Source organism: Columba livia, chromosome 11, assembly GCF_036013475.1.
Source record: "Columba livia isolate bColLiv1 breed racing homer chromosome 11, bColLiv1.pat.W.v2, whole genome shotgun sequence".
In the NCBI taxonomy this organism is placed as follows: domain Eukaryota; kingdom Metazoa; phylum Chordata; class Aves; order Columbiformes; family Columbidae; genus Columba; species Columba livia.
Window position 1 is genome coordinate 21,819,289 of NC_088612.1, and position 60,948 is coordinate 21,880,236.

Consider the following 60,948-nt stretch of genomic DNA (forward strand, 5'->3'; position numbering starts at 1 on the left):
TGGATGTCCAGACTATTTAATTGCTCCCTAACCCAGTCCTCATCAACTAAAGCAAACTCCTCCATTGACCTGGCTACATCCGGGGTCTCAGGGGTACAGGGCTCCCCAGGACAGCCTCCGGCAGAGTAGACTGAGACAAAGAACGCATTCAGTAATTCTGCCTTCTCTGTATCTTCTGCCACCAGGGCACCCACCCCGTTCATTAGTGGGCCTACATTGCCTCTGGTATTAGTTTTATCAGCTATGTATTTGTAAAAGTTCTTTTTGCTGTCCTTGACCCCTCTCGCCAGCTGTAATTCTAAGGAGGCCTTGGCTATCCTAGCTGCCTTCCTACATCCTCTAACAGCAGCCTTATATTCTTCCCAAGTGGCCAGCCCCTGCTTCCATGACCTGTAAACTCTCCTTTTCTGCTTGAGCATACCCAACAGATCCCTATTCAACCACGCAGGCCTCCTGGCTCCCTTCCTTGACTTCCTTCGTGTGGGGATGCTCTGGTCCTGAGCGTGGAAGAAGCAATCTCTGAATGCAATCCAGCTATCTTGGGCCCCTTTTCCTTCAAACAGTCTTGCCCATGGGATTTCCCCCAGCAATTGCTTGAAAAGGCCAAAGTTAGCCCTGCTAAAGTCCAGGGTTGCAATTCTACTTGCTATTCTGTTCCTGCCACACAAGATGCTGAACTCCACCATCTCGTGGTCACTGCAACCCAGGCAGCCCTCAACCTTTACTGCTTCGACCAGACCCTCCTTGTTAGTGAGGATGAGATCCAGCAGTGCACCTCTCCTAGTCGGTTCCTCCACCATCTGCATGAGGAAGTTATCATCAATGCACTGGAGGAACCTCCTGGACTGTGGCTGGCTGGCTGAATGGTCCTTCCAGCAAACATCAGGGAAATTAAAATCCCCCACAACAACCAGGGCCTGTGACTGTGAGGCCACTCTCAACTGCCTTTATTTTCATTTCCTATTTTATCCGTTTTTTATTCCCAAAATCCACTCTTAGCAGCACTTGTTACATTTACTACTGTAGTGGATTGGGCTGCAGCTGGACTCCCACCCAGCTGTTCTCTCATGTCCCCTCCTCAATAGAACAGGACAGGAGGATAAAATAAGATGAGAAATCTCTTCAGATAAGTATGCGAAGATCATTGACTGATTACCATCAAAGGCAAAACAGGCCAACTTGGGGAAAATTGATCTATTTTTTGCCAATTAAAATACATTGGACGGTAAGAAACAAACAAACAAAAACACCTGCCCCCACCTCTCCTTATATTTCCCAGGCTAAACTTAACTCCTTCATTCCCCGATCTCCTACAGTGATGTGATTTAGGTAATAATGACACAAAGTGGAAGAGAAAATACTGCTTGGGTATAAGCAATTCTAGAATTGGGACTGAAATTAGATCGAAATAAGCTGAGAGAAAATAGAAGCATGAGCTCCATTTCACTTTGATGAACACTCCCTCTGGCAAGCCAGAGAAAGAATCAGACAGAAAGTACCAGGTTCAATGAGTTATGGATCCATCCCATCCCTTAGCTTTCCCTCAGTCTGTATGAGAAGGGAACTAACTAAAACAAAGCTACCACAGCGAGCTGGCGCTGTTTCAGCTTACCCTTTCTGTCCTGAACTGGACAAGTTACTAGCTAGTTTGGGAAAGAGATCTTTGTTCTGAGTGCAAAAAAATCAGATCAAGTCCAGACTAGAACCCAGTCTCTCCCACCAGTAGCAGGGACACTTGCAGGAGACACAGCTCCTCCCCTCCAATCATGAGCTACTAACTTGATTCTCAACGCGTTATTGAGGGTCCTTTCTTGAGGGGGAAACAATCCAGGCTATAATTTTTGCATTGATGCAGAGGAAAACAAACATCTGTTTGCCAAGCCAGAGAGTTTGCCTGCTTAATGGACATGGAGGTAGAGGGGGTTGGGGGGATAAGAATTTTGTAATCTACTTTGTAATATTCCTGCTATGACCTGGGTTCACTTCTTTGTTTGCAAGGCCTGAGGTACAACAACTATAATTTATTCCAATACGCCAAGTAAAAAAGGCCAGATATTTCAAGGACATTGTATGGAACTGAACTGTATAGGCCTCTGAGGCCTACGTGTCCAGCAAGAGAGCAAGAGTCGAGCAGCCTACGTGCCTGACATGACTTTGTGCAGGCTTGAGTGAAAACAAAAGAAAGAGTGTCCAGTGAAGAAAAGAGTCAGCAAGTCAGCAATTTTATAAATACTTTTTGCTTAACACTAGAGCTTGTGCAGATTTGTTAAATCCAATCACTTGTTAGTTTGTGAACAGTAGTTATTATCCAATTACCTGCAGTATTCTGATGGGTGGGTAGGTCAAAAAGATAATGAGGGAGAATTGTAACAAACAATAAATGTCTTCACTTCAATTCACATTGGATGTGTGGAGCCTGCGGTTTTCGCCCTTGCAAGTGGTGACCCCAACGTGATCCGCAAGAAGTTACGGAGGGTGGACCACTGCTATGAGGAACGAGCCTCAGCTGGAGATGGCGCAGCTGGACCGTGACTGGGGCACAGTCTGCGGGCTGTGTCTCTCCTGTTTGCTGCAGTAGGAAGGAAGGAAGTAATATCATTGCAATGGACAACTGAAGAGGTGAGCAGCTGGAGGCGAGAGGAGGTGGGGCAGAATATATCTAATGAAGAAGGGGCAATACTGCAGCTCCTCTTGCATATCCTCTCTAGGAGAGGAGTGAAGTATGAGGAGAATAACCTAAAAAGACAGGGACAATGGGTTTCCTACCAATCCGTCAGGAGCTTTTCAAATAGAGACTTGGGAAAAAGTGGGAAATACGTTGTGGGAAGCAATCAGCCACAGTGAAAAAGGTATTAACAACCTTGCAACCACCTGGTGGCTGATAATTTCTACATTGAAACAGTTAAAAGCTGAAAAAAATGTTACACAGAGCGCCTTCGTGGCTTTGAGTCCAACTTGCAACAGTTAAAGGACAAAAGGACTGTTATGAGCCTCAGTGATTTGAAACAGGCTTTTCCAGTTCAATTGCAAGTGCTTGCTCCTGATCCAGCAAAGTATTCACTCCCAGAAGAAAAGACAACAGAGGAATAGTCTGCGCCTTTTCTGAGGGAAGAATTGCCAAAAAACCAGGACGAGTCTACTGACGATATGGACATTGATCCAAATGCACCCTCTGATTCAACGAAGAAGAAACAGTTTTTTCCTCCTTTGCCACTGTCTACACTGCCTACTCCTGAACCCCCGATTCATCCTGGGATTCCGATGAAGCCTAAATGGGCCCAAAAGCTTATTCGGAAGGTAGAAGATTTGGAGAGACAGCAACAGATTCAACAAGCTCAACTAGAAGACCAAGAATGCAGAGACGACATTACAATGCATAAACTGGAACAGAACACCTCTGATAGGCATTCTGGGGAGGGAAAGGGAGGAGATGCAGGTGGCAATCCTACCATGAGGTGGCAAGGTATTACAAAAAATGCATTACTTGAGGGCGAAGTTTTAACGTCTGTGTATCCGGTAATGCTGGGAGGTACAGGGAATGATGGGAGAAAGAACTCTAGTTACTGGGCTCCTTTTCCCTGGGAAGTAGTCAAGGAGGCAAGGAAATCACTAAAAGAACACGGGTTACAGTCACCTTATACTCAGGCATTTATTGATAATACTTTTACTACTTAATCTTATGAATCCATTGGATTAATGAACGTCGATGCAAATGATATTAACAACAATTCAGCAGCTACTCTGGTGGACACGCTGGTATGATATGGTACAACAAGCAGTAACGCAGAATTTAGAAAGGGATGACAGAGATCCATTAAGAACAGTGGCATTTGATATGCTCACAGGCCAGGGAGAGTTTGCTGATGTACAAAGACAAGCTAGGCTCTGCTTGTGCCGATATTGCATTTGTCAATGCACTTAGCTAGGGAAGCATTGAAAACTCTGCCTGAGGATGAGAAAACTATAACACCATATACTAGTGTTAAGCAAGGTCAAAATGAGTATTACATGGCCCTGGGGGTCCCAGAGAACCATGCAGCAGCCAGAAATGAGCTGATGGGTCAGGCTCAAAGGGTTCCAGTAAACAGGTTTGTGTTGGGCTGATGAGTAGCCACTGCGGAGTTCTGCAGGCATCCATCTTAGGGCCAGATATCTTCATAAACAACTTAAATGCAGGACTTAATGGAATGTTAAGTAAGTTCACCAATGACACAAAACTGGGAGAAGATGTTTTTTGGCTTTTTTGGAAGGAGGGCTGCGGGTGGGTTGGTTGGCTTGGTTAGTTTTGGGAAGGATTTGTTATTATCTAGTCTCTGTGGGCTGCTTTATTTTCACTCTTCTACTTTGCAGGTGCTCATCTACACACTACGTTGCTGTGCAATTCACCATTGATTCAGAAAATTCATCTCAGGAGACTGATCAAAGCAATAGGAAATTCAATTGCTGTTGATATTTTGCACATTCTAGACATGAAGAAAAAACTTTCCCCACCTCTAATTTGGTTACTAGAAATTTCTGGTAGCATTTGCAAAGTCTGCTCCTTGCATCCTACCCAAATAGCTACAAGCCCCTGAGAACTCACAGTAGTCATTGTCATCACAGCTGCAGTACTGATCTCTCAGATACAAGAATGACAAGGAGATACCACAGAAATAAGGAGAGTAGAAACACTCTTAACTCCACAAAATACATCATCTCGTCCTCAGCTTTGCTTTCTGGCTCTCAGTCAAAGGGCCCTACTGCAATGAGAAAAGTGCTGATTGACAGTGAGGTGAGGATTGAGCAGAACTATTTTTTTATATTATGTAATTTATATAGTTGGAAAAATAGGAAAACCTCAGCATGAAAAATCTTGTATTTACATTTGTGTTTAGTTAGAAGGAAACTAAAATAAAAATAACAATAAAATTGAAAATAAAAGAGAATAAGTTTGGGAAAACTATTTTCTTTTGACTGCATGTGCTGATCAGTTTATCACAGAAAATATTAGTCAGCATCGGGGAAACAGAAGGGAAGTGTTAGAAACAGAAGAAAAAAAGATGTTCAGAAGGAAGAGAGGAAAGGGATTAGATCACCTGTGGTTGGCTGAGAAAAACAGGCAGAACCAGAGGAGGTAGTGGAACACACCTGAATGAAATGCTCTCTTTCTGCAGATGCATTTCAATGAGGAGGGCTTTGGAGCCTAAAGGTGGCAAATCCCATGGAAGAAACTGAAGCATTGGTATTGCACAGAGAATGGCATCTCTAACTCTGGCAGTGCAGGTGATACACTAAAATATTGATAAGGCTGTAATATTATCAAACCTAATGTTTCCAATGGAGCTTGTTCAATGATCAGACTAAAAGCATTTTCAGAGAAATATGGTCAGTGTTCAAGAGTGGACGCATGTGTGCAACATGCTCATGTTCTTTTATGGTGAAATTAGTTTGGAAGCTCCCTGTTTGTTCCCTGTTTTCATGCTGAAAAACTTAGCTAAGGAAGCATGAGAAAAGGAGTGATTGGGCTGGAGACCTCTCTGAATGGCTTTCAAAAATAATTTGTTTTAAGTATATAGCACAGCAGAATGGATGAGAAAGACTGTGAAATGTACCTATATATGTTTTAACCTCTTTAAAAGATGTATTTTGAAAGTCATTATTTCTTCATTAATTGGATTGATCAATTTTAGTCATCACTGCATTGAATGTACAGAGAAAACTACTCATCTTGTAAGATTTGCAGTCTCTGTTGTAAGCCAGAAATACCTGTGCCTGCCTGCTCTACTAAAATAATCTCAGGATTTTGTTCTTTATTCTGGATGGTTGGGAATCACCCAGAGACAAACAATGGTGACAGAACTGACCGTGTTGTCTCAGTGGGCAGTATGACTGACTTTCAGTGGGATGAGCCCGTTCATCTGGAACTTGCACCAGGTAACTCGTCTCCTGCAAGTTCAGTCTTGCTCCATCACAGTATTGCGGGAGATGAGATCTTGGCTTTTGTCCCATTCGTCTGCTGCTGAGCAACCAAGAGACATTCTTTAGGCAAAGTATACATTCCAATAGCAAAACCAGTTTGTGATCATAAGCTCAGGCAGCCTCTTCCTTTATTCTCATCAACATCCAAAATAAATGTTGATGACTGTATGGTACTTTAGAGCACCTTCTGCTGGCTGCTGATACAAAATTGGAAATTGTGCAGTTTTTGAGATGGAAGAATTGTCTGAAAGAGACGGCAACCATTAGAATGTGAAAGTTGAAATTGGCTTAATGAAATGTAGGGACAATAGTGGAAAGAAAGGATCGGGAGTGAATCACTTGAGGAGTTAAAAGCTTTATTGATGAGTTCAGGGGTTGCAGCAGGAAGTTACAGATGAGGACACTTGAAATACCAATGTGAGGAAGTAGTCCTGTTTCACGTCTTATTTATTCTGCTGTTATGCATAGGAGGAAGGCTTTATTTGAAGAGTTTCTTGGTTCTAGACAGAAATAGGAGAAGACTACATTCAAGTTGTTTTTGTCCATGTTAATTTCTTTTATGTTTGATTACGTCTGATGTTTTGTTATGCTCTTGCTGCTCACAACTGTGGAACCTTGACATTTTTCTTTTGTTTCTTACTGTTCTAGCAATGATGAACCAGACAGAGCTCAGCGAGTTCATCCTCATGGGTTTCACAGGTATCCAGGGGCTGCAGCACTTTTTCTTTGTTTGCTTCCTCTTGCTCTACTTGACCAGTCTTCTGGGAAATGGTGCCATTGTGACCATGGTGATAGCTGAGCCCCGTCTTCACAAACCAATGTACTTCTTCCTGGGGAACCTGACATCCTCTACTCCACAGTCACTGGTCCCAAGATGTTGACTGGCCTTCTCTTTGGAGCATCAGCCCATCTCTTTTGGTGGGTGCTTGGCCCAGCTTCACCTCTGCCACTTCCTGGGCAGTACTGAGCCTGTGCTACTGACCACCATGGTCTATGACCGTTATGCGGCCATCTACAATCCTTTGCGCTACACCCTTGTCATGAGTCCCCGGACTTGTTTGCTGTTGGCTGCGGCCAGCTGGTCCGTTGGTTTTGTGCATGCCATGATACACTCAGTCATGACCTCTCAGCTGACTTTCTGTGGCCACAACCACATTCATCACTTCTTCTGTGACATCAAGCCACTGTTGAATTTGGCTTGCAGTAGTACCAGCCTCAACATGACCCTCCTCAATGTCATTACCACATCTGTTGTTCTAGGTCCCTTTGCCCTCTCCTATCTCTACATCATCTGCTTCATCTTCCATAAAGTCCGGTCCCAGGAAGGAAAGTGGAAGCCCTTCTCCACCTGTGCCTCCCACCTCACTGTTGTGGCACTGTTGTACATACCAGTGCTCTTCAATTATACACCACCCTCCTCAGGAAGCTCCCTTCAAAGGGATGTGCAAGTGTCTCTCCTGTACAGTGCTGTCACCCCAGCTCTGAACCCCTTGATCTACACTCTTAGGAACCAGGAGATGAGATCTGCCCTGAAAAAAATGCTAGGGAAAAATTCAGATTCCTGGAGGAATGTGACTAAAACAAGGACAAGGCTCAGAATGTAGTTTACTCCACCTCTCCTGTTTCTAAGGAGAAAGCTCAGAAGGACACTGTATTGCAAAAGCCTGGAAAACAAACAATTATCTCCTGTAGTTTAACACATTAAGAAGTTAATTGTTTAGATATGAATCAAAGGGGAGATATTCATGGACTTGAAGCTTATTCCATCGTATTTACATGCCATATGTATGGTAGCCCATGTGGTCTCCGGCTTCTAAAACAGATGCATTTGTACCTCTTGCAGGACATGAGGCAGAGCTGACAGCCCCATGCAGGTGTCCTGGATGATCTGATAAGAAATTACTTGACAGCTCTGTTTTGGCAGCAGAATGACCCTCTGGTCATTCAGACCTCCTGTATAGATGAAGAGAGTTAGCATGTGTTATGTTTTGGGCGGACATAACTTGAGTGTGATATTGTCAACATTTGATTTGAGTCAGCCCCCTGGAGCGATCTGGTGAACGGTGAAACAATTGATCTGTATTTACATGAACTTCTACAGACATGTTAAATGTCCTCGAGTAACCTACCCTGACTTTGCCTTTGGATCCAGAACTGGACACGTCTGTTGCAGGTTCTTTGTCACACTCCATGCCTGTGAATTAAGGACATTTCTAAGAGCACTGGATATCTAGTTATACTTGGGTACCAAATCCCAACCTTAGTGTGGGGTGCAGCATTTTATAAGTGCTTCATTTTGAGATGCTTTGGGTCTTTACACAGACATTCAGCACCATTCAGTTTTAGCCTGTATTACAGTTCCATGTCATGGAATCATATCATAGAATCATAGAATCATTTGGGTTGGAAGATACTCTTAGGATCATCAAGTCATACCATAAAATAACTCTAGCACTATTCCATGTCTCTAAGAACCTTCTCTAAACACCTTTTTAACCCCTCCAGGGATGGTGACTCCACCACTGCCCTGAGCAGCCTGTTCCAATACCTGAAAACCCTTTCCAGGAAGAAATTTTTCCTGTATCTATTCTAAACCTCCCCTGGTGCAACTTGAGGCCATTTCCTCTTGTTCTATCACTTGTTACTTGGGAGAAGAGACCAACACCATCCATGCTCCAACCTCCTTTCAGGCAGTTGTGGATAGCAATAAGGTCTCCCCTTAGCCTCCTTTTCTTGAGGCTAAACAGACCTTGTTCCCTCAACTGCTCCTCATCACACTTGTGCTCCAGGTCCTTCACCAGCTTCATCACCTCCTCTGCACTCTCTCCAGTACTACAATATCCCTCTTATGATGAGGGGCCCAAAACTGAAGACACTATTCAAGGTGAGACCTCCCCAGCAGCGAGTGCAGTGGCACAACCACTCCTCTAGTCCTCCTGGTCATTCCTGATACATGCCAGGATGCAGGTGGCCTTTTTGGCCACCTGGACACACTGCTGGCTCATGTTCAGTCGACTGTCAATCAACACCCCCAGATCCCTTTCTGCCACCAGCTTTTCAGCCACTCTTCCCAGAGCCTGCAGCGTTCATGGGGATGTTGTGCCCGAAATGCAGGCCCTCGCACTTGGCCTTGGTGAACGTCAGAAAACTGGCCTCTGCCCAGTGATCCATCTGGTCCACAAGCCTGTGAAAACAAGATTAAACAAAACTCGTCCCAGTACAGAGTCCTGAGGACACCACTCATAACCAGCAACCCACTGGATTTGGCTCCTTTCACCAAAACTCTATGGCCCGTCCATCCAGCCAGTTCTTTATCTATCAAAGATACACCACCCAGGCCATGAGCTGCAGCTTCTCCAGCAGATGCTGTGGGATACGGTGTCAAAGGCCTTACATAAAATCTAGGTACACAACATCCACAGCTTTTCCCTCATCTACTACGTGGGTCATCTTGTTGTCCAAGGAGATCAGGCTGGTCAAACAGGACCTGCCTTTCATAAACCCACGTTGACTGGGCCTGATCTTACAGTTCTCATGTATGTGCCATGTAATATTACCCAAGATCATCTGCTCCATGACCTTCCCTAGCACCAAGATTAGACTGACAGGTCTGTAGTTCCCCGAGTTCTCCTTATGGCCCTTCTTGTAGACGGGCATCACATTAGCCAACTTCCAGTCAACTGGGACCTCCCCAGTTAGCCAGGATTGTTAGTAGATAATGGAAAGTGTCTCAGTGATCACCTCTGCCAGCACCCTTGGGTGCATCTCATCTGCCCCCATAGACTTGTGGATGTCCAAGTAGTGTAGCAGGACGCTAACCATTTATGCTTGGATTATTGGGTTTTGATTCTGCTCCCCGTCCCTGTTTTCTGCCTCAGGGGGCTGGGTACCGGGAGCACAACTGTTCTGACTATTTAAGACTGAGGCAAAGATGGCATTTAATACCTCATCCTTTCCCTCATCTTCTGTCAATATGTTTCCCTCGGTATCTCTCAAGGGATATTCTCCTTAGCGCTCCTCTTGTTGCCGACATATTTACAGATACATTTTTTGTTGCCTTTTACAGAGGTGACCAGGCCCGCATCTTGACAAAATGGAGTGCAACAGACTTATCACAGAATGTTAGTGATTGGAAGGGACCTGGAAAGCTCATCCAGTGCAATCCCCCCATGGAGCAGGAACACCCAGATGAGGTTACACAGGAAGGTGTCCAGGCGGGTTGGAATGTCTGCAGAGAAGGAGACTCCACAACCTCCCTGGGCAGCCTGGGCCAGGCTCTGCCACCCTCACCAGGAACAGGTTTCTTCTCAGATTTATGTGGAACCTCCTGTGTTCCAGTTTGCACCCATTGCCCCTTGTCCTGTCACTGGTTGTCACTGAGAAGAGCCTGGCTCCATCCTCCTGACACTCCCCCTTTTCATATTGATAACCATTAATGAGGTCACCCCTTAATCTCCTCCTCTCCAAGCTAAAACTTAACAGTTTAACCAGTCAGTTAACAGGGAATGTTGGTGGCGGGACACATAAGGGGATGTTGCTGTCTGAATACGAAAGGCAGATCGTAAAGCTTGTATGCTCCAAGTACCTCAGTCAATGGGGAAAGGAGGAGGAATCACCTGTGGTTGGGATTAGGGTAAATATGGGGCTGTGTCTTCCCATGCTTTGGAGAGATCCCATAGAGACTCCAGTGGACTTTATTCTTCAGTGTCCTCCAGGTTGAACAAACCCAGAGACTTTAGCTGCTCTTCATTTGGCTTCCTCTCCAAACCCTTCAGCAACTTTTTAGCCCTCTTCTGCACACTCTCTAGTAGCTTAATATCTTCTTTATCCCATGGCACCCAGCCCTGCACACAGTGTCTCAGGTGAGGCCGCTCCAGTGCAGAGCAGAGCGGGACAGTCCCCTCCATCACCTGGCTGGCCATGCTGTGCTGGATGCACCCCAGGGTACGGTTGGACCTCTTGGCTGCCATGGCACACTGTTGGCTCGTGTCCAACTTGCCGTCAAACAGAACCCCCAGTTCCTTCTCCGTGGAGCTGCTCTTCAGCATCTGGTCCCCCAGTCTGTATGTACAGCAAGGGTTGCCGAAGAGGGGAGAAGGACAAAGCAAGGCCCTTGCGCTTGCCAGCCCGAGTGTGGGGGAACTGAGTTTTGCAGGGAGAGCTTGATGCAGCCTGGTGATGGGTGCAGGAAAGAGGAGGGCAGGAGGCCTGAGCAGCAGCGCTGGGGCTGGCAGGTCCAGGCAGCATTAGGCAGGGCTGGGGAGGTCCCTGCAGAGCTGCTGGGGGGAGCAGAGTGGCGCAGCGGGAGCGTGCTGGGCCCATAACCCAGAGGTCGATGGATCGAAACCATCCTCTGCTACTTGCTTTTGGCCTCGCTCCAGCCCCACCAGACACTGCCTCTCCCTTGCAGCGTTCATCAGGTGCTCCCTGCACTGCTGCCCTCCTGCCCTCTGGACACCCAGGGCTGCCCAGGGCTGTCCCAGTGCCTGAGCCCCCTCTCTCTGCCACTGACACCTTCTCCTTTGCTTTCTCTGCAGGCACCACTTCCAAAGTGCCCATCAGGAAAACAGAGATCATTAAGCGTTCTAAACATCTCCGTAGTGAGGAAAGGCTGAGGGGGCTGGGTTTCTTTAGTTTGGTGGAGAATGAGGGGTGACCTTATTTACGTTTACAAATATATGAAGAGTGAGTGTCAGGAGGAGGGAGCCAGGTATTTCTTAGTGACAGCCAGTGATAGGACAAGGGGTAATGAGTTCAAACTGGAACACAAGAGGTTCCACTTAAATTTGCAACGGAACTTGTTCCCAGTGAGAGTGCCAGAGCCTGGACCAGGCTGTCCAGGGAGGTTGTGGAGTCTCCTTCCTCATTGTATGGCTGGTGGCACTGGAGGAAGGGAGTTAGTACTTGGTGATGGCCAGGGAGCTGGAGAGAGTGCCAGGCTCACCCAGGACCATATGGCTGCACTGGAGTGGTCACAGGAGAAAGACAACAGGTGTTCAGCAGGTCCCATGGTGTAATGGTGAGCACTCTGGACTCTGAATCCAGCGATCTGAGTTCAAATCTCAGAGGGACCTCAAGTTTTAGCTCTCTCAGGACTTTCCTCAGCATGCACACACCTCCCCAGCCTTGCTGTTGGGTCACCTCTTTAATGCATTCCCATCAGCCCTCCTCTCCTGTGCTTCCAGCCCTGGCACTGACATCAGTGCCCCTTCTCCTGCCCTGTGCCCAAAAAACCTCTGCAGGTTTCCTGAGCTCTGGCCCTGCCCTGTCTCAGCTCCCTTCTTCCTGATGGCTGCTTCTGGATGGGGGATCCAGCAGCGGCTCAGCAAACCACTCAAGAGTTGAGGTGCAGATCATGCAGGCCAAGCCTGGCTCAAAGCAGGGTCAAGAAGAGGAGGCTGTTGAGGGCCTTGTCTAGTTGGATGTTGGACATTTTCTAAGATGGAGAATCTACAGCCTTACTGGGAACCTTTTCCCCATCTTGACCACCAATGTTTCTGGCATGAAGTTTATTTCCTCTCCTCTCATTGCTTCTTGTGAAATCCATTTGTCTGATGTTTTCCTGCCTTTCTCTTGCCTACTTGCTTATTTTTGGTGTTCTGCTGTCACTTCAGGGAATTCCACCCACCCTGGCACTGTTTCTGCATAGGGACACAGTCATTGTCATGGGAAAGAGCAGGTTCTCCCTCTTTCTTGCAGAGCGGTTGAACAACTGACAGAGGAGGAGGACAAACCACCATGAGTCTCCAGCTACGCTGCGCAAAGTCTTTAATGAGAAGGAGCAAATGCAGTGGTACAGAACAGAGATCAAGAAACACATCTGCAGGGTTCAGGGCAACACAGAGAACAGCCCATTGCCCAAGGACAAGCTTGAAACACAAAGCACTTGCCTTTCCCCATTCTGCTCCACCTGCTGGCAATCCCAGCCCAGCAAGAGCAGTCCCTAACTCCAGCACCCTCCCCCAGCACCAGGAGGTTCAGCAAAGCAGAAGAGAACGAGCCCTTTCTCAAGGAGCTCAGAGCAAAGCAGAGCCAGAGGAGGCACAGCGAGGCCTGACGTGCAGCCAGGAGCCGTGGGCACAGGTCCCTCCTGCCAGCTGGCATGAGGACACCCAGCCCATCTGCAAGGCCTGGCCACACTCCTGCTGTGCAGTCCCCATCATTCTTCCTGCTCCAGAAGGGACGATGCACCAGGTTCAGCAGTTCAGATGGCAGCGGGGGGGAGGCAGGCACAGCCCTGGCCCCCCCAGACCAAGGGAGCCCCCAGAAGAGATGGGAACCCCCCCAGTGCTGAGGGAGCTCCCAACAGCAGCTGACAGAGAGGATCCCACAACAGTGTTCTGAGGGAAAGAGGTGAGGATGGGGCCCGGCAGGGTCACCACCACTGGAGAGGCCTCAATGGCCACCGTCGAGTCACCACAGCGGGCGACACAGGGCTCACTGCAGCTGCTTGCAAGTGGGGTTGGGCCAGAGGAACCACAAGGTGGTGGGATACAGGGTCTGAAGCAAGACATCTCTCGGTGAGCGAGGCAAAGCTGAAACACAGAGCACAGACACAACACAGTTTCAGTCTGTCTTTCTTGTCCTCAGTTCTCTCTGCAGATGCACTTCACTGTCCTCCATCTGCCTTTTAACTCTAAGTTCAGAAATTGCCTCCAGCTCATCTTGCTGACATGTACAATAGGCGTGATACCTCAGCTTAGAGCTAGATTTCAGTGCCTAGGACCAAAGAAGTGCCTGACTGCTGATGTCACAAGGACCTCCTCCTGCATTACCCAGTACAAAAGCCCAGATGAAGGTTCATGCAACTAGTCCAGCATAAATAGGCTGCATGGAATAAGTGTCTCACAAATCAGGTCTAGAGAACACACAGCGTGCACAGAGCCGCCATGACCCTCACTGTGCTCTCTGAGTTGCATGGTCCAGAAAGGCTGAACCACTGTTGGGACAGGACCCAGCTCAGTGGATTTAGAGGCCCTGTAGAGAGTCTGATCATACCCCATGTCCAGAACAGGCAGTGCTGCATGGAAGGAGGCACTGGATGCACCTGGCCATTTGGTTAGAGACCATCTGTCTAAAGCAGAAATTCTGCTGAGCAAGCAGACCTCCCTGCAGCTGAGCCCCATTCATCCCCTTGTGCTTGAAACAACCTTCCTCTTCCTAGCTCTCCCCAACCAGTCCCTTAAAAAGGGAAAGAGGTGGCAGCCCTTCAAGAGTTCTGTTGCTGTGCACATTGAGGCAGTCCAAGGATCCACCTGAGTAGCCACCATGACAGCAGTTCGGCCCATAGGGAGAGATGGAGTGCACAGAGGCTTACCTCGTTCCTGGAGGAAAGGGAGGCAAGAGAGGAGGATGCAGAGCCTGGAGCAGTGCAGGCTTTTATGCTGTGTCCTAGTCCTTCGTGGGGCCACAAACATTACTCGCTAATGAGGCATCTATAAACACGTAGTAGCTGTTGCTTGATGAGTCCTTGCTGTTGCTTAATTACTTGGTTCTTTCATCCCAAATGTTGTGTTCCTTTTTCATACTGCTGGACACCAAAATAATTAATCTGTGTCCCAGCTTCATTAGGGAACTTACTTCTGAGGTCTGAGTCTCGTATTCAGGTCGATGTTTTTGGTTTTTACTGATATGGATTGTCACATTGCCTTCTTAATGGTGAGTACAACCACCAGTCATGGTGAAGTTCTGCTTTAAAGGATACGTCAGATCAACTGTCCACTGTTTTCAGTGCAGACACACAGGCTAACTCTGAGAACCGTTTCTCCCAACGGGTCATTGCAGACACAGAGGAGACTGTGAGTAAGTTGTAACAGAATGTTGAGACTGTACAATCTCATACAGTAGAAGAGATGCACCTCTACAGGGATGTGGCAAAGCTGAACAGCAAGGAAAAACCATTTGGGGCTGGAGGGAAGTCCCTTGTGGGTTGGAATGACAGCCACGACGACCTTGTTCATGTTCATCAGTCTGTACCACATCCAGGTTTTGTAATTAAAAAGATGCCCTTGTCCTTTCTTGAAAGAGACCCACACACAAATGGACCTGGTTTGCTCTGCAAGGGAACCCCAGAGCCCTAAGGCTTGCATGGCCTGCTTATGAGGGCAAGTGCAGGGCAAGGAACCAAATGCTCATAGCCATTTTTCTTGGGTCAGGAATGGCATGGCCCATTCCATGCATTACAGACTACAAAGGGACAGTGGATCAGCCTCCTAGAGCACCTGGGAAAAACCCTGAACTGCCGGCAAACAGGAGTCACCCTGCTATGAATTTCAGTGGACATGTTGTCCTGGCCTCAGGTGCACCAGCAATACCAGAGCTAATAGCCTCATGAAACCACTGGTGCTTCGACGTGATCTTGAACTGTTGCTGTGTTCCAAGGCATGACCTTTTGCTGTCTGCTCAAGGACTCATGTGGCAGTGTTAGGTCAACTGTTGGACTTGATTTTCTTGAGGGTCTCTTCCAACCAAAGCGACTCTTTCATTCAGCGTACCTGAGAAGTACAACAGTTGGAATGGGTGTCTGGAGGTCCTCTGCCCCAATGAACTGCTCTGAGTAGACCAAATTCCCCAATAATTCAAGAGCTTCAGGCCTCTTATGCTTTTGCATTTACATCCATCTCCTGCTCCCCACCTTGCTCATCTTCACTAGAATCCACAACCCTAGTGGCCTGAGCCTTACCCTATACACCATGTGCTCCAGCCCTCACGTTCTGTCTGTTCCTCTGCCAGTACTTCTCTCCAGAAGATCCCAGGGTTATGGGATGAGGTCTGGAGGTGGATGGGAAGTAAAAACCAGGATTAGGAGTGAAGGCTCCTTACAGGATTTTTACAGTGAAAGTTCTGCTTCTACAGACTTTCCCTCTTCTTCCTGTCACACCTGCTGCCCAGAAGAGGGTTATACTCAATGGCATGAAAGTGAAATGCAGACCATGTGTCATTCATACATCCAGCACTCATGGTCTTCATGGAGCACAAACAGATTTCTTGGCTCATTCAGATCAAACCTAGATATCGGTGGGTTTCAAAAGTGGGATGAAACAAGCAGACTGAGAAGGAGAAAGATAAGTGGCCATCCCTGAGGTGTCATTATACTGACCACGTGAAAAAATCTATTCATCTCATCTCCCCAGACCTTACCCTGTCACTGCTAAACAATGAAGTGGGAAGCTTTTTCTACTCAGAGCAGGAGATTGCCCAAGAGGACCTCCTCAGGTCCCTTCTAGCTATCGTTATTCAGAAGAGCATGGAGTCTCAAGAGCCCTTGAGCAGCAAACAAACAGCAATGCCTTGGAAGTTGGCAGCAGCACAAGGCTGCATAGAAACACCAGTTGATTCAGGAATGATGCTAAAAGGTGTGGAAATGCCTTTGAGGAAAACAGAGCTATCAGAGGAATGAGGCTATGACTCTGGTATCTCTGACATGCCTGAGGCTGAGGCACTTTGTCCACTGGAGTACACAGCATGATGACTCACGTTTGCCAGGAGCTCAGGGTTTTTCCCAACTCTCTCACATCATGATGACTCCCAGGTGCTCTGTGAGACTGATCCAATGTCCCTTTGTAGTCTGAAATTTATGGAATGGGTCACCCCAGACCTCTGGTGTATGGGATGCTCCTTCTGAGCAAATCAAGCCGATTTGGGTGTAGGTCTCTTTCAGAGATGGGCATGGGCTTCTCTGTGATCAGCCTCCTATGTGTTGATTTGCTTCTTTTCAACAGGTTCTTCACTTCCCAATCTCAGCCTAGATCCCTGGTTGGAATAAACATGAAGGCCTGGTTATCAAGGGATGTGGCTATGGAGATCCCATGGAGAGGTTACTTGAAAGAGACCGGCTTGACCCTCTGGTCTGCTCTTCGTTATTATTAATCTGCCTTTTGTTCCCTGGGCTTATGGGCCGATTAAACAAGCTGTGGCAGAGCCTGATACGAGTATTTAAGGTCCTTGTGGCCCTCAGTCCTGCTTGCAAGGTGTTTCCCTCCAGCCCACAATGATCCTTCTTTGCTATTGAGCTTTGCAACATCCCTGCAGAACAGCATCTATTCTCTTGTACAAGATTGTGCAGTCTTGAACCTACTTGCTCTCCCCTGTGTGTCTACAATGACCCATTGTAGAAATGTTCCTTAGGTTTAGCTTGAATATCTGCACTAAAAGCACCCAACAGCTAATTCAAGGTGTCCATCATAGATGCATTTCACCGTGGCTCGTGTTTATACTCACCATGAAGAGGGCAATGTGACAAAGGCAATTCATGAGACACAAACCCACTTAAAATCTGGCTGCACACAAGCTGAGACCTCAGAGTTTATTTACCTTACAAATGTGGGACACAGAAGAATTGTTTCGGCGTATCACAGTCACCAAGCGCTGATTCTGATAGGGGGCTTCAGCCTCCCAGACATCTGCTGGGAAAGTGGTACGGCAAACCGCAAGCAGTCCGGGAAACTACTGGAATGTGCTGAGGACAACTTTTGATTACGGGTGATGGTAACTCCATCCAGAGGAGAGACACTGCTGGACTTGTTGTTTACTAGTGTGGAAGAATTTATCCAAGTGGTCAAGACTGGGGTAGTATGACTACAATTGACATGCAAGAGGTAGATATACTCAACAACTTTTTTGTAACAGTCTTCACAGGCAAGTGTCTTCGCCACAACACCAAATTAATGGAATCCAAAGGCAGGGCATGGGAGAATGAAGTACCAGTCATCACGGGAGATCAGCCCATATAACAAAGGAGATCAGGTTCAAGCCCATATAACAAACATGAATGTGCACAGCTCCATGGGACTTGATGAGATGCATCCAAGGATCCTGAAGGAATTGGCAGATGACGTTGCTGAGCCAATAGCGATTAAATTTGAAGAGCTGTGGGGGGTTGGTGAAATTTCTGGAAAAGTGAAAACATAACCCCCACTTTTAAAAAGGGTAGAAAGGAAGACTGAGGGAACTGCAGCCTGGTCAGTCTCACCTCTTTGCCCAGCAAGACCATAAGGCAGATCCTCCTGGAAACTAGTCTAAGGCACATGGAAACAAAGGTGATTGGTGACAGCCAACATGGTTGTCCTGGCAAATTGTGCCTGAGAAACTTACCGGCCTTCTACACATTGGCTGAGTGGTCTCACTCAGAGAGTTGCAATCAATGTCTTGAAGTCCGGGGGAAGACCTATGATTAGTGGTGTCCCTCAAGGGTCTGTACTGGGACCAGTATTATTTAAAATGTTTGCTGAGAATATAGACAGTGGGATTGAGTTCACCCTCAACAAGCTTGCAGATGGCACCAAGTTGAGTGACATGGTTGTTACTCTAGAGGGAAGGGATGCCAGCCAGAGGGACCTTGACAGGATAGAGAGGGGGTCCAGGCGAACCTCATGAAGTTCAACAAAGCCATATGCAAGGTCCTGCACCTGGGTCAGGGCAATCCCAAACATGGATATGGGCTGTGCCATGAGTGAATAGAGAGCAGCCCTGTGGTTTAGGATTTGGGCATATTGGTGGATGAAGAACTGAATATGAGCTGCCAATGCATGCTTGCAGCCCAGAAAGCCAGTTGTACCCTGGGCTGTATCAGAAGAAGGGTGGCCTGAAAGTCAGAGGAGGTGATTCTGCCCATCTACTCTGCCCCATGAGACTCCACCTGGAGTACAGTGTTTAGATGTAGTGCCTCCAACATAGGAAATACATGGACCTGCTCAATTGGGTCCAGAGTAGTACACACAGATGATCAGGGGGTCTGGGCACCTCTCCTAGGAGGAGAGGATGAGAGATTTGGGGTTTTTTATGCTAGAGAATAGAAGGCTCTTCAGAGACCTCAAGACGGGGAGGGACACTTTGTCAGGGAGTGCAGTGACGAGAAGAGAGGCAAAGTTTTTAAAATGAAAAAGGTTAGATGTAGATTAGATATTTGAAAGAAACTCTTCCCTGTGATGGTGGTGAGACACTGGAACATGTCATCCAGAGAAGCTGTGATTGCCCCATCTTGGAAGTGTTCAAAGCTTGGTTGGAAGGGCCTTTGAGAAACCTTTTCTCGTGGAAGGTGTCCTTGTCCATGTGAGGGTGGGTAGAAAAAAGTTATATTTAAGGTCCTTTAGAATCAAAACCCATTCTGTGATTCACTGCTCATTCCAGTTATTATGAAGTGGGAGAAAAATATTTCAGATTAAATGGGCAGGGACTCAATCACCAGCAAGGCTTTGGTAAGCAACAACTAATGGGAGCTTAGATGCTTCATGAGCAAGGAATGTTTGTGGCCCCACGGGGCAATAGGACACAGCATAAAAGCCTGCTCTGCTCCAGGCTCTGCATCCTCCTCTCTTTCCTCCCTTTCCTCCAGGAACGAGGTAAGACTCTGTGCACTCCATCTCTCCCCATGGGCTGAACTGCTGTCATGGTGGCTACTCAGGTGGATCCTTGGGCTGCCTCAACGTGCAGAGCAATAGAACTGTTGAAGGGTTGCCACCTCTTCCATTTTAAAGGGGCTGGTTGGGGAGAGCTGGGAGGAGGAAGGTTGTTTCAAGCACAAGGGGATGAATGGGGCTCAGCTGCAGGGAGGTCTGCTCAGCAGAATTTCTGCTTTAGACAGATGGTCTCTAACCAAATGGCCAGGTGCATCCAGTGCCTCGTTCCATGCAGCACTGCCTGTTCTGGACATGGGGTATGATCAGACTCTCCACAGGGCCTCTAAATCCACTGAGCTGGGTCCTGTCCCAAAAGTAGTTCAGCCTTTCTGGACCATGCAACTCAGATGGCACAGTGAGGGCCATGGCAGCTCTGTGCACGCTGTGTGTTCTCAAGAGCTGATTTGTGAGACTCTTGTTCCATGCAGCCTATTTGTGGTGGACTAGTTGCATGAACCTTCATCTGGGCTTTTGTACTGGGTAATGCAGGAGGAGGTCCTTGTGACATCAGCAATCAGTTAGGCACCTCTTTGGTCCTAGGCACTGAAATCTAGCTCTAAGCTGAGATGTCATGCCTATTGTACATGTCTGCAAGATGAGCTGGAGGCAATTTCTGTAGTTATAGTTAAAAGGAAGATGGAGGACAGTGCAGTGCATCTGCAGAGATAAGTGAGGACAAGAAAGACAGACTGAAATTGTGTTGTGTCTGTGCTCTGTGTTTCAGCTTTGCCCCCCTCACCGAGAGATGTCTTGCTTCAGACCCTGTATCCCAGCACCTTGTGGTTCCTCTGGCCCACCCCACTTGCAAGCAGCTGCAGTGAGCCCTGTGTCGCCCGCTGTGGTGACTCGACGGTGGCCATTGAGGCCTCTCCAGTGGTGGTGACCCTGCCAGGCCCCATCCTCACTTCTTTCCCTCAGAACACAGTTGTGGGATCCTCTCTGTCAGCTGCTGTTGGGAGCTCCCTCAGCACTGGGGGGGTTCCCATCTCTTCTGGGGGCTCCCTTGGTCTGGGGGGGTCAGGGCTGTGCCTGCCTCCCCCCTGCTTCCGTCTGAACTGCTGAACCTGGTGCATCGTCCCTTCTGGAGCAGGAAGAATGATGGGGACTGCACAGCAGGAGTGTGGCCAGGCCTTGCAGATGGGCTGGGTGTCCTCATGCCAGCTGGCAGGAGGGACCTGTGCCCACGGCTCCTGGCTGCACGTCAGGCCTCGCTGTGCCTCCTCTGGCTCTGCTTTGCTCTGAGCTCCTTGAGAAAGGGCTCGTTCTCTTCTGCTTTGCTGAACCTCCTGGTGCGGGGGGAGGGTGCTGGAGTTAAGGACTGCTCTTGCTGGGCTGGGATTGCCAGCAGGTGGAGCAGAATGGGGAAAGGCAAGCACTTTGTGTTTCGACCTTGTCCTTGGGCAATGGGCTGTTCTCTGTCTTGCCCTGAACCCTGCAGATGTGTTTCTTGGTCTCTGTTCTGTACCACTGCATTTGCTCCTTCTCGTTAAAGACTTTGTGCAGCATAGCTGGAGACTTGTGGTGGTTTGTCCTCCTCCTCTGTCAGTTGTTCAACTGCTCTGCAAGAAAGAGGGAGAACATGCTCTTTTCCATGACAATGACTGTGTCCCCATGCAGAAACAGTGTCAGAGTGGGTAGAATTACCTGAAATGACAGCAGAACACCAAAAATAATCAAGTAGGCAAGAGAAAGGCAGGAAAGCCTCAGAAAAATTGATTTCACAAAAAGCAATGGACAGTAGATGAAATCAGCTTAAATCCAGAAACAATGGTGGTCAAGATGGGGAAAAGGTCCCCAGCAGGGCTGTATATTCTCCATCTTAGAAAATGTCCAACAGCCAACCAGACAAGGCCCTCAACAGCCTCCTCTTCTTGACCCTACTTTGAGCCATGCTTGGCCTGCATGATCTGCACCTCAGCTCTTGTGTGATTTGCTGAGCCGCTGCTGGATCCCCCATCCAGAAGCAGCCATCAGGAAGAAGGGAGCTGAGACGGGGCAGGGCTAGAGCTCGGGAAACCTGCAGAGGTTTGTTGGGCACAGGGCAGGAGAAGGGGCACTGATGTCAGTGCCAGGGCTGGGAGCCCAGGAGAGGAGGGCTGATGGGAATGCATTAAAGAAGTGACCCAACAGCAAGGCTGTGCATGCTGAGGAAAGCTCTGAGAGAGCTAAAACTTGAGGTCCCACTGAGATTTGAACTCAGATCGCTGGATTCAGAGTCCAGAGTGCTCACCATTACACCATGGGACCTGCTGAACACCTGTTGTCTTTCTCCTGTGACCACCCCAGTGCAGCCATATGGTCCTGGGTGAGCCTGGCACTCTCTCCAGCTCCCTGGCCATCACCAAGTACAAACGCCCTTCCTCCAGGGCCACCAGGCACCCGCTACTCACAGGGCTTTTCCAGGGATTGTCAGAGCTATTTGCATAAGCCTCACATGTCTTCTGTTACAAGATCCAGGCTCCTAAGCCCTGAGAATCTCTCTTTCTGTTCATAAGACCTGGTTATGAAGGTGCCAGCTTAAGCCCTTCAACATTGCCCCTCACAGAGTGCATTGATAGCCCGGAGATGGGTGGTTTGATGCTCTCTGTTGCTGCTTCCCTGCACCCCCATGTTGAAGACCCTGCATGATCCGGACTGCTTTCCTCTGCTAGGATTGTCTTGGCTGATTTCAAACCCTGGGCCTTTCTTCCAGGACACGCTGTTCCCTTCTGTCCCAAAGTAGCCTCTCCCTCAGTGAGAATGGCGTTCATCTCCTAAGGCTGTTCCAGACTCCTTCACACCAGGCTCCTTTACCTGCACGAGCAGGATGAATCTTCCCTCTGCTCTTTCCCACTCTTTTCGTTTCTTCCTCCTCTCTCAGCCTGGCTTTTTCTGCCCTTTCTCGAATATGTCTTCACAGAGGGTCCACACACATTGCTGATGGCTCAGCTGTATCGTGCAGCAGATGCACTGAATTGCTGGAACTGTCCACATCCCACACAGGTCTTCCCCTTACCTCTTGACACAGAGGTGGTTCCCACACTAACAGGCTTGTCCTCCTCCCCAGCTGCAGAGCCCTGATAGTCCCCTCTTGTTCCTGGGAAGGTGGGGACTGAGCTGCCTGGTAGGAAGGGGGAAACAGCAGTGTCCCCAGAACATAACCTGCCTGCTGGGGGGAACTCTGTGCTGTGCTCTGGCTGCTGGTCCACAGCCTGCTCTGCCTTGCTGATGGGCACTTTGGAAATGGTGCCTGCAGAGAAAGCAAAGCAGAAGGTGTCAGTGGCAGAGAGAGGAGGCTCAGGCACTGGGACAGCCCTGGGCAGCCCTGGGTGTCCAGAGGGCAGGAGGGCAGCAGTGCAGGGAGCACCTGGTGAACGCTGCAAGGGAGAGGCAGTGTCTGGTTGGGCTGGATAGAGGCCAAAAGCAAGTAGCAGAGGATGGTTTCGATCCATCAACATCTGGGTTATGGGCCCAGCACGCTCCCGCTGCGCCACTCTGCTCCCCCCAGCAGCTCTGCAGGGACCTTCCCAGCCCTGCCTGATGCTGCCTGGACCTGCCAGCACCAGCGCTGCTGCTCAGGCCTCCTGCCCTCCTCTTCCCTGCACCCATCACCAGGCTGCACCAAGCTCTCCCTGCAAACGTCAGTGCCCCTGCGCTCGGGCTGGCAAGTGCAAGGGCCTTTCCTTGTCTACCTCCCCTCTTCGGCAACCCTTGCTGTACATACAGACTGGGGGACCAGATGCTGGAGAGCAGCTCCACGGAGAAGGATCTCGGGGTTCTGTTTGACGGCAAGTTGGACACGAGCCAACACTGTGCCCTGGCAGCCAAGAGGTCCAACCGTACCCTGGGGTGCATCCAGCACAGCATGCCCAGCCAGGTGAGGGTGGGGAATGTTCCGCTCTACTCTGCACTGGAGCGGCCTCACCTGAGACACTGTGTGCAGGGCTGGGTGCCATGGGATAAAGAAGATATTAAGCTACTAGAAAGTGTGCAGAAGAGGGCTAAAAAGTTGCTGAAGGGTTTGGAGAGGAAGCCAAGTGAAGAGCAGATAAAGCCTCTGGTTTTGTTCAGCCTGGAGGACGCTGATGAACAAAGTCCTTTGCGATCTGCCTTTCGTATTCAGACAGCAACATCCCCTTATGTGTCCCACCACCAACAGTCCCTGTTAACTGACTGGTTAAACCGTTAAGTTTTAGCTTGGAGAGGAGGAGACTAAGGGGTGACCTCATTAATGGTTATCAATATGAAAAGGGGGAGTGTCAGGAGGATGGAGCCAGGCTCTTCTCAGTGACAACCAGTGATAGGACAAGGGGCAATGGGTGCAAACTGGAACATAGGAGGTTCCACTTAAATCTGAGAAGAAACTTGTTCCCGGTGAGGGTGGCAGAGCCTGGCCCAGGCTGCCCAGGGAGGTTGTGGAGTCTCCTTCTCTGCAGACTTTCCAACCTGCCTGGACACCTTCCTGTGTAACCTCATCTGGGTGTTCCTGTTCCATGGGGGGATTGCACTGGATGAGCTTTCCAGGTCCCTTCCAATCACTAACATTCTGTGATAAGTCTGTTGCACTCCATTTTGTCAAGATATGGGCCTGGTCACCTCTGTAAAAGGCAACAAAGTATGTATCTGTAAATATGTTGGCTACAAGAGGAGGTCTAATGAGAATCTCTTTCCCCTGAGAGATACAGAGGGAAACACAGTGACAGAAAATGAGGTATTGAATGCCATCTTTGCCTCAACTTAAATAGTCAGAACAGTTGTGCTCCTGGTACCCAGCCCCCTGAGGCAGAAGACAGGGATGGGCAGAAGAATCAAAACCCAATAATCCAAGCATAAATGGTTAGCGTCCTGCTACACTACTTGGACATCCACAAGTCTATGGGGGCAGATGAGATACACCCAGGGGTGCTGAGGGAGCTGGCAGAGGTGATCTCTGAGTCACTTTCCATTATCTATCAGCAATCTTAGCTAACTGGGGAGGTCCCAGTTGACTGGAAGTTGGCTAATGTGATGCCCATCTACAAGAAGGGCCGTAAGGAGAACTCAGGGAACTACAGACCTGTCAGTCTAATCTTGGTGCTAGGGAAGGTCGTGGAGCAGGTGATCTTGGGTAATATCACATGGCCCATACAAGAGAATCATAAGATCAGGCCCAGTCAACATGGGGTTTATGAAAGGCAGGTCCTGTTTGACCAGCCTGATCTCCTTGTACGACAAGATGACCCACGTAGTAGATGAGGGAAAGGCTGTGGATGTTGTGTACTTAGATTTTAGTAAGGTCTTTAACACCATATCCCACAGCATCTGCTGGAGAAGCTGCAGCTCATGGCCTGGATGGTGTATCTGCAATGGATAAAGAACTGGTTGGGTGGCTGGGCCCAAGGAGTTGTGGTGAAAGGAGCCAAATCCAGTGGGTGGCTGGTTACGAGTGGTGTCTCCAGGGCTCTGTACTATGCCCTGTTTTGTTTAATTATTTTTTCAATAATCTGGATGAGGGGATTCGGTGCACCCTCACTAAGTTTGTAGATGACACCAAATTGGGTGGGAGTGTTGATCTGCTTGCAGGTGGGAAGGCCATGCACAGGCATGTGGACCAGCTGGATCACTGGGCATAGGCCAATTTTCTGAGGTTCACCAAGGCCAAGTGTCAGGGCCTGCATTTGGGTCACTTGAGCACATAGGCTAATGGTAATTTATGGAGATATGAAAATACTTTTAGTCTGATCTTTGAACAAGCTCCACATTTTAGTGTATCACCTGCACTGCAAGAGTTAGACATGCCATTTTCTGTGCAATACCAATGCTTCAGTTTCTTCCATGGGATTTGCCACCTTTAGGCTCCAAAGCCCTCCTCATTGAAATGCATCTGCAGAAAGACAGCATTTCATTCAGGTGTGTTCCACTACCTCCTCTGGTTCTGCCGGTTTTTCTCACTCAACCACAGGTGATCTAATCCCTTTCCTCTCTTCCTTCTGATCATCTTTTTTTTTCTTCTCCTTCTACTACTTCCCTTCTGTTTCACAGGTGCTGACTAATATATAATCGAAGTAACTGATGAACATATCCAGTCAAATAGTTCTCCCAATCTGTTTTTTTCTTTTATTGGTTTTTTAAAAATTATTTTAAGACTCTACGTTAAATACAAATACAAATACAAGAATTTTCATTCTGAGGCTTGCCTATTTTTTCAAATATTTAAATTGCCTAATCATAAAAAAGAACATTAATTCTGCACAAACTTCACTGTCAATCAGTACTTTTCTCGTTGTAGTAGGGCTCTCTGATTGAGAGTTAGAAAGCAAAGCTGAAGATAAATCAGAATATTTTGTGGAGTTAAGAGACCGAGAATTTCTGCTCTCCTTTTTTCTGTGGTATCTCCTTGACATTCTTGTAGCTGAGAGATCAATGCTGCAGCTGTGATGACAATGACTACTATGAGTTCTCAAGGGCTTGTAGTTATTCAGGTAGGATGCATGGAGGAAGCTTTGCAAATGGTACTAGAAATCTCTGGTGACCTCGTTAGAGGAGGAATAAAGATTTTCCTTCATGTCCAGAACGTGCAAAATATGAACAAGCTCATGTGGGAATTAAATTTCCTATTGCTTTGATCAGTCTCCTGAGATGAGATTTCTGAATCAATGGGGAATTGCACAGCAACATAGTGTTGCCTGAAGAAAGTGCGCAGATGAGCACTCGTAAAACAGAAAAGATAAAGTGAAACAGTCCACAAAAAACAAACAACCAATCTACCTCTCCTCCTAAACACGCCCCCTAAAAGATCTGACACAAAGATCTCCATCTCGGTGCACAGACTGTATGGTTGGAATTCTTCCTCATTTGTACAACCCCAGCTGACCTGAAGCAGTGTTTGGGCAACATTTCCTAAATCTCTTTCAAATATTAGAATTAGAATTAGTATTTGTGAAACCTCACATTTGTTCCATCCATTGTGCTCTCTTTGGATTTCTGATGTTTTATTTTCATTGTGGTTTCACAGATAAGGATGAGATTCTGGGGTCTTTGTAGCAAAATAATTGCCAAATTTGCATCTCAATGTCAGGAGTCAGCCCAAGGGCTCCTGGTTTCCTTTCTGAAGCAAAACAGCCACCCATAGAAATTGTGGGATCCATACCAAGGTCTGACTGCCCTACATACCACTCCAATAGTAAGACAGTTTTGGATATTCTTGGTTTAGAATCCCACACCCAGATCCCACCAGCAGCAGAGAAGAGATTGAAAATAAGAAGCTATAAGATGATAGGACAGACTGCAGAGATGAGGTGCAGGGCTCACCAGGTGAGTGCATTGACTGGCCCTGTTTTCATGGGACCAGTCCATTTTATACCTTTTCCTGTTTACCCTGCCTTTGTTTCTCCCTGTTTGCCCTTCATGGAGTCATTGATTGACAAGGTTTGGTTCTTCTCAATGTCTCCCTTATCGTTTGTCCCTTATTACCATGTCAAGGGACTCAGTTTATTCTGCAATTTTCTGCATCTGCGTAAGCATCGTACCTCTCACACTCCCCTCTCTTGTTTGGAGAATATTAAAGTGAAGTGTAAAGAGTTGTGGATCAAGGTAATGACGGTTTAATAAGGAGAGAACAAGTTGTGTACACAAGCAAAAATTGACTTAATTCACAACTTCACATCATCAGGCAGATGTCCAGCCACTTCCTAGGAAGCTGGGACTCAGCATGCCTAAGTGTGGCTTGAGAAAACAAACACCTTAACTGTGAACATGGTCTCATCCTCCTCCGTTCCTTGAGCTTTTCTTACTGTGCGAAACCTCATATGGTATGGAATATCCCCTTGGGCAGTTTGGGCCAGCTGTCCTGGCTGTGTTCCCTCCCAGTCTCCATCCTATCCCAAGACTACGGGTCTTTGTGGAGAGACAGACTTGACTCTGAACAAGCACTGCTCAGCAATGGCCAAAATATTGGTGTTTTTTCAGCACTCCTTAAGCCAAAAATACAAAGCACACACCACACAGCACTCACTAGGAAGAATGCTGACCCCATGCCAGCCCAACACAGTACAATATCCTCCCCTCATTCCATGCCATCTGCATCATGCTGAGGTCCAACTTTCTCTGAAACATCGAAGTATCCTCTGACCAACCCATTCACACATTGTGTTAATTCTATAACTGACTGAAACCTTTCCACTTGCCTAAGCCACAATGCATTAAAATCTTTCTTCCTTCTACCCCATACCTTTATTTTCATTTCCTATTTTATGCGATTTTTATTCCCAAAATCCACTCTTAGCAACACTTGTTGCTTTTGCTACTGTGGTGGATTGTCCTTGGGCTGCAGCTGGACTCCCACCCAGCTGTTCTCTCATGTCACCTCCTCAAAAGGACAGTACAGGTTAACTTGGGGAAAACTAATCCATTTTTTGCCAATTAAAATAGATTGGATGGTGAGAAACAAAGATAAAAAAAAAAACAACACCTTCCCCCAACTCTCCTTATTCTTCCCAGGCTAAACTGTACTTCTTCATTCCCAATTCTCGTACAGTGAATTAGTTATTAATGATACAAACCAGAAGAGAAAATACTGCTGGGGTATAAGCAATTCTAGAATTGGGACTGAAATTAGATCGAAATAAGCTGAGAGAAACTAGAAACACGATCTCCATTTCACTTTGATGAACACTCCCTCTGACAAGCCAGAGAAAGAATCAGACAGAAAGTACCAGGTTCAATGAGTTATGGATCCAACCCCTCCCTTAGCTTTCCCTCAGTCCACATAAGAAGGGAACTAATTAAAACAAAGCTACTGCAGCGAGCTGGCGGTGTTTCAGCTTACCCTTTCTGTCCTGAACTGAGCAAGTTACTAGCTAGTTTGGGAAAGAGATCTTTGTTCTGATTGCAAAAAAATCAGATCAAGTATAGACTAGAACCCAGTCTCTCCCACCAGTAGCAGGGACACTTGCAGGAGACACGGCTCCTCCCCTCCAATCATGAGCTACTAACTTGATTCTCAACGCGTTATTGAGGGTCCTTTCTTGAGGGGGAAACAATCCAGGCTATAACTTTCGCATTAATGCAGAGGAAAACAAACATCTGTTTCCCAAGGCAGAGAGTTTGTCTGTTCAATGGACATGGAGGGAGAGGGGGGACGATAAGAATTTTACAATTTGCTGTAGTAATATTTCTGCTTTGAGCAAGGTTTACTTCTTTGTTTGCGAGGCCAACAACTATAATTTATTCCAATATGCCAAGTAAAAAAGGGCAGATATTTCAAGGATTTAACTGCAAAGAATTGCTCAAATAACACAGGTCTTTTGAAAAGCATTTCTTTTCATTCATAAATAGCATTTATTTTTTTCCATTAGGGAAACACCTATAATCTTTGCATCTACAAGGAATCCATCACCTGGAGAGAGAAAAAACAGTCAGCTGCTTCCCGAGTAACCACTTGTCAGTACTTGTCCTCAGGCTTTGCTTGACTTCCTGGTTCCTCAGGCTGTAGATGATGGGGTTGAGCATGGGAGTGACCACGGTGTAAGACAGGGACACCATTTTCTTCATGTTGGATGAGAGGCTGGACAAGGGTCACAGGTGAATGATGCCAGTTGTGCTGTAGAAAAGAGTCACAACCACCAGGTGAGCTGCACAGGTGGAAAAGGCTCGCCTCTGGCCCACAGCCAAGGGGATCTGAAGAACAGCATGGATAATGCAAAGGTAGGAGATGACTATCAGAGAAAAGGGAATCATCACTATTAGGACAATAGCAATAAAAATCAGTAGTTCAAAGAAGGCTGTGTCTACACACACCAGCTTCAGCAAAGGAGAAACATCACAAAAGAAATGATCAAATGTGTTTCTCCCACAGAAGAGCAGGGTAAATAATCATGTGGTGAAGCCCAGAGCCACAGGGACACCACACAGCCAAGACTCAATGGCCATCTTGAAGCAGCAATCCCTGTTCATCAGGGTGGCATAATGCAATGGGTGGCATATTGCCGCTTGTCGGTCATAAGCCATTGCTCCTAAGAGGAAACACTCACAGGTGACAAAAAGAATAACGCAGTTGAGCTGCAGGGTGCAAGCTGTGAAGGAAATAACTTTTCTCTCCACCAGCAGAATTGCAAGCATCTTGGGGACAATGGTGAGGCTGTAGCAGATTTCTGTCAAGGCAAGATTCTTTAGGAGGTAGTACATGGGCATGTGTAGGACAGGGTCAACGGTTGTGATCACAACAATTAGAGAGTTCCCTATCAACGTGGCCAGGAACATGATGGAAATCAGCATGAAAAACAGGAGCTGCATCTTGCCATGGAAGGCAAACCCCGAAAGGAAGAAGTGAGTAGTGATGGTTTGGTTTCCTGGCTTAATTTCCTCCACAGGTTCTGTCCTAAAAGAGAAAAAGCAAAACAAAACACACAACAAAAGGGTTAGTGGCTTAGGACAGACTTTTGGTCTCAGGAATTGCTACACTTGCAAGTACAATGAAGCTTAAAATATGAATGAGATGAAACTTGGATTGGATATGGCAGTGACCCCAGTGGAAAAATATCTCAGCTGGGCAACCTCTTCAAGATCATCTTTAACAGTCACAGGCTGGGATTCATCTTCTTTAATTTCGGTAATATAAAGTAGACATACAAATTTCCAACAACCATTCTGTCTTTATTTTATATGGAAAGAAATGAATCCTTCCAAAGGGCAGGTCACCTTAGTGTAAGAGTGGCATCTATGATGTGACAGAAAAATTCACTGTGGATGGGCTGGATGTCTCTCAGTAAATTTCAGCATCTAAATGTCTGCAGGCATCTAACTGTGAACCAGTCATCTTGGAACTGGTTTGTATTTAATGGTGGGCAATACAGCACAAGACAGAAGCACCATTTATTTCCTTCTAAGGTGGATGTCCAAGGATTGGAGGTATCTTCAATAATGAAGTGAGTATAAAATGCCTAATTTTTTGATAGCTGGAATTAACTGAAATATTGTTGGTGCTCTAAGCCAGGTGATATGGAGACCCTGTGGCTTCCCACCTCCTGGTCTGACTCAAGCAGAAGTGATCCACCTGCATTATTTTCACTGTTAACCCTGCAAAATACAATCCAAACCTAAACAAATTTAAATTCAGAAAAGTGTTCGTGCACTTACATTTATTTCATCAAATCATATAAATTGTGAGTTTTCATTTAAGAGAAGCCCTGGCAAGTAAAAAGTTGCTCAGCATACCAACATCTGCCCACATGAAAGTGGCTGCCAGAATCTACACCTTGCTGCCTTTTTCTGGGATTTATCATCTCAGCATATCAGATAACAGCATTAATTTTCTGGGAAACTTCCTAGACTGTTTCAGCCAAAATATACTTGGCTGATTTTTGAAAGACAAAGATGAAAGGGAAAAGGGGGATGGATGGATGGATGGATGGATGGATGGTGTGATTCCTTTGTTCAACGTATTTATCAGCAAAATAGGCAGTAACAGTTGCCAAGGTTTTCTATAGACAACAGAAATAAGCATAATTACTGTTTCACCCCCGTAGGCATCTCAAATAATATTAGTCACTGATGCCACGGAGGTTCCTATTTCTCTTGTTTGAGTGGCTAATTCAGATTTAAATATCTGCACTGCTGGTGCCTAAAGGTAGGTGAGATGGATTCCCCTTGTTTGTCAAAATAGCAGTTCCAGGCTCCAATGAGAAAAAATGAACCATGGAAACACACTTATGTCTTGGTTCTGCTATAGGAATCAAGTAAGAATGAGGAACAGAAATATTACCTTATCTTACTAAAAGGGGTACAGTTTTCTCTCTCTCTTCAGCAGAGCCAATAATTCCCAAGGCAGAGAGGATGAGAAACTGTGACTAGAGAGAAAAAGGGAAAGGAACATCACTTTGATTTCATCTGTAAGAGGCTGCATCTTGTCTCTGATTCCAAAGGCACTGACAGCGAATGGGTGGGAGTATTTAAATTTTCACTTGCTCCCAGTAGGATCAGATCTCCAGACAGTAACTTCCTCGTATGATGACATCATGTGTTAAGTGATCTTTTTTTTTAGTATATTTGGTCTCTATAAATGTGCAGTATGTTTTATGACATACTAGCAATCTAAGTATAGTATAAGCAAAGTTTCCTTCCACATGTTCAGAATTGTATGAATAAGCGAAAAAAAATAGTTAACAGATATAATAGGGTATTCATTTTTCTTTTTCTTCTCTAGTTGACTAATATTTGGGGGGCAAAAATGGAATATGATATGTTTCACAGTAGCTGAAAGTTCTTCTAAAAGATTATAATGAATACTTGAGTAGCAATGATGTTATGAATATAGAGCATTGTAATATGATACCAATGTATTACATGGCCCTAAATACAACATGCCATACAATAACAGCTATTTTTAGGCTTCTTATTTTTTATAACATCTTGTCCACTTTATTCTGGAAATCATAGATTTCTTTTGGTAGATGTTTGCTGGTCATCTGAAGCACTCTCCATGAGGGTGTGGTAACTCCATGTACGATAGAGGGAAAAAACTAGGTAATGTGAATTCAAGACTGAGGAATTTAACACTTAATCAACTCTGTAAAGCCTGGGTTTGCATCCTGAAATATCTAGGAAGACAAGTCAAGCAAGTGGAAGAAATTGTACCAGTGCGGTTGGGAAACGTCACAGAGGAGCCATTAATATTCTCCTGTTGCTAAGGAGGATGATTTAGAGCCCTGACTCCCTGACCATGCACTGTGTGCAGCAGGATCTCATCTTGCTGCTGCTCTGTCACGAGTTACATGGCTTTCTCATTTCTATGAATTCTCTCATTGTCTCATCCGTGTGAATGGAAATGTCTTTATCCGTGTGTGGTGACCTGGCTTTGGGCGGCTGCCAGGCTCCCACGCAGCCGCTCGCTCACTCCCCCTCCTGGACAGGACAGGACAGGATGGGGGAGAAAACGAGATGAAAAGCTTCCAACTCAGGGAGGTCACTTACAAATTGCCATCACGAGCAATTCACACTGACCCTAATAAATGCTCAAGACACATTACTTTAACACAATCCTAAAATGAATTTTGCCCTGCTCTTTTTGCTTTTCCTTCAGTACAACTGCCTGTTACAGTTTTTGCTGTAAAAAAAAACAAAAAAACAAAACCAAAACCGAACAAATAAACCAAACAAATAAACCCCAGCAGTTCCCTTTCATATTGAGATGATTTTGGTTTCTGTTGCAACAGATGTGAATGCTTGCTCCTGCCTGCCTCTTCAGAGCATTCCTGCAGTGTGTGGTGTGTGTGCGTGTTTTGCATGGCTGAAGGGATTTTTCATCAGCCACACAGGTATATTCTCTGAAGCATCAATCTGCCAGTTTGCATGGTGAAAGTGCATGAGATAATTAAGAATTCTTATTTTTCAAAGTTCATGCCCTGTTTGAGCATGCAATAGACTCAGTTATGAAAGCCAAAGCTGAAATGGAATTGAATCTGGCCAGGGATGTCAAAGACAGCAAGAAAGGCTTCTGTAAGTACATAGGTGACAAAAGGCAGACAAAGGACAATGTGGGCCCATTGCTGAATGAGTTGGGGGACCTGGTGACACAGGATATAGAAAAGGTGGATGTATCGTATGCCCGCTTGTCCTTGGTGTTTACTAGCAAGACCAGGCTTCAGGAATCCCAGACCCTAGAGATCAGGGACAAAGTCTGGAGCATGGATGGCATATCCTTGGTGAAAGAAGATCACGGCAGGGAATACTTGACATACATAAGTCCACGAACCCTGACGGGATGCTCCCATGAGTGCTGAGGGAGCTGGCTGATGTCATCATGAGGCCACTCTGCATAATCTTTGTATGGTCACTGTGACTGGGGGAGACGTTTGAGGACCGAAGGAATGGAAATGTCACCCCTGTCTTTGAAAAGGGCAAGAAGGAGGACATGGAGAACTACAGGCTGCCCAGCTTCACCTTGGTCTCTGGGAAGGTGATGGAGGAACTCATGAGGTGAACCTTTTCCAAGCTGTTGTGGCTTAAGCCCAGTGAGCAATCAAAACCATGAGAGCTGCTCACTCAGTCCACCTGTCTTCCCTCTCCAAACAGGGGAGAGATGCAAAAGGGAAAGGGTAAACTCATGGATTGACATAAAAACAGCTGAATAAAATAACAAAATAAACTAATACACTCCTACTGCTACTAATGGTAATTCCTGAAAGTCATGTGACTCTGACATAACTTAAGAAGAACCTGACAACCCTTACAGTGTCCTGAGAAAATGATAAATTGCAAGCACTTCCAGACATCGATCATGCTGTACAAAGTAGTTATTGAGACGACTGGGATGGCACTGGGAAGTGCCTTTGGTTTTGTCCTTTATAGAGACAGTCTAGGACTGGTATGTAGTCATGTGTACACAGGTGTACAGAAATGGTTTAGACCCTATGGAGTGTGCCAGCTGGGGTCTAAATATCATCACAGAAGAACAAGAGATTATATCAAGCTATGGGTCACATCCATCATCCTAGGATACCTTATCTTGTCAAGAATTGCACTACAGATCTCCATTTAGGCAACTGAATCCAGATCTCATACCCGTACTCATGGCTTCGTGAGCATGATCACTTCATAAACAGGGACACATACAAGCAGAGATTTCATGCTTTCTTCCCCTTGGTCTACAATACCAAACGTGGACCCTGGGGTTCCCAGAGAACCATGCAGTGGGCAAGAAATGAGCTGATGGGTCAGGTTCAAAGGGTTCTAGGAAACAGGTTTGTGTTGGGCTGATGAGCAGCCACTATGGAGTTCTGCAGGCATCCCTCTTAGGGCCAGATATCTTCATAAACAACTTAAACGCAGGACTTAATGGAGTGTTAAGTAAGTTCACCAATGACACAAAACTGGGAGAAGATGTTTTTTTGAAAGGAGGGCTGAGGGTGGGTTGGTTCATTTGGTTAGTTTTGGGAAGATTTTGTTGTTATCTAGTCTCTGTGGGCTGCTTTATTTTCACTCTTCTACTTTGCAGGTGCTCATCTACACACTATGTTGCTGTGCAATTCACCATTGATTCAGAAAACTCATCTCAGGAGACTGATCAAAGCAATAGGAAATTTAATTGTTGTTGATATTTTGCACATTCTGGACAGGAAAAAAAGACTTTCTACTCCTCTAATTCGGTTATCAGAAATTTCTGGTAGCATTTGCAAAGTTTGCTCCTTGCATCCTACCCAAACAGCTAGAAGCTCCTGAGAACTCACAGTAGTCATTGTCATCACAGCTGCAGTATTGATCTCTCAGCTACAAGAATGCCAAGGAGATACCACAGAAATAAAGAGATCAGAAATTCTCTTAACTCCACAAAATACATTGTTTTGTCCTCAGCTTTGTTTACTGGCTCTCGGTCGAAGGGCCCTACTGCAATGAGAAACGTGCTGATTGACAGTGAGATGAGGATTGTGCAAAATTATCTTTTTTAATATTATACAATTTATATAGTGGGAAAAATATGGAACTTCATGATGAAAATTTGTCTTTGCATTTGTGTTGAAGTTAGTTGAAAAATAATAACAATAAAATTGAAAATTAAAGAGTGGTTTGGAAAAGCTATTCTCTTTTGACTGGATGTGTACATCAGTTAATCAAAGAAAATATTAGTCAGCATCTGAGAAACAGAAGGGAAGTGTTAGAAACAGAAGAAAAAAAGATGTTCAGAAGGAAGAGAGGAAAGGGATTAGATCACCTGTGGTTGAGTGAGAAAAACAGGCAGAACCAGAGGAGGTAGTGGAACACACCTGAATGAAATGCTGTCTTTCTGCAGATGCATTTCAATGAGGAGGGCTTTGGAGCCTAAAGGTGGCAAATCCCATGGAAGAAACTGAAGCATTGGTATTGCACAGAGAATGGCATCTCTAACTCTTGCAGTGCAGGTGACACACTAAAATGTTGATAAGGTTGTAATATTATCAAATCTAGTGTTTCCAGTAGAGCTTGTTCAAAGATCAGACTAAAAGCATTTTCAGAGAAATATGGTCAGTGTTCCAGAGTGGTCGCATGTGTGCAACATGCTCATGTTCTTTTATGGTGAAATCAGTTTGGAAGTTCCCTGTTTGTTTCCTGTTTTCATGCTGAAAAACTAAGCTAAGGAAGCATGAGAAAAGGAGTGATTGGGCTGGAGACCTCTCATAACGGCTTTTAAAAATCACCTATTTTCAATAGAAGTATATAGTACAACAGAATGGATGAGAAAGACTGTGAAATTTATCCATATATGTTTTAACCTCTTTAAAAGATTTATTTTGAAAATAATTATTTTTTCAATAGTTGGATTCATCAATTTTAGTCATCACTGCATTGAATGTACAGAGAAAACTACTCATCTTGTAAGATTTGCAGTCTCTGTTGTAAGCCAGAAATACCTGTGTCTACCAGCTCTACTAAAATAATGTCGGGACTTTGTTCTTTGTTCTTTATGAAAAAAAATTGGATGCAAGTGTGTACTCCTTTGCATTTCAGAAGACGAACGATGGTGACAGAACTGACCGTGTTGTCTCAGTGGGCAGTATGACCGACTTTCAGTGGGATGAGCCCGTTCGTCTGGAACTTGCACCAGGTAACTCGTCTCCTGCAAGTTCAGTCTTGCTCCATCACAGTATTGCGGGAGCTGAGATCTTGGCTTTTGTCCCATTCGCTGCTGCTGAGCAACCTAGAGACATTCTTTAGGCAAAGTATACATTCCAATAGCAAAACCAGTTTGTGATCACAAGCTCAGGCAGCCTCTTCCTTTATTCTCATAAGAAATGCTGATGACTGTATGGTACCTTGAAGCACCTTCTGCTGGCTGTTGGTAGAAAATTGGAACATGTGCAATTTTTGAGATGGAAGAATTTTCTGTAAGAGATGGTAACCATTAAAAATGTGAAAGTTGAAATCGACTTAATGAAACGTAGGCACAATATTGGAAAGAAAGCATCAGGAGTGAATCATATGATGAGATCATGGCTTGCAGCAGGAAGTTCAGATGAGGACAACTGAAATATGAATGTGGGTGAAGGTGAGAAAGCAGCCCTGTTTTACATCTTACATATTCTGCTGTTATGCATAGGTGGAACCTTATTTGAAGATTTTCTTGGTTCTAGACAGAAATAGGAGAAGACTACATTAATTTTTTGTCCATTTTAGTTTCTTTTCTTTTTGATTACGTGTCTGATGTTCTGTAATGCTCTTGCTGCTCAAAACTGTGGAACCTTGACATGTTGTTTTTGTTTCTTACTGTTCTAGCAATGCTGAACCAGACTGCGCTCAGTGAGTTCATCCTTCTGGGCTTCATTAATATACAGAGGTCGCAGCACTCTTGGGTGTCACTGATATCCAGGGGCTGCAGCACTTTTTCTTTGTTTGCTTCCTCTTGCTCTACTTGACCAGTCTTCTGGGATATGGTGCCATTGTGACCATGGTGATAGCTGAGCCCCGTCTTCACACACCAATGTACTTCTTCCTGGGGAACTTGTCCTGCCTGGACATTGTCTTCTCCACAGGCACTGTTCCCGAAATGTTGACTGGCCTTCTCTTTGGACATCAGCCCATCTCTTTTGGTGGGTGCTTGGCCCAGCTCCTCTTCTTCCACTTCCTGGGCAGTACTGAGGCTGTGCTACTGGCCACCATGGCCTATGACTACTATGTGGCCATCTGCAGTACTTTGCACTACACCCTTGTCATGAGACTCTGGACTTGTCTGCTGCTGGCTGCAGCCAGCTGGTCCATTGGTTTTGTGCATGCCATGATACACTCAGTCATGACCTCTCAGCTGACTTTCTGTGGCCACAACCACATTCATCACTTCTTCTGTGACATCAAGCCACTGTTGAATTTGGCTTGCAGTAGTACCAGCTTCAACATGACCCTCCTCAATGTCCTTACCACATCTGTTGTTCTAGGCCCCTTTGCCCTCATAGTCCTCTCCTACCTCTACATCATCTGCTTCATCTTCCATAAAGTCCACTCTCAGGAAGGAAGATGGAAGCCCTTCTCCACCTGTGCCTGCCACCTCACTGTTGTGGCACTGTTGTACATACAGCGATCACCTCCGCCAGATTCCTCAGCACCCTTGGGTGTATCTCATCTGCCCTCATAGACTTGTGGATGTCCAAGTAGTGCAGTAGGACGCTAACCATTTATCCTTGGATTATTCAGTTTTGATTCTGCTCCCCATCCCTGTCTTCTGGCTCAGGGGGCTGTGTACCTGGAGCACAACCGTTCTGAACTACTAAAGACTGAGGTAAAGATGGCATTTAGTACCTCATCCTTTCCCTCGTCTTCTGTCCCTATGTTTTTCTTTGTATCCATCAGGGATGGATACTCCCCTTTCTGCTCCTTAAGTTACTGATATATTTATCTTGTTGCCTTTTACATTGGTGACCAGGCCCACATCTTGACAAAATGGAGTGCAACAGACTTATCACAGAATCCCAGAATGTGAGGGGTTGGAAGGGCCCTGGAAAGCTCATCCAGTGCAATCCCCCCATGGAGCAGGAACACCCAGATGAGGTTACACAGGAAGGTGTCCAGGCGGGTTGGAATGTCTGCAGAGGAGACTCCACAACCTCCCTGGGCAGCCTGGGCCAGGCTCTGCCACCCTCACCAGGAACAAGTTTCTTCTCAGAACTAAGTGGAGCCTCCTGTGTTCCAGTTTGCACCCATTGCCCCTTGTCCTGTCACTGGTTGTCACTGAGAAGAGCCTGGCTCCATCCTCCTGACACTCCCCCTTTCCATATTGATAACCATTAATGAGGTCACCCCCCAGCCTCCTCTTCTCCAAGCTAAAACTTACAAGTTTAAACAATCAGTTAACAGGAATCAGTTAACATAGGGGATGTTGCTGTCTGAATACGAAAGGCAGATTGCAAAGCTTGTATGCTCCAAGTACCTCAGTCAATGGGTAAAGGAGGAGGAATCACCTGTGGTTGGGGATTAAGGTAAATACGGGGCTGTATCTTCCGAAGTCATTTAAGAAATCCCATAGAGACTCCAGTGCACTTTATTCATCAGTGTCCTCCAGGCTTAACAAACCCAGAGACTTTAGCTGCTCTTCATTTGGCTTCCTCTCCAAAACCTTCAGCAACTTTTTAGCCCTCTTCTGCACACTCTTTAGTAGCTTAATATCTTCTTTATCCCATGGCATCCAGCCCTGCACACAGTGTCTCAGGTGAGGCCGCTCCAGTGCAGAGCAGAGCGGGACAGTCCCCTCCCTCACCTGGCTGGCCATGCAGTGCTGGATGCACCCCAGGGTACAGTTGGACCTCTTGGCTGCCAGGGCACACTCTTGGCTCATGTTCAACTTGCCGTCAAACAGAACCCCGAGATCCTTCTCCGTGGAGCTGCTCTCCAACAACTGGTCCCCCAGTCTGTATGTACAGCAAGGGTTGCCGAAGGAAAGGCTGAGGGAGCTGGGTCTCTTTAGTTTGGAGAAGAGGAGAATGAGGGGTGACCTTATTAATGTTTACAATTATATAAAGAGTTAGTGTCAGGAGGGTGGAGCCAGGCTCTCCTCGGTGACAACCAGTGGTAAGACAAAGGGTAATGGGTTCAAACTGGAACACAAGAGGTTCCACTTAAATGTAAGAAGGAACTTCTTCCCAGTGAGGCTTCCAGAGCTTGGAAGAGACTGCCCAGGGATGTTGTGGAGTCTCCTTCTCTGCAGACATTCAAACACGCTTGGACACCTTTCTGTGTAACCTCATCTGGCTGTTCCTGCTCCAGTGGGGGGATTGCACTGGATGATGTTTTCAGATCCCTTCCAACCCTTGACATTCTGGAATTCTGTGGAGCAGCAGCCAGAACACAGCACAGAGTTCCCCCAGCAGGCAGGGGATGTTCTGGGGATACTGCTGTTTCTGCCTTCCCACCAGGCAGCTCATTCCCCACCTTCCCAGACACAAGAGGGGACCATCAGGGTTCTACAGCTGGGGAGGAGGACAAGCCTGTTAGTGTGGGAACCACCTCTGTGTCAAGAGGTAAGGGGAAGACCAGTTTGGGATGCAGACAGTTCCAGCTCTGCAGTGCACCTGCTGCACGATACAGCTGAGCCATCAGCAATGTGTGTGGCCCCTCTGTGAAGACATATTTGAGAAAGGGCAGAAAAAGCCAGGCTGAGAGAGGAGGAAGGAATGAAAAGAGTGGGAAAGAGCAGAGGGAAGATGCATCCTGCTCGTGCAGGTAAAGGAGCCTGGTGTGAAGGAGTCTGGAACAGCCTTAGGAGATGAACGCCATTCTCACTGAAGGAGAGGCTACTTTGGGACAGAAGGGAACAGTGTGTCCTGGAAGAAAGGCCCAGGGTTTGAAGTCAGCCAAGACAATCCTAGCAGAGGAAAGCAGTCTGGATCATGCAGGGTCTCCAACATGGGGGTGCAGGGAAGCAGCAGCAGAGAGCACGAGTACAAGCATCAAACCACCCAATTCTGGGCTATCAATGCACTTTGTGAGGGGCAATGTTGAAGGGCTTAAGCTGGCACCTTCATAACCAGGTCTTATGAACAGAGATTCTCAGGGCTTAGGAGCCTGGATCGTGTAACAGAAGACATGTGAGGCTTATGCAAATAGCTCTGACAATCCCTGGAAAAGCCCTGTGAGTAGCGGGTGCCTGGTGGCCCTGGAGGAAGGGTGTTTGTATTTGGTGATGGCCAGGGAGCTGGAGAGAGAACCAGGCTCACCCAGGACCATATGGCTGAACCGGGGTGGCCACAGGAAAAAGACAACAGGTGTTCAGCAGGTCCCATGGTGTAATGGTGAGCACTCTGGACTCTGAATCCACTGGTCTGAGTTCAAATCTCAGTGGGACCTCAAGTTTTAGCTCTCTCAGAGCTTTCCTCAGCATGCACACACCTCCACAGCCTTGCTGTTGGGTCACTTCTTTAATGCATTCCCATCAGCCCTCCTCTCCTGTGCTCCCAGCCCTGGCACTGACACCAGTGTCCCTTCTCCTGCCCTCTGTCCAACAAACCTCTGCATATTTCCCGAGCTCTGGCCCTGCCCCATTTCAGCTCCCTTGTTCCTGATGGCTGCTTCTGGATGGGGGATCCAGCAGCGGCTCAGCAAATCACACAAGAGCTGAGGTGCAGATCATGCAGGCCAAGCCTGGCTCAAAGCAGAGTCAAGAAGAGGAGGCTGTTGAGGGCCTTGTCTGGTTGGCTGTTGGACATTTTCTAAGATGGAGAATATACAGCCCTGCTGGGAACCTTTTCCCCATCTTGACCACCATTGTTTCTTGTATTAAGTTTATTTCCTCTCCTGTCCATTGCTTCTGGTGTCCTGTCAGGGAATTACACCCACCCTGGCACTGTTTCTGCATGGGGACACAGTCATTGTCATGGGAAAAAGCAGGTTCTCCCTCTTTCTTGCAGAGCAGTTGAACAACTGACAGAGGAGGAGGACGAACCACCATGAGTCTCCAGCTATGCTGCACAAAGTCTTTAATGAGAAGGAGCAAATGCAGTGGCACAAAACAAAGACCAAGAAACACATCTGCAGGGTTCAGGGCAAGACAGAGAACAGCCCATTGCCCAAGGACAAGGTCGAAACACAAATTGCTTCCCTTTCCCCATTCTGCTCCACCTGCTGGCAATCCCAGCCCAGCAAGAGCAGTCCCTAACTCCAGCACCCTCCCCCAGCACCAGGAGGTTCAGCAAAGCAGAAGAGAACGAGCCCTTTCTCAAGGAGCTCAGAGCAAAGCAGAGCCAGAGGAGGCACAGCGAGGCCTGAAGTGCAGCCAGGAGCCATGGGCACAGGTCCCTCCTGCCAGCTGGCATGAGGACACCCAGCCCATCTGCAAGGCCTGGCCACACTCCTGCTGTGCAGTCCCCATCATTCTTCCTGCTCCAGAAGGGACAATGCACCAGGTTCAGCAGTTCAGACGGCAGCGGGGTGGAGGCAGGCACAGCCCTGACCCCCCCTGACCAAGGGAGCCCCCAGAAGAGATGGGAACCCCCGCAGTGCTGAGGGAGCTCCCAACAGCAGCTGACAGAGAGGACCCCACAACTGTGTTCTGAGGGAAAGAAGTGAGGATGGGGCCTGGCAGGGTCACCACCACTGGAGAGGCCTCAATGGCCACCGTCGAGTCACCACAGCGGGCGACACAGGGCTCACTGCAGCTGCTTGCAAGTGGGGTTGGGCCAGAGGAACCACAAGGTGCTGGGATACAGGGTCTGAAGCAAGACATCTCTTGGTGAGGGAGGAAAAGCTGAAACACAGAGCACAGAGACAGCACAATTTCAGTCTGTCTTTCTTGTCCTCACTTATCTCTGCAGATGCACTGCACTGTCCTCCATCTGCCTTTTAACTATAAGTACAGAAATTGCCTCCAGCTCATCTTGCAGACATGTACAATAGGCATGACATCTCAGCTTAGAGCTAGATTTGAATGCCGAGGACCAAAGAAGTGCCTAACTGATTGCTGCTGTCACAAGGACCTCCTCCTGCATTACGCAGTGCAAAAGCCCAGATGAAGGTTGATTCAACTATTCCAGCAGAAATAGGCTGCGTGAAATAAATGTCTCAGAAATCAGCTCTTGAGAAAACACAGTGTGCACAGAGCTGCCATGGCCCTCACTGTGCTCTCTGAGTTGCATGGTCCAGAAAGGCTGAACCGCTTTTGGGACAGGACCCAGCTCAGTGGATTAAAAGCTCCTGTGGAGAGCCTGATCATACCCCATCTCCAGAAAAGGCAGTGCTGCATGGAAGGAGGCACTGGATGCACTTGTCCATTTGGTTACAGACCATCTGTCTAAAGCAGAAATTCTGCTGAGCAGACCTCCCTGCATCTGAGCCCCATTCATCCCCTTGTGCTTGAAACAGCTTTTCAGTTCTCCCCAGACAGGCCCATCAAAAGGGAAAGAGGTGGCAACCCTTCAACAGTTCTATTTCTGTGCACATTGAGGAAGCCCAAGGCTACCTGAGTAACCACCATGACAGCAGTTCAGCCCATGGGGAGAGATGGAGTGCACAGAGGCTTACCTCCTTCCTGGAGGAAAGGGAGGAAAGAGAGGAGGATGCAGAGCCTGAAACAGTGCAGGCTTTTATGCTGTGTCCTAGTGCTCTGTGGGGCCACAAACATTCCCTGCTCATGGAGCATCTAAGCTCCCATTAGTTGTTGCTTGCCAAAGTATTGATGGTGATTACGTCCCTGCCCCTTTCCTCTGAAATATTTTGCTCCCACTTCATAACAACTGGAATGAGCTCTGAATCACAGAATGGGTTTTAATTCTAAAGGACTTTAAATATCATTTAGTTCTACCCTCCCTCATGTGGACAAGGACAACTTCCACGAGAAAATGTTTCTCAAAACCCCTTCCAACTGAGCCTTGAACACTTCCAAGGCTTGGGCAATCACAGCTTCTATGGACGGCCTGTTCCAGTGTCTCACCACCATCACGGGGAAGAGTTTCTTTCAAATATTTAATCTACATCTAGCCTTTTTCATTTTAAAAACTTTGCCTCTCTTCTTGTCACTGCACTCCCTGACAAAGTGTCTCTCCCCATCTTTCTTGTGGTCTCTGAAGAGTCTTCTATTCTCTAGCATAAAAACCCCCAAATCTCTCCTCCCCTCCTCCTAGGAGAGATGCTCAGATCCCTGATCATCTGTGTGTACTACTCTGGACTCAATTGAGCAGGTCCACGTCTTTTCTATGTTGGATGCACTACTTCTAAACTCTGTGCTCCAGGTGGAGTCTCATGGGGCAGAGTAGATGGGCAGAATCACTTCCTCTGAGTTTCAGGCCACCCTTCTTCTGATACAGCCCAGGATACAATTGGCTTTCTGGGCTGCAAGCATGCATGGCAGCTCATATTCAGTTCTTCATCCAGCAATATGCCCAAATACTCCACCACTGGACTGCTCTCTATTCACTCATGGCGCAGCCCATATCCATGTTTGGGATTGCCCTGACCCAGGTGCAGGACCTTGCATATGGCCTTGTTGAACTTCATGAGGTTCGCCTCGTCCCCCTCTCTAGCTTGTCAAGGTCCCTCTGGCTGGCATCCCTTCCCTCTAAAGTAACAATCATGTCACTCAACTTGGTCCCATCCGCAAGCTTTTTGAGTGTGAACTCAACCCCACTGTCTATGATCTCAGCAAGGATTTTTTGTAATACCGGTCCCATTACAGATGCTTGAGGGACACCACTGATCATTGGTCTTTTCCCGGACTTCAAGACATTGACTGCAACTCTTTGAGTGAGACCACTCAGCCAACGTGTAGAAGGCCGGCAAGTTTCTCAGGCACAATTTGCCAGGGTAACCATGTTGACTGTCACCAATCACCTTAGTTTCCATGTGCCTTAGACTAGTTTCCAGGAGGATCTGCCTTATGGTCTTGCTGGCCAAAGAGGTGAGACTGACCAGGCTGCAGTTCCCTCAGTCTTCCTTTCTACACTTTTTAAAAGTGGGGGTTATGTTTTCACTTTTCCAGAAATTTCACCAACCTGCTACAGCTCTTCAAATTTGATCACTATGGGCTTAGCAACTTCATCTGCCAATTTCTTCAGGATCCTTGGACGCATCTCATCAAGTCCCATGGAGTTGTGCACATTCATGTTTGTTATACGGGCTTGAACGTGATCTCCCGTGATGACTGGTACTTCATTCTCCCAGGCCCTGCCTTTGGATTCCATTAATTTGGTGTTGTGGCTAAGACACTTGCCTGTGAAGACTGTTACAAAAAAGTTGTTGAGTATGTCAATTGTAGTCATACTACCCCAGTCTTGACCACTTGGATAAATTCTTCCGCACTAGTAAACAACAGGTCCAGCAGTGTCTCTCCTCTGGATGGAGTTTCCATCACCCGTAATCAAAAGTTGTCCTCAGCACATTCCAGTAGTTTCCCGGACTGCTTGCGGTTTGCCGTACCACTTTCCCAGCAGATATCTGGGTGGCTGAAGTCCCCTATCAGGATTGGTGACTGTGATACGTCGAAACAATTCTTCTGTGTCCCACATTTGTAAGGTAAATAAACTCTGAGGTCTCAGCTTGTGTGCAGCCAGATTTTAAGTGGGTTTGTGTCTCATGAATTGCCTTTGTCACATTGCCCTCTTCATGGTGAGTATAAACACGAGCCACGGTGAAATGCATCTATGATGGACACCTTGAGTTAGCTGTTGGGTGCTTTTAGTGCAGATATTCAAGCTAAACCTAAGGAACATTTCTACAATGGGTCATTGTAGACACACAGGGGAGAGCAAGTAGTTTCAAGACTGCACAATCTTGTACAGGAGAATAGATGCTGTTCTGCAGGGATGTTGCAAAGCTCAATAGCAAAGAAGAATCATTGTGGGCTGGAGGGAAACCCCTTGCAAGCAGGACTGAGGGCCACAAGGACCTTAAATACTCGTATCAGGCTCTGCCACAGCTTGTTTAATCGGCCCATGAGCCCAGGGAACAAAAGGCAGATTGATAATAAGGAAGAGCAGACCAGAGGGTCAAGCCAGTCTCTTTCAAGTAACCTCTCCATGGGATCTCCATAGCCACATCCCTTGATAACCAGGCCCTCATGTTTCTTCCAAGAAGGAATCTAGGCTGGGATCAAGAAGTGAAGAACCTTGTGAAAAGAAGCAAATCAACACATAGAAGGGTGATCACATAGGAGCCCATGCCCATCTCTGAAAGACACCCACACCCAAATCGACTTGATTTGCTCAGAAAGAGCATCCCATACCCCAGAGGTCTGCATGGTCTGAGTTTGCAGAGAGGTTCAGGGCAGAGAGCCAAAACCTCATGGCCAGTTTTCTTGGCCACAGATGGGGTGACCCATTCCATAAATTTCAGACTACAAAGGGACATTGGATCAGTCTCACAGAGCACCTGGGAGTCATCATGATGTGAGAGAGTTGGGAAAAACCCTGAGCTCCTGGCAAACGTGAGTCATCATGCTGTGGACTCCAGTGGACAAAGTGCCTCAGCCTCAGGCATGTCAGAGATAGCAGAGTCATAGCCTCATTCCTCTGAAAGCTCTACTTTCCTCAAAGGCATTTCCACACCTTTTAGCATCATTCCTGAGTGAACTGGTGCTTCTATGCAGCCTTGTGCTGCAGCTGACTTCCAAGGCATTGCTGTTTGTTTGCTGCTCAAGGGCTCTTGAGACTCCATGCTCTTCCAAATAATGATGGTTAGAAGGGACCTGAGAATCTCCTGCTCTGAGCAGACAAAGCTTCCCACTTACCTCAGGAAGCACTGGGCCTTGTCCTGTTGACTTCTGAACTCTGCCACCATTGGAGAAGTCACTGTCTCTAGGACAGCACATCCAGGGCTGCAATGTGCCCCTTGTGGACCACCAGGAGATGGCAGTGAGGGTGCCAGCATTGTTTAACAGTTACACAGAAAGGTCTGGGGAGATGAGATGAATAGATTTTTTCACGTGGGCAATATAATGACACCTCAGGGATGGCCACTTCTCTTTCTCCTTCTCAGTCTGGTACTTTCATCCCACTTTTGAAACCCACCGATATTTAGGTTTGATCTGAATGAGCCAAGAAATCTGATTCTGCTCCATGAAGACCATGAGTGCTGGATGTGTGAATGCCACCTGGTCTGCATTTCAGTTTCATGCCATTGAGTATAACCCTCTTCTGGGCAGCAGGTGTGACAGGAAGAAGAGGGAAAGTCTGTAGAAGCAGAACTTTCACTGTAAAAATCCTGTAAGGAGCCTTCACTCCTAATCCTGGTTTTTACTTCCCATCCACCTCCAGACCTCATCCCATAACCCTGGGATCTTCTAGAGAGAAGTACTGGCAGAGGAACAGACAGAACGTGAGGGCTGGAGCACGTGGTGTATAGGGTAAGGCTCACGCAACTAGGGGTATGGAGTCTGGTGAAAATTAGCAAGGTGTGGAGCAGGAGATGAATGTAACTGCAAAAGGATAAGAGGCGTGAAGCTGTTGAGTTATCAGGGAATTTGAGCTGCTCAGAACAGTTCATTGGAGCAGAGGACCTCCAGACACCCATTCCAACTGTTGTACTTCTCAGGTATGCTGAATCAAAGAGTCATTTTGGTTGGAAGACAATCTCAGGATAATCAAGCCAGCTGTTAACCTAACACTGTCACATGAGTCCTTGAGCAGACAGCAAAAGTCATGCCTTGGAACACAGCAACAGTTCAAGATCACGTAGAAGCACCAGTGTTTTCATGAGGCTATCAGCTGTGGTATCGCTGGTGCACCTGAGGCCAGGACAACATGTCCACTGAAATTCACAGCAATGACTCATGTTTGCTGGCAGTTCAGGGTTTTTCCCAGGTGCTCTAGGAGGCTATCCAATGTGCCTTTGTAGTCTGTAATGCATGGAATGGGCCATGCCACTCCTGTCTCAAGAAAAATGGCCATGAGCATTTGGTTCCTTGCCCTGCACTTGCCCTCATAAGCAGATCATGCAAGCCCTTGGGCTCTGGGGTTCCCTTGCAGAGCAAACCAGGTCCATTTGGGTGTGGGTCTCTTTCAAGAAAGGACAAGGGCATCTCTTTAATTACAAAACCTGGATGTGGTACAGCCTGATGAACATGAACAAGGTCATCGTGGCTGTCATTCCAACCCACAAGGGACTTCCCTCCAGCCCCAAATGGTTTTTCCTTGCTGTTCAGCTTTGCCACATCCCTGTAGAGGTGCATCTCTTCTGCTGTATGAGATTGTACAGTCTCAACCTTCTCTTACAACTTACAGACTCCTCTGTGTCTGCAACGACCTGTGGGGAGAAACGTTTCTCAGGTTTAGCCTGTGTGCCTGCACTGAAAACATTGGAGAGTTGACTTGACGTATCCTTTAAAGCAGAACTTCACCATGACTGGTGGTTGTACTCACCATCAAGAAGGCAATGTGACAATCCATATCACAAAAAAACAACAAAAAAAAAATCGACCTGAATACTAGACTTAGACCTCAGAAGTAAGTTGCCTAATGAAGCTGGGACACAGATTAATTATTTTGGTGTCCAGCACTATTAAAAAGGAACACAACATTTGGGATGAAAAGAGCAAGTAATTAAGCACCAACAAAGACTCATCAAGCAACAGTTACTATGTGTTTAGACGCTTCATGAGCAAGGAATGTATGTGGCCCCACGGAGCTCTGGGACACAGCATAAAAGCCTGTGCTGCTCCAGGCTCTGCATCCTCCTCTCTTGCCTCCCTTTCCTCCAGGAACGAGGTAAGCCTCTGTGCACTCCATCTCTCCCAAATGGGCTGAACTACTGTCATGGTGGTTTCTCAGGTGGATCCTTGGGCTGCCTCAACGTGCACAGCAACAGAACTCTTCAAGGGCTGTCACCTCTTTCCCTTTAGATGGGCCTGGCTGGGGAGAGCTGGGAAGGTGGGGATTCTTTCAAGCACTAAGGGATGAATGGGGCTCACCTGCAAGGAGATCTGCTCAGCAGAATTTCTGCTTTAGACAGATGGTCTGTAACCAAATGGACAAGTGCATCTAGTGCCTCCTTCCATGTAGCACTGCTTGTTCTGGAGATGGGATATGATGAGGCTCTCCACAGGGGCTTTAAATCCACTGAGCTGGGTCCTGTCCCAACAGTGGTTCAGCCTTTCTGGACCATGCAACTCAGAGAGCACAGTGAGGGCCATGGTAGCTCTGTGCAAACTGTGTGTTCTCAAGAGCTGATTTCTGAGACATTTATTCCACGCAGCCTATTTCTGCTGGACTAGTTGCACCAGCCTTCATCTGGGCTTTGCACTGCGTAATGCAGGAGGAGGTCCTTGTGACATCAGCAGTCAGTTAGGAACTTCTTTGGTCCTCGGCATTCAAATCTAGCTCTAAGCCGAGATGTCATGCCTGTTGTACATGTCAGCAAGATGAGCTGGAGGCAATTTCTGTACTTACAGTTAAAAGCCAGATGGAGGACAGTGAAGTGCATCTGCAGAGATAAGTGAGGACAAGAAAGACAGACTGAAACTGTGTTGTGTCTGTGCTCTGTGTTTCAGCTTTGCCTCCCTCACCAAGAGATGTCTTGCTTCAGACCCTGTATCCCAGCACCTTGTGGTTCCTCTGGCCCAACCCCACTTGCAAGCAGCTGCAGTGAGCCCTGTGTCGCCCGCTGTGGTGACTCGACGGTGGCCATTGAGGCCTCTCCAGTGGTGGTGACCCTGCCGGGCCCCATCCTCACTTCTTTCCCTCAGAACACAGTTGTGGGATCCTCTCTGTCAGCTGCTGTTGGGAGCTCCCTCAGCACTGGGGGGGTTCCCATCTCTTCTGGGGGCTCCCTTGGACTGGGGGGGTCAGGGCTGTGCCTGCCTCCCCCCCGCTGCCGTCTGAACTGCTGAACCTGGTGCATTGTCCCTTCTGGAGCAGGAAGAATGATGGGGACTGCACAGCAGGAGTGTGGCCAGGCCTTGCAGTGGGCTGTTCTCTGTGTTGCCCTGAACCCTGCAGATGTGTTTCTTGATCTCTGTTCTGTGCCACTGCATTTGCTCCTTCTCATTAAAGACTTTGTGCAGCATAGCTGGAGACTCATGGTGGTTTGTCCTCCTCCTCTGTCAGTTGTTCAACTGCTCTGCAAGAAAGAGGGAGAACCTGCTTTTTCCCATGACAATGACTGTGTCCCCATGCAGAAACAGTGCCAGGGTGGGTGGAATTCCCTGACAGGACACCAGAAGCAATGGACAGGAGAGGAAATAAACTTAATAGAAGAAACAATGGTGGTCAAGATGGGGAAAAGGTTCCCAGCAGGGCTGTATATTCTCCATCTTAGAAAATGTCCAACAGCCAACCAGACAAGGCCCTCAACAGCCTCCTCTTCTTGACCCTGCTTTGAGCCAGGCTTGGCCTGCATGATCTGCACCTCAGCTCTTGTGTGATTTGCTGAGCCGCTGCTGGATCCCCCATCCAGAAGCAGCCATCAGGAACAAGGGAGCTGAAATGGGGCAGGGCCAGAGCTCGGGAAATATGCAGAGGTTTGTTGGACAGAGGGCAGGAGAAGGGACACTGGTGTCAGTGCCAGGGCTGGGAGCACAGGAGAGGAGGGCTGATGGGAATGCATTAAAGAAGTGACCCAACAGCAAGGCTGTGGAGGTGTGTGCATGCTGAGGAAAGCTCTGAGAGAGCTAAAACTTGAGGTCCCACTGAGATTTGAACTCAGATCGCTGGATTCAGAGTCCAGAGTGCTCACCATTACACCATGGGACCTGCTGAACACCTGTTGTCTTTTTCCTGTGGCCACCCCGGTTCAGCCATATGATCCTGGGTGAGCCTGGTTCTCTCTCCAGCTCCCTGGCCATCACCAAATACAAACGCCCTTCCTCCAGGGCCACCAGGCACCCGCTACTCACAGGGCTTTTCAAGGGATTGTCAGAGCTATTTGCACAAGCTTCACATGCCTTCTGTTACAAGATCCAGGCTCCTAAGCCCTGAGAATCTCTCTTTCTTTTCATAAGACCTGGTTATGAAGGTGCCAGCTTAAGCTCTTCAACATTGCCCCTCACAAAGTGCATTGATAGCCCGGAGATGGGTGGTTTGATACTCTCTGCTGCTGCTTCCCTGCATCCCCATGTTGGAGACCCTGTATGATCCGGACTGCTTTCCTCTGCTAGGATTGTCTTGGCTGATTTCAAACCCTTGGCCTTTCTTCCAGGACACGCTGTTCCCTTCTGTCCCAAAGTAGCCTCTCCCTCAGTTTGAATGGCTTTCATCTCCTAAGGCTGTTCCAGACTCCATCACACCAGGCTCCTTTACCTGCACGAGCAGGATGCATCTTCCCTCTGCTCTTTCCCACTCTTTTCATTTCTTCCTCCTCTCTCAGCCTGGCTTTTTCTGCCCTTTCTCGAATATGTCTTCACAGAGGGTCCACACACATTGCTGATGGCTCAGCTGTATTGTGCAGCAGGTGCACTGCAGAGCTGGAACTGTCCACATCCCAAACTGGTCTTCCCCTTACCTCTTGACACAGAGTTGGTTCCCACACTAACAGGCTTGTCCTCCTCCCCAGCTGCAGAGCCCTGGCGAGGCTCGTGTGTCTGTGAAACTGGGGACTGAGCTGTCTGGTTGGAAGGCAGAAACAGCAGTGTCCCCAGGACATCCCCTGCCTTTTGGGGGGATCTCTGTGGTGTGCTCTGGCTGCTGCTCCACAGAATCACAGAATGTCAGAGATTGGAAGGGACCTGAAAAGATCATCCTGTCCAATCCCCCTTCCAGAGCAGGAACACCCAGATGAGTTTACACAGGAAGGTGTCCAGGCGGTTTTGAATGTCTGCAGAGAAGGGGAGTCCACAACATCCCTGGGCATCCTGTTCCAGGCTCTCGCACCCTTATTGGGAAGAAGTTCCTTCTCAGATTTAAGTGGAACCTCTTGTGCTCCAGTTTGAACCCATTACCCTTTGTCTTACCATTGGTTGTCACCGAGAAGAGCCTGGCTCCATCCTCCTGACACTAACTCTTTATATAATTGTAAACATTAATAAGGTCACCCGTCATTCTCCTCCAAAGTAATGAGAGCCTGTTCCCTCAGCCTTTCCTCATAAGGGAGATGTCCAACACCCTTAATGATCTCTGCCTTGCTGATGGGCACTTTGGAAGTGGTGCCTGCAGAGAAAGCAAAGGAGAAGGTGTCAGTGGCAGAGAGAGGGGGCTCAGGCTGTGGGACAGCCCTGGGCAGCCCTGGGTGTCCAGAGGGCAGGAGGGCAGCAGTGCAGGGAGCACTTAGACTTCAGTAAGGCCTTTGGCACCGTATCCCACAGCATCTCCTGGAGATGCTGCAGCTCATGGCCTGAATGGGTGTATCTGAGCTGGATAAAGAACTGTTTGGATGGCCGGGCCCACAGAGTTGTGGTGAAAGGAACCAAATCCAGTTAGTGGTTGGTCATGAGTTGTGTCCCCAGGGTTCAGTATTGGCACCAGTCTTGTTTAATCTCTTTATCAATAGTCTGAATGAGGGTATCGAGTGCACCCTCAGTGTGTATGCAGATGACACCAAATTGGGTGGAAGTGTTGATCTGTTGGAGGGTAGGAAGGCCATACAGAGGGATCTGGACCAGCTGGATCACTGGACTGAGGGCAAGTGTCTGTTTGTCCCTTCTGTCATACTACGTAGTACGTATCAAAAACAGGTGATTTTTGAAAGCCGTTATGAGAGGTCTCCAGCCCAATCACTCCTTTTCTCATACTTCCTTAGCTTTGTTTTTCAGCATAAAATAGAAAACAAACAGAGAATTTCTAAACTGATTTCACAATAAAAGAACATGAGCATGTTGCACACATGCGTCCATTCTGGAACACTGATCATATTTCTCTGAAAATACTTTTAGTCTGATCTTTGAACAAGCTCTATTGGAAACATTAGATTTGATAATACTACAACCTTATCAACATTTTAGTCTGTCACCTGCACTGCCAGAGTTAGAGATGCCATTCTCTGTGCAATACCAATGCTTCAGTTTCTTCCATGGGATTTGCCACCTTTAGGCTCCAAAGACCTCCTCATTGAAATGCATCTGCAGAAAGACAGCATTTCATTCAGGTGTGTTCCACTACCTCCTCTGGTTCTGCCTGTTTTTCTCACTCAACCACAGGTGATCTAATCCCTTTCCTTTCTTCCTTCTAAACACCTTTTTTTCTTCTTTTTCTACTACATCCCTTCTGTTTCACAGGTGTTGACTAATATATTCTCGAAGTAACTGATGAACATATCCAGTGAAAGGAAAATAATTCTCCCAATCTTTTTATTTTTTTCTTTAAGTTTTAAAAATTTTAAATACAAATGTAAAGACAAGATATTTCATGCTGAAGATTGCCTATTTTTCCAAATATGTAAATCGTATATTAAAAAAGTAAAGTTAATTCTGCTCAAACCTCACCTCACTGTCAATCAGCACTTTTCTCATTGTAGCAGGGCTCTCTGATTGAGAGTTAGAAAGCAAAGCTGAAGATAAATCAGAATATTTTGTGGAGTTAAGAGACTGAGAATTTCTACTCTCCTTATTTCTGTGGTATCTCCTTGATATTCTTGTAGCTGAGAGATCAATGCTGCAGCTGTGATGACAACGACTACTGTGAGTTCTCAAGGGCTTGTAGTTATTCAGGTAGGATGCATGGAGGAAGCTTTGCAAATGGTACTAGAAATCTCTGATGACCTAGTTAGAGGAGGAATAAAGATTTTCCTTCATGTCCAAAATGTGCAAAATGTCAACAAGCTCATGTGGGAATTAAATTTCCTATTGCTTTGATCAGTCTCCTGAGATGAGATTTCTGAATCAATGGGGAATTGCACAGCAACATAGTGTTGCCTGAAGAAAGTGCGTAGATGAGCACCCGTAAAACAGAAAAGATAAAGTGAAACAGTCCACAAAAACCAAACAACCAAACTACCCCTCCTCCTCAACGCCCCCCCCAAAAAAAATCTAACACAAAGATCTCCATCACAGTGCACAAAGTTTATGGCTGGAATTCTTCCTGAGTCACACAACCTCAGCTGAACTGAAGCGGTGTTTGGGCAACATTTCCTAAATCTCTTTAAAATAGTATAATTTGTGAAACCTAGCATTTGTTCCCTCCATTGTGCTCTCTTTGGATTTCTGATGTTTCATTTTTGTTGGGGTTTCACAGATAAGGAGGAGACATGTCAGACTTAATCACCCTGGTGTCCCTGTGTTCCTCCACTGGACTCGCTCCACTAGGCAATGTCTTTCCAGTACTGGGCAATCCAACATGGGGCATATGGTTCCTGGTGTCGACTCAGAAGTGCCAAAGAGAGGGGAACGATCGCTCCCCTCCACCGGCTGCCTGTGCTCCTGCCAACGCAGCCCAAGATGCGTTTTGGACTTTCTTTGCAGCCAAGCCACACTGCTGGCACACATGTGACTTCTTGTCCACCTGACTCTCAAAAGTTGCTCTTTTCTGCAAAGCTGCTTTCTACCCAATCATGGCCTGGCCTGCCCTGTGGTGTGAGATTGTTCCTTTCTTCCCAGATGTACAAGTTTTCATTTCCTTTTGTTGAACTCTGGGATGTTCCAGTCAGACCATTTTTCTGGTCTGCCAATGTCCCCTGAAGACAGGCTCTTCCCTCCAAAGCATCACCACTCCCTCCAGTTTGGAAGCATCAGCAAATATGAGGAGAGAGTGCTCTATTCCATCATTCAGGTTGTCAATATATAAATTAAGTTGTAGTAGTCACAGTAATAATCCCTAAGAAATACCACTAGTAATTTGCTGCTAGCAGAACTTCTTCCCATGTAGCCATTACAGCCTGGCAATTGTGACCATTGTCATTCTTACCACTTTAGTACCCAGAGCATATCTTCCAAATTTAGATTAAAGTAACCTGTAGGAGATCGTATTGAAGGCCTTGCTCAAATTAAGGTATACAACATCCACATCTATCCAGACATTTATCTCATCATAGAAGTCAGTCACATTGATCAGGCCTGGTTTGCCATCATCATATTCATGCTGGCTGTTGCCAGCCACCTTCCTGTCCTTCATGTACCTCACAATGCCTACCAGAAGGATTTATTCCGTTGTCTTCCTAGGCACTGAGGTGAGATTCTAGTTCCTTAGCTCCTTCTTCTTGCCTTTCTTGAAAAGGGATGTGACATTTCCACCTTCCATGTTCTTCCTTTCTAGCTTGATCCAGGGGAGTCAGGAGTCACTCCAAGGGCTCCTGGTTTCCTTTATGAAGCAAAACAGCCACCCACAGTAATTGTGGGATCCATACAAAGGTCTGACAGCCCTACATACCACTCCAATAGTAAGACAGTTTTGGATATTCTTGGTTTGTAATCCCATTCGTTTCAGTCGCTGACACCTCGGGCTGCAAGGAGTCCACAACCAGGTCTCGCCAGCAGCAGAGAAGAGATTGAAAATAAGAAGCTATAAGATGACAGGACAGACTGCACAGATGAGGTGTAGGGCTCACCAGATGAGTGCACAGATGAGTGCCCATTTTATATCCTTTCCTGTTTACCTTCCCTTTGTTTGTCCCTGTTTGCCCTTCATGGAGTCATTGACTGACAAGGTTTGATTCTTCTCAATGTCTCCCTTATCATTTGCCCCTTATTACCATGTCAAGGGACTCAGTTTATTCTGCAATTTTCTGCAAATGCATAAGCATCGTACCTCTCACACTCCCCTCTCTTGTGGGGAGAAAATTAAAAGGAAGTGGAAAGAGTTGTGGATCAAGGTAATGACTGTTTAATAAGGAGAGAAAAAGCTGTGTACACAAGCAAAACCAGACTTAATTCAATACTTTGCATCATCAGGCAGATGTCCAGCCACTTCTCAGGAAGCAGGGGCTCAGCATGCCTAAGTGTGGCTTGTGAAAACAAACACCTTAACTGTGAACATGGTCTCTTCCTCCTCCACTCCTTGAGATTTTCTTGCTGTGCAAAACATCATAAGGTATGGAATATCCCCTTAGGCAGTTTGGGCCAGCTGTCCTGGCTGTGTTCCCTCCCGGTCTTCATCCTATCCCAAGACTATGGGTCTTTGTGGAGAGAAAGACTTGACTCTGTACAAGCACTGCTCAGCAATGGCCAAAATATTGGTGTTTTTTCAATGCTCTTTAAGCCACAAAAGCAAAGCACACACCACACGAGCTGCTGGGAAGAAGGCTGACTCCATGCCAGCCCGACACAGTACAATCTCCTCCCCTCATTCCATGCCATCTGCATCATGTTCAGGTCCAACTTTCTCTGAAACATCGAAGTATCCTCTGACCATCCCATCCCATTCACACATTGTGTTATTGCTATAGCCAGCTGAAACCTTTCCACTTCCTTAACCCAAAATGCAGTAAAATCTTTCATTCTTCTAGCCCATATTTTCCTTTTATTTATTATTTTATCTGTTTCTTATTCCCAAAATCTGCACTTACCAACACTTGTTACATTTACTACTGTAGTGGATTGGGCTGCAGCTGGACTCCCACCCAGCTGTTCTCTCATGTCCCCTCCTCAATAGGACAGGACAGGAGGAGAAAATAAGATGAAAAATCTCTTGAGACAAGAATGCGAAGATCATTGACTGATTACCATCAAAGGCAAAACAGGCCAACTTGGGGAAAATTAATCTATTTTTTGCCAACTAAAATAGACTGGATGGTGAGAAACAAAGAGAAAACAAAAACATCTACCCCCCACCTCTCCTTATTCTTCCCAAGCTAAACTTCACTCCTTCATTCCCCAGTTTCCTACAGTGATGTGAATTAGGTATTAATGACACAAACTGGAAGAGAAAATACTGCCTGGATATAAGCAATTCTAGAATTGGGATTGAAACGAGATAGAAATAAGCTGAGAGAAAATAGAAGCACAAGTTACATTCACTTTGATGAACACTCCCTCTGGCAAGCCAGAGAAAGAATCAGACAGAAAGTACCAGGTTCAATGAGTTATGGATCCATCCCCTCCCTTAGCTTTCCCTCAGTCTACATGAGAAGGGAACTAATTAAAACGAAGCTACTGCAGCGAGCTGACGGTGTTTCAGCTTACACTTTCTGTCCTGAACTGAGCAAGTTACTAGGTAGTTTGGGAAAGAGATCTTTGTTCTGATTGCAAAAAAATCAGATCAAGTCTAGACTAGAACCCAGTCTCTCCCACCAGCAGCAAGGACACTTCCAGGAGACACGGCTCCTTCCCTCCAATCATGAGCTACTAACTTGATTCTCAACGCATTATTGAGGGTTCTTTCTTGAGGGGGAAACGATCCAGGCTATAACTTTTGCATTGATGGAGAGAAAAACAAACAACAGTTTCCCAAGACAGAGAGTTTGTCTACTTTGTTTGTTTACTTCTTTTTCTGAAAGGCCCGAGGTACAACAGCTAAAATTTATTCCAATATTCCAGGTAAAGAAGGCCAGATATTTCAAGGATTTAACTGCAAAGAATTGCTCAAATAACACAGGTCTTTTGAAAAGCATTTCACTTCATTCATAAATGTCATTTTTTTTTTTTTTTTTTTTTTTTTTCATTAGGGAAACACCTTGCAGCTACAAAGATTTCAGCATCTGTATGGAGAAAAAAGAGTTATCTGCTCCCTAAGTAACCACAATCATTAGGGAAACACCTATAATCTTTGCATCCACAAGGAATCCATCACCTGGAGAGTGAAAAAACAGTCATCTGCTTCCCGAGTAACCACTTGTCAATGCATGTCCTCAGGATTTGCTTGACTTCCTGGTTCCTCAGGCTGTAGATGACGGGGTTGAGCATGGGAGTGACCACTGTGTAAGATAGGGAAACCATTTATCATGTTGGATGAGAGGCTGGACAAGGGTCACAGGTGAATGATGCCAGTTGTGCTGTAGAAAAGAGTCACAACCACCAGGTGAGCTGCACAGGTGGAAAAGGCTCGCCTCTGGCCCACAGCCAAGGGGATCTGAAGAACAGCATGGATAATGCAAAGGTAGGAGATGGCTATCAGAGAAAAGGGAATCATCACTATTAGGACAATAGCAATAAAAATCAGTAGTTCAAAGAAGGCTGTGTCTACACACACCAGCTTCAGCAAAGGAGAAACATCACAAAAGAAATGATCAACTGTTTCTCCCACAGAAGAGCGGGGTAAATAATCATGTGGTGAAGCCCAGAGCCACAGGGACACCACACAGCCAAGACCCAATGGCCATCTTGAAGCAGCGATCCCTGTTCATCAGGATGGCATAATGCAATGGGTGGCATATTGCCGCTTGTCAGTCATAAGCCATTGCTCCTAAGAGGAAACACTCACAGGTGACAAAAAGAATAACGCAGTTGAGCTGCAGGGTGCAAGCTGTGAAGGAAATAACTTTTCTCTCCACCAGCAGAATTGCAAGCATCTTGGGGACAATGGTGAGGCTGTAGCAGATTTCTGTCAAGGCAAGATTCTTTAGGAGGTAGTACATGGGCATGTGTAGGACAGGGTCAACGGTTGTGATCACAACAATTAGAGAGTTCCCTATCAACGTGGCCAGGAACATGATGGAAATCAGCATGAAAAACAGGAGCTGCATCTTGCCATGGAAGGCAAACCCCGAAAGGAAGAAGTGAGTAGCGATTGTTTGGTTTCCTGGCTTGATTTCCTCGACAGGTTCTGTCCTAAAAGAGAAAAAGCAAAGCAAAACACTCAACAAAAGGGTTAGTAGCTTGGGACAGACTTTTGGTCTCAGGAATTGCTACACTTGCAAGTACAATGAAGCTTAAAATATGAATGAGATGAAACTTGGATTGGATATGACAGTGACCCCAGTGGAAAAATATCTCAGCTGGACAACCTCTTCAAGATCATCTTTAACAGTCACAGGCTGGGATGCATCTTCTCTAATTTAGGTAAACACAAAATAGACATTAATATTTCCAATAACCATTCTGTCTTTATTTTATATACAAACAAATGAATCCTTCCAAAGGGCAGGTCACCTTAGTATAAGAGTGGCATCTATGATGTGACAGAAGAATTCACTGTCGATGAGCTGGATGTCTTTCAGTAAATTTCATCATTTCAATGTCTGTAGACTTCTAAATGTAAGCCAGTCATGTTTTAGATTTAATGGTGGGAAAAACAGCACAAGACAGAAGCACCATTAATTTCCTTCTAAGGTGGCTATCCAAGGATGCCAGGATTGGAAGATCATTAATAATGAAGTGAGTATACAATGGCCTAGTTTTTTGATAGCTGGAATTAACTGCAACTCTAAGCCAGGTGATATGGAGATCCTGCGGCTTCCCGCCTCCTGGTCTGACTCAAGCAGGAGGGATCCACCTGCATTATTTTCACTGTTAACCCTGCAAAATACAATTCAAACCTAAGCTAATTTAAATTCAGAAAAGTGTTCACTCACTTACTTTTGTTTCATCAAATTATACAATCCATATTCTGAGTTTTCATTTAAAAGAAGCTCTGCCAATAAAAAGATGCTCAGCATACCAACGGCTGCCCACATAAAAGTGGCTGCCAGCATCTACACCTTGCTGCCATTTTCTGGGATTTATCATCTCAGCAGATCTGCTCGCAGAATTATTTCTCTGGGAAACTTCCTAGACTGTTTCAGCCAAAATATACTTGGCTGATTTTTGAAAGACAAAGATGAAAGGGAAAGGGGGGGGGGGGCTGAAAAAATATGGATGCTGTGATTCCTTTGTTGAACATATTTGTCAGCAAAGAAGGCAGCGACTGTTACCAAGGTTTTCTATAGACAATAGAAATAAGCAGGTGTACCGTCAGTATAATTACTGTTTCACTCCCGTAGGCATCTCAGATAATATTAATCACTGATGCCATGGAGGTTCCTATTTCTCTTGTTTGAGTGGCTAATTCAGATTTAAAAATCTGCACTGCTGGTGCCTAAAGGTAGGTGGGATGGATTCCCCTTGTATATCGTAATAGCAGCTCCAGGCTCCAATGAGAAAAAATGAACCATGGAAACACACTTATGTCTTGGTTTTGCAATAGGAATCAAGTAAGAATGAGGAACAGAAATATTACCTTATCTTACTAAAAGGGGTGGAGTTTTCTTTCTCTCTTCAGTAGAGGCAATAATTCCCAAGGCAGAGTGGATGAGAAACTATGACTAGAGAGAAAAAGGGAAAGGAACATCACTTTGATTTCATCTGTAAGAGGCTGCATCTTGTCTCTGATTCGAAAGGCACTGACAGCAAATGGGTGGAAGTATTTAAATTTTCACTTGCTCCCAGTAGGATCAAATCTCCAGACAGCAACTTCTTAGAATGATGAGGTCATGTGTTAAGTGATCTTTTTTTTTAATATCTTTGGGCTCTATAAATGTGCAGTATGTTTTATGACATACTAGCAATGTAAGTATAGTATAAGTTTCATTCCACATGTTCAGAATTGCATGAGTAAGTGAAACAATGGTTAACAGAAATAATAGGGTGTTCTTTTTTTGTTATGAATGTAGAGCATTGTAATATGATTATGTATTACATGGCCCTAAATACAGTAAGTAATACAATAACAATTGTAGCTATATTTTCGTGTCTCATTTTCTTTATGCTGCTTGTCCACTTTATTCTGGAAATCATATATTTCTTTTGGTAGATGTTTGCTGGTCATCTGAAGCACTCTCCATGAGGGTGTGGTAACTCCATGTAAGACACAAATGAAAAATTAGGTGATGTGAATTCAAGACTGAGGTATTTAACACTTAATCAGCTCTGTAAAGCCTGGGTTTGCATCCTGAAAAATCTAGGAAGACAAGTCAAGCAAGTGGAAGAAGTTGTACCAGTGCAGTTGGGAAATGCCACAGAGGAGCCATTAATATTCTCCTGTTGCAAAGAGGGTTGAGTTGAGCCCCGACTCCCTGACCATGCACTGTATGCAGCAGGATCTCATCTTGCTGCTGCTCTGTCATGAGTGATGTGGCCTTCTCATTTCTGTGAATTCTCTCATTGTCTCATCTGTGTGAACGGAAATGTCTTTATCCGTGTGTGGTGACATGGCTTTGGGCGGCTGCCAGGCTCCCACGCAGCCGCTCGCTCACTCCCCCTCCTGGACAGGACAGGACAGGACGGGGGAGAAAACAAGATGAAAAGTTTCCAACTCAGGGAGATCACTTACAAATTGCCATCACGAGCAATTCACACTGACCCTAATAAATGCTCAAGACACATTACTTTAACACAATCCTAAAATGAATTTCGCCCTGCTCTTTTTGCTTTTCCTTCAGTACAACTGCCTGTTACAGTTTTTGCTCATTTGTCAAAAAAAAAAACAAACCAAAACAAAAAACACCAAAACCAAACCCAAACAAATAAACCAAACAAATAAACCCTCCAGTTTCCTTTCATATTGAGATGATTTTGGTTTCTGTTGCAACAGATGTGAATGCTTGCTCCATCCTCCTCCTCTGAGCCTCAAGCGCTCCTGGGCTCCGCCTGCCTCTTCAGAGCATTCCTGCAGTGTGTGGTATGTGTGCGTGTTTTGCATGGCTGAAGGGATTTTTCATCAGCCACACAGGTATATTCTCTGAAGCATCAATCTGCCAGTTTGCATGGTGAAAGTGCATGAGATAATTAAGAATTCTTATTTTTCAAAGTTCATGCCCTGTTTGAGCATGCAATAGACTCAGTTATGAAAGCCAAAGCTGAAATGGAATTGAATCTGGCCAGGGATGTCAAAGACAGCAAGAAAGGCTTCTGTAAGTACATAGGTGACAAAAGGCAGACAAAGGAAAATGTGGGCCCATTGCTGAATGAGTTGGGGGACCTGGTGACACAGGATATAGAAAAGGTGGATGTATCGTATGCCCGCTTGTCCTTGGTGTTTACTAGCAAGACCAGGCTTCAGGAATCCCAGACCCTAGATATCAGGGGCAGAGTCTGGAGCATGGATGGCATATCCTCGGTGAAAGAAGATCACGGCAGGGAATACTTGACATACATAAGTCCACGAACCCTGACGGGATGCTCCCATGAGTGCTGAGGGAGCTGGCTGATGTCATCATGGGGCCACTCTGCATAATCTTTGTATGGTCACTGTGACTGGGGGAGATGTCTGAGGACCAAAAGAATGGAAATGTCACCCCTGTCTTTGAAAAGGGCAAGAAGGAGGACATGGAGAACTACAGGCTGCCCAGCTTCCCTTTGGTGTCTGGGAAGGTGATGGAGGAACTCATGAGGTGAACCTTTTCCAAGCTGTTGTGGCTTAACCCCAGTGAGCAATCAAAACCATGACAGCTGCTCACTCAGTTGTTGAGGGTTAAGATTGCG

The 60,948-nt window shown here is 46.5% G+C and overlaps 1 protein-coding gene, 3 long non-coding RNA genes, 5 other non-coding genes and 3 pseudogenes across 9 annotated transcripts; 7 read left to right on the forward strand and 5 right to left on the reverse strand.

Moving 5' to 3' along the window:
- The first annotated feature begins 6,608 nt into the window (after positions 1–6,608).
- On the forward strand, positions 6,609–7,562 carry LOC135580531 (olfactory receptor 12D2-like; annotated as a pseudogene).
- A 3,683-nt stretch (positions 7,563–11,245) lies between these two features.
- TRNAM-CAU (transfer RNA methionine (anticodon CAU)) lies at positions 11,246–11,317 on the forward strand. The gene has a single exon. It is a non-coding gene; the product is annotated as a tRNA-Met (tRNA).
- Positions 11,318–11,960: 643 nt separating this feature from the next.
- Positions 11,961–12,032, forward strand: TRNAQ-CUG (transfer RNA glutamine (anticodon CUG)). Its single transcript has one exon. It is a non-coding gene; the product is annotated as a tRNA-Gln (tRNA).
- Positions 12,033–12,709: 677 nt separating this feature from the next.
- On the reverse strand, positions 12,710–14,361 carry LOC135580523 (uncharacterized). The gene is made up of 2 exons (XR_010475300.1): positions 14,276–14,361; positions 12,710–13,493 (listed from the first exon to the last, which is right to left on the reverse strand). It is a non-coding gene; the product is annotated as an uncharacterized LOC135580523 (long non-coding RNA).
- A 4,901-nt stretch (positions 14,362–19,262) lies between these two features.
- LOC135580614 (uncharacterized) lies at positions 19,263–20,862 on the forward strand. Its single transcript, XR_010475531.1, has 2 exons — positions 19,263–19,298; positions 20,080–20,862. It is a non-coding gene; the product is annotated as an uncharacterized LOC135580614 (long non-coding RNA).
- A 668-nt stretch (positions 20,863–21,530) lies between these two features.
- TRNAQ-CUG (transfer RNA glutamine (anticodon CUG)) lies at positions 21,531–21,602 on the reverse strand. Its single transcript has one exon. It is a non-coding gene; the product is annotated as a tRNA-Gln (tRNA).
- A 7,045-nt stretch (positions 21,603–28,647) lies between these two features.
- Positions 28,648–29,694, reverse strand: LOC135580524 (olfactory receptor 10A7-like; annotated as a pseudogene).
- Positions 29,695–36,559: 6,865 nt separating this feature from the next.
- LOC135580541 (olfactory receptor 12D1-like) lies at positions 36,560–37,410 on the forward strand. The gene is made up of 2 exons (XM_065076362.1): positions 36,560–36,591; positions 36,627–37,410. The coding sequence occupies exons 1-2, from the start codon at positions 36,560–36,562 to the stop codon at positions 37,408–37,410; spliced, it is 816 nt and encodes a 271-aa protein (XP_064932434.1).
- A 2,633-nt stretch (positions 37,411–40,043) lies between these two features.
- Positions 40,044–40,115, forward strand: TRNAQ-CUG (transfer RNA glutamine (anticodon CUG)). The gene has a single exon. It is a non-coding gene; the product is annotated as a tRNA-Gln (tRNA).
- A 6,681-nt stretch (positions 40,116–46,796) lies between these two features.
- LOC135580525 (uncharacterized) lies at positions 46,797–48,757 on the forward strand. Its single transcript, XR_010475301.1, has 2 exons — positions 46,797–47,458; positions 48,241–48,757. It is a non-coding gene; the product is annotated as an uncharacterized LOC135580525 (long non-coding RNA).
- Positions 48,758–49,369: 612 nt separating this feature from the next.
- On the reverse strand, positions 49,370–49,441 carry TRNAQ-CUG (transfer RNA glutamine (anticodon CUG)). Its single transcript has one exon. It is a non-coding gene; the product is annotated as a tRNA-Gln (tRNA).
- Positions 49,442–56,041: 6,600 nt separating this feature from the next.
- Positions 56,042–58,871, reverse strand: LOC135580526 (olfactory receptor 10A7-like; annotated as a pseudogene).
- Between the last annotated feature and the right edge of the window lie 2,077 nt (positions 58,872–60,948).

What these genes read in the sequence shown, in the direction of transcription:
- LOC135580541 (XM_065076362.1), top strand. Translation starts at nt 36,560, where the DNA reads ATGCTGAACCAGACTGCGCTCAGTGAGTTCAT. An exon ending in ACTGCGCTCAGTGAGTTCAT is followed by an intron (nt 36,592 to 36,626) that starts CCTTCTGGGCTT and finishes AGAGGTCGCAGC; the next exon opens with ACTCTTGGGTGTCACTGATA.